This window comes from Camelus bactrianus, chromosome 11 (assembly GCF_048773025.1).
Source record: "Camelus bactrianus isolate YW-2024 breed Bactrian camel chromosome 11, ASM4877302v1, whole genome shotgun sequence".
Classification (NCBI taxonomy): Eukaryota; Metazoa; Chordata; class Mammalia; order Artiodactyla; family Camelidae; genus Camelus; species Camelus bactrianus.
In genome coordinates, this window is record NC_133549.1 from 81,513,871 (window position 1) to 81,585,140 (window position 71,270).

General features: G+C 47.2%; 1 protein-coding gene across 9 annotated transcripts; it reads right to left on the minus strand.

Annotated features, from left to right (window-relative positions):
• Nucleotides 1-414: 414 nt before the first annotated feature.
• TMEM72 (transmembrane protein 72) lies at nucleotides 415-29,200 on the minus strand. 9 transcript variants are annotated; one of them, XM_074374404.1, is made up of 6 exons: nucleotides 28,832-28,901; nucleotides 13,581-13,647; nucleotides 9,928-10,057; nucleotides 9,295-9,366; nucleotides 7,585-7,724; nucleotides 415-6,180 (listed from the first exon to the last, which is right to left on the minus strand). In XM_074374404.1, exon 6 carries the CDS (start codon nucleotides 6,173-6,175, stop codon nucleotides 5,702-5,704), a length of 474 nt encoding a protein of 157 aa, XP_074230505.1. In that variant the 5' UTR covers nucleotides 6,176-6,180; nucleotides 7,585-7,724; nucleotides 9,295-9,366; nucleotides 9,928-10,057; nucleotides 13,581-13,647; nucleotides 28,832-28,901; the 3' UTR covers nucleotides 415-5,701. The 9 variants fall into 9 exon arrangements, with proteins under 9 accessions (XP_074230505.1, XP_074230504.1, XP_074230503.1 ...); XM_074374403.1 differs by having other exon boundaries at nucleotides 9,920-10,057; XM_074374402.1 differs by lacking the exon at nucleotides 9,928-10,057 and having other exon boundaries at nucleotides 28,832-29,200.
• Nucleotides 29,201-71,270: the final 42,070 nt, after the last annotated feature.

A 71,270-nucleotide genomic window follows, 5' to 3' on the forward strand; every position in this document is an offset into this window, starting at 1 on the left:
ATGTAAAATGGTGCAGCCACTATAGAAAACTACATAGGATTTCCTCTCAGCAATCTCACTTCTGGGTATATATCCAAAGGGAGTAAAAACAGGATCTTGAAGAGATATCTGTGTTCCCACAATCATTGTAGTGTTATTCACAATAGGCAAGATATATAGACAATTAAGTGTCCATCAGATAAATGGATAAAAAGATGTGATATATAATACATATATAATATATATGATGTTATATATATATAAGATGTGATGATATGATATATAAATACATGTGTGTATATATACATATGTGTGTGTATATATAAAATGGAATATTATTTACGAGAAAGAAGGAAATCTTGCCATTTGCAACAACATAAATGGACCTTGAAGGGATTATAGTAAGTAAAATGTCACATAGAAAAAGACAAATGCTGCATAGTATCACTTATATTTGGGGCTGAGGGGTGGGGTAAATAGGAAGAGGTTGGTAAGGATATAAACTTACAGTTATAAGAGGAGTAAAGTCTGAGGATCTAATGTAAAACACAGTAACCACAGCTGATAAACTATATTATATAATTGAAATAAAAAAATAAATAAGTAAATAAGTTTGTTCAGTAAGTTTGCAAGATATAAGATCAATACACAAAAACCATTCATCTTTCTACATACTAGCAACTGAAAATAAAATTTAACAAGAGGTAACAGGTGATACATTTGTTAATTAACTTGACTGTGGAAATCATTTCACAATGTGTATATATATATATATATATCAAATCATCACATTTTACACTTAAATATATATTTTTATTTGTCAATTATACCTCAATAAAGCTGGGGAAAAAAGGAAAATAATTCCTCTTTAAAAAGCATGAAAAAGAATAAAATACTTAAAATAAAATTGCACATTGGAAACTATAAAACATTATTGAAAGAAATCAAAGAAGATCTAAATAAGTGGAAAGATACTACATATTCATCAATTGGAAGACTTAATATTGTGAAGATGGGAGCACTCTCAAAACTGATCTACAGAGTCAGTAAAATCCTTATTAAAATCCCAGCTTGCTTTCTGGCAGAAATTGATAAGCCAATCCTAAAATTCATATGGAAGTATGAGGGACCTTGAATAACCAAAATGATCTTGAAAAAGAACAAAGCAGGGAGCTCACGCTTCCTGGTTTCAAAACATACTTACTATAAAGTGACAGTAATCAAAACAGTGTGGTAATGTTATAAGGACAGACACACAGCTCAATGGAATAGAGTTGCAAGTCCAGAAATAAACCCTTTATGGTCTATAAATTTTTGCCAAGACAATTCAACTCAACAAATGGTGACAAAATGAATGGATAAATACATGTAAAAGAATTAAATTAGATTCTATCTCATGCCATACACAAATATTACTTTAAAATTGATCATATTTCTCAATTTAAGAACTAAAACTATAAAACTCTTAGAAGAAAATATAGGAATAAATCTTCATAACCTTTGGTTAGACAACAGTTTCTTTGACTTGACCACAAAAGAATAAGCAACAAAAGAAAAAAAATAGATAAATTGGACTTCACCAAAACTAAATCTTTTGTGCTTCAAAGGATTCTATCAAGAAAGTAAAAAAGGCAACTCACAGAATGGGCGAAAATATTCTTAAATAATATACCTGGTAAAAATCTAGTATCCAGAATATATTTTTAAAAAACTCTTACAATTCGAAGTAAAAAGCCAAATAACCCAATTTAAAAAAAGGCAAAGCACTTGAATGGACATTTGTCAAAGAAGATATATAAGTGGACAATGATCACATAAAAAGTTGCTCAAAACCATTAGTCCTTAGGAAAATGTGTATCAAAACCATAATTGATTAAAAAAACATAATTAATGGATGACTATAATAAAAAAAAATCAGACAATACCAAATATTGATGAGGATGTGGAGAAATCAGAACCCTCACACACCGTTGATGGTGATGTAAAATGGTGCAGCCCCTTTGGTATACAGTTTGGCAGTTTCTCAAGAAGTTAAATATTGAGTTACCACTTGACCAAAGCAATGCCACTTGAAATGAAAATATATGTCCACCCAAAAACTTGTACATGAAAATGTTCATAGCAGCATCGTTTATAATAGCCACAAAATGGATACAACACAAATGCCTATCAACTGATGAATGGATAAACACAAGTAGTGTATTCATATAAGTGAATTCTATTCAGCCATGGAAAGCAGTAACACAAAGATACATGTTACAACATGGACGTACCTTGACAACATTATGCTAAGTGAACAAAGCAAGTCTCAAAAGACCACATATTGTATGATTCAATTTCTGTGAAATGTCCAGAATAGGAAAATCTATAAATACAGAAAGTAGATTAGTGGTTGTCAGGGTAGGAGTGAAGTGGGATGGGGGGTAATTAGCAATTACCCATAATTGCTAATGGGTAACAAACTGTTTTAGGGGTGATGAAGATATTGTGATCTTAGACTGTGATGAACTTGAATACGAATCTAACAAAGAACATGTTATTACACACTTTAAATTGGTGAATTTTATGATACTCAAATTGTATCTCAATAAAGGTATTTTAAAAACTTAAAAAAAAATTTCCTTTAGGATGGATGGGAGAGATTTTGGAATACTGGATGACCCCCAGGACATGGCTCCTCATGATTGGGGATCTGTTATGATGGTTCTGTCTAAGCTGGAGGATGGGGTCTACACCAGCCCCAGCCTCAAGCCCTGGAATCTGGAGTTGAGACCTGCATTGGCCTTGCCCTAGAGACAAGCCTTGGCGATGTGTCCTCAGTGCTTCTTTACTTTGGGGCTTCCTCCCACTGAGGCCCCCACAGTAAGAGGAACACACACTCACAGCAACTTGGGTGATTTGTCATCTGAAAAGCACTTTCTCCATTTTTTCTTGGAAGACTCAATGCACCAATCCAGAGAGAAGTGCTGTTATTCCCAGTTAACAGAAGAACCTGAAACCAGAGCAGTGAAGGGCATTAGTCAAGGTCAATCAGCCTGTTAAGGGCAGATTTAATGACCTTCAGCCCGGTGGTCTCCCTCCAATAGCTCTGTTCTCCGTCCACGTAACATCTGCTGTGTCTCCGACTGAGGAGGGAGGCAGGCTACAACAGGGTCAGCCCTTCTGGTCTTTGGGTCTCATTGAGGATGGGGGTCGTTACATCTTCGCAGGCTTAGCAGTAGGTAAGGATGTAGTTGTAGGGTCTGGGGCTGAGAATCAAATGGAGACGTGGTGTTCACCTGCTTGTAAGGAAGGAGCCACTTTCTTGTCTGGTCTACTGACAGAGATGAGGACTCTGGTCTATTTAATGATCCCATCCTAGCCTTTTTTGGGGGGCAGGTCGGCAATAAGAGTGTTGAAGAACTTTACTTGCTAACCTAGGTAAGTTTGCAATCACCTATGTTTCTAATGCACTCAGCAGACACCCAGCAGTTTCCCTTAACTGATGACAGGCTCCAGGAAGCCTAGATGTCTCCAAATCACATGCATATCACCTGAACTCCCAGCGCCCACCTCACCCTGAAGACACATCCAGACCAGTGCTGTAGCACTTGGGTTTACAGAGGGATTTATTAAATGGGGTCTGAAAACTCTGACATTATACTTTGAAGTTGGCTTCTTGAGACCTTGTCATCCTCCCAGCTCTGCTGACTTGGGCTGAGAATGGAGCAGGACCGTCAGGTTCCCCAGGGAACCTTTGCTGTAAGGGTGTCTGTGCCAATCACATTCCCCTCCCCATTTGACAGGTGGGGACCCTGGCTCCTCCCCACTTGGCTCCTTCTGTGCAGACACCTGGCCCCTGAGGAATTGGGCACAATCCCTGCCTACCCACGACCACGTTCCTTCTCTTCCAGCTGTGACTCTCAGACCCTGAAGTCCCTCCTTGGTGGCAGCTACAGAAACAGCTCTACCGCTTCCACCTTTGAGGGCTTATGAGAACATGTTTGTCTTTTCTCACTTGGGTTCATGGGAGATCTGGGTTACTGCCGGGAGAAGTCTGCTCGTCTGGTGCACCTGCTGCATTCAGGCACCAAACTGACACTAGCTGCTGGTTGCTATTTCCACATATTTGCAAAATAACCTGTAGGGAGTGTTGAAAAGAATGAGAATGAGGACACATTTCTTATCGAGACCTTGAAGCATGTGCTCTAAGGCTTGTTCTGCAGAACGCTGGGGTTTGCTCACACACACGAATGGGCAGCAATATAACAGTTTCTTCAGATTGTTCATGAATTAGGATTGCCCGTGGAGAACAATGTATCTGTTCCGCCTTGCAACAATCCCATGGACCGAACACTATTAAAAAATATATATACTTAACTAAGGAATATATGATTCAACTTTCTTTGCTCATTCTGGGTTTGCTCTTTTTTTTTTAAAATGGAGTTACTGGGGATTGAACCCAGGACTTCATGCATGCTAAGCATGCACTCTATCACTGAGCTATCTCCTCCCCCTCCTTTAAAAATTTTTATTTATTTACTTATTTATGCAGGGGAGATGATTAGGTTTACTTACCTATTTGTTTATCTACTTATTTAATGGAGATTCTGGGGATTGAACCCAGGACCTCGTGCATGCTAAGCAGGCTCTCTACCACTGAGCTACACCCTCCCCCTCATTCTGGGTTAACTGTCACTTTCAAAGCCCCATAGCAGAGGGGTAGCCAGCCGCCTGCCTACTTTCCTATCTTCCCTCTTCCCCCTTTTTCCTTCCTTCGCTCCCATCTTGAACAGACACATTTATCACCTATTCTGCTACCAGTCACCGAAGCGTGGCAGAGGCCCTTCTCCATGCTACGTGAGTTTCCAGGTCGCCGCCTCTGTGGTCCCTGCACACAGCAGGCGCCTTGTCTTGTGTGTTGGCCTGCACTGCCAGACTGTCACTGGCTTTCAGTATCTCTAGTTTACATCATCTACTTGGAATCTTGAGAGCCCATGTGGTGGGGATGCAGGGGGCCCTCAGAGATGCTTCTGGAATGAGCATCATTTATCTGGCCTGGCTTTCCCAGTAGCAAGCACAGAGCAGCATTGTTTCCCCGAGTCGCCCTGTGACTCCTATTGCCAGGCGCCAGCCCCAGAGCACGCAGAGAATGCTGCCCCCGGCTTGGGGCTGCTCCTACCCCGAGGGCTTGCAGCCCTGCCTTCCCTCCCCACTACTCGTCCTCAACAATCTCAGTTGGTTGGAGTTCCGGACCCACGGGCACCGTCGACACCTGCGTTTGTGATACGTAAGTGGCCGAAGCATCTCTGGGCCTTCAGAGGTGAAATGTCACACCAAAGATGAGCTGGGCCATGAGTCCTTGCTGAGTGCTAGGCCCTGTGTCAGGAGCAAGAGAAGCCCCCTGGCTTCTCCTGGGCTGAGGCAGCCTTGTGCTATGGTCTCTTTGGGGGAAAACACAAGGATTTCTCCACTCGATGTCCAGAAGGGACGAACCTGTGTGGGCTCGAGGCAGCATGAGCGTCATCTGTGCTGCCCTCAAGGTCTCCGAAGGATCTGTCATGCCACTTGATGGCCCCAGAGGCCCAGCCACTGCAGGGATGTCAGGTCACCCTTTGAACAGCTGACCTGTGAAGACCCTGAGCCCCCTGGGGGGCCCTTTGACATCAGGAAATTCCAGGCAGGGCTGCCATCTGTCTCTGCAGACCCTTTGCTGAACACCCCCCAGCCTGGAACAAGCTGCTCAGAAGAGGCCAGTGCTTGTGAGGGATGAGAGGAAGAGGGGGGCCTCCGGGGGAGGGATGATGGGGGTGGTGTCAGAGGTGGTCTCCTCTGGTTCGCTGTCCCCATTGTCCAGGCCCTCGGCTAGAGCTGGGATGATTCTGACCACGCTGTCTTCAAAGTGCACCTGCTTCTTCTTGGCCAGCGAGTCAGCGGGCTCCAACATCAGCTCCGTCAGGGCATCTGGACGCGGGAGGGCGCTGGGCTTCTTGGTCCGCTTCAGGATGCTCTTCATGTGGGTGAAGAGGGAGCCGGGCCCCTCCCTGAGGGCCCCGTGGAAGGTGTAGGTCTGCTCTGTGTCCCCAGAGCGAGTGGTGCTCACGGCACTGCCGGAGGGGTCCGTGTATTGCTCCGGGGGGGCCAGCGCTTCGGGGGCAGCTTTGTTCTTTTTCCGCTTGCTCAGCAGGAAGTAGGCCAGGCCAGTGATGATGAGCATAGAGCCTGGAAGAGATCTGGGAGGTCAGGATGCTGGATGTGCCCCGGAGAAAAGCCAGGGGCTGTCCACACCCACTGTTCCAGAGGGCCACTGCGGCACACCTGTATGGCCACACTCAGGCCCCCGGAGCTCCAGCCCTCAGGCCTAACTTCTCCTCACATACCCACATCAGCCTCGTGTGGCAGGCCTGACGCCTGGCCAAGGGATGTCAGTGGGGCCAGTGCTATGCTGCGGCCCTCATCCTGACCAATGGCCAGGAGACCCTGTGCTGGAGGCCTCCTTCTTCTGGTCAGCTGATCCTCGTGCCACCCACCTGTCCTCCCATCACCACACTCAGCCTCCTTCTCAGGGACGCCTTTTCGGGGCTAGATCTGCAGTGCTTTCAACAGACCTGGACTCTGTGTTGGGTACTAGGCCCCTACTGCCGAATGGGGCTTCCTTCTATTCCCAGGAAGTGGGGAGGTTGTCCTCACTGCAGCCTGCCTGATAAACACAGAGGAAACTGCAAATCCCTTTGGGTGCAGCTGGCAGAGCGTGGACTCCCCTTCTGGCCCCTCATTCAGCCCCCAGCCCAGATGCACCCCCTGCCCCGGCCCTGCACCAGGCCTTGCCCAGAGGAAGGGCTGAAGGTGGCTGCCCCGCTTGCCAGGGCCAGAGCCTCCCGTGCATCTCAGGCTCTCTGAGGAGTGGGAGGTGGTGGCTGCTCTGGCTTTGGCTGCGCTGAGTCCTACTCAGGAGTCCACTGACAGCTGCTTGGAGTGGCCCTGGGAGGCTACGACAGGTACTTTAAGGGAAACTGCAGGAAGAAAGAGGTGACTATCTCTCAGCCCCATCTCCGTGGGCAGTCGGCTTCCTGGCATTTTAGATGGGAGCAGGAAGAGGGGTGCAATTTTCACAGCCAGGGAGGAGGGAAGAGAATGTCCTAGCAGAGAAGGTCATGGTCAAAATTCAGGAGGTGGAAGCATCAAGTTCTGGCTTCTGATGTCAGAAACGGGAATGACTAGCAGGGTCAGTGGAGTGTGAGAAGAGGGTGGGGGTACCAGAGTCTTTCAGGGTCCCATCTTGGTGTGTTGGACCTGAATGGATAGATGCTCGGGAGACACAGAAGGGTTTGGACAGAGAAGTGCCCCCTCTGAAAGCTCAGACCACACACAGTCATTGGAGGAAAGGTCAGCTCCCTTTTGTGGGTACAGCCTCTGGACACCTATGTGAAAGATGTGTTTCTTGGGACTTTCCTGCCACGTGATCAGTTCCTCATCCCTGTGATCCACGCCAGGGAGGACAGTGGGGCCCGTGGGGCCCTGGAGCCAGCGTCACTGCCAGCCCATTCGAGGAGCATTCAGACCCTCTGGCTCAGAGCCTACCCGCGGTGGGGGCTGCCGGCCTCCTCTACCTCCTGGAGCTCCTACCTGGGATGGTCACGTGCCAGACCAGGACTGGGTGGAGGAAGCAGGCCACAGACAGCAGCACGTAGGCCAGGAACCTCTGGAAGCAGCCCAGCCAGTGGGCCTTCTCCCTTGCTCTGTGGGCCAGGGACCCTGGCTGACACCTAGGGGGAGGAAGTCCAGGATTGGCAGGAAGCAGGGAGCGACCAGAAACCCGTAGCAATAATACAAAGCCATCCGAGTGTGGGATGGGGTCTGACTGTGGCCACGTTATCTGCAGTGGCCCCTGGTTGAACACCTGCCAGGGGCTGAAGTCCTCACTGTGGGTTCCACAGTTAAGGATCTTGCCTGAGCCTCTCCAGAGGGTCTCTGACACTTTTCCTGAAAGGACCCCCAGCCCTGCCTTTCTGGTCTAGAGGGGAGGAAGGTAAATGCTCAGGATGCTGCAAAGGCAGTGGGAAGGAGAGTAGGAGACTTGGGGGGCACACTGGGAAGTCCACAGTGCAGTGAAGAAGGTGTGCAGTATAGGAGACACCTGGCTGGGCTGGTTGCAAGGATTGTGCACTGCACAAGGGGCCTGGCCACATGGGCAAGAGGGCTGGAATTCAGCTGCACGCTGCTCATAGGAACCTTGCCTAGGTGTGAGATGGCATTGCCCAGAGGGGCTTCTCTGTTAATTGGTACATAGGAACCACATATGGGCCGGGCAGAGGCCTGATGCTGGGCAGGTTTCTTTAGGGAGCTGCCTCCAGGTTACAAAGGAGGAAAATGCTTGCCTCCATCTTCTTCATCCTTTGAATTGGCCCTGGAGCAGCGCTCTGTACAGCTGCATCCTGTCCAGGCTAGCTTTGCAGGAGTGGTGTGGGCTGGAGAATGGCGGATAATATTGGCCCAGAGCACAGCCCTCCTCCCACATCCCGCTCCCATGGCTCATTGGTGCCCTCTGGTGGTCACTGTCTTGTGCCAAGACCCTGGCTGGGAGTGGAGGGAGTCCAGAGAGGGTAAAATGCCCCTTTAGGCTCAGGGCTCCTCCCTCTTCTGCCCTGAGAAGTTGCAAGGGTCCCTTGGCAGTGGCGTTCAGCAGAAATGGAGGAAGCCTGCTACCTACGGGATGGTGACACTGGGAGGCATCAGGTGCCCTTGCAAGATGCCAGGACAGCTGGGTTTGAAGCTTGGCTCTTTTGTTGACCATCTAGAGACCAGCTGTCTAGGTTCTGAGAAGGATGGTCCAGGGGCAACCCTTGGCCACACGAATGACAGCCTCCATGAACTGAGCATGACTGGGCAGCAGGTACGGCCATTTGGTCTCCTGAAACCCTGCAAGGTCTGCCCTCCTGCCCTCACAAATGGGCTTGGAGGCTGAGGCCCTGACTTGTCCTGGGGTCCCAGCAGGAGGCAGAGTCAGCTCTCAAGCCCAGCTCTGCATGCTCCAAGCCGACCTTTGGTGGGGCCCTTACCCCATGGTGGGTGACTCAGAGGGCAGTCTGGAGGATGGGGATGGACTCTGCAGGGGGATTCTGGGTGGGGTCAGGCTCTGAATAGTTGTGTCAGTTTACTCCATTTGGGGGAAGGGAAAAAGGGACCATTGAGTCCCACGGACCTGAGCCCATAATGGGGAACTCGTCCAGGGCTGCTTTAGGAACAGCACGTCTCTGGGCCGTGGGCTCACGGGTGGCAGCATCTGGGGGTGTCTGGGGCAGGGGTGGGGTGGGGAGCACTCTGGAGGCTACTTACTGGAAGCAGATGGCCAGCAGCTGAGCCACAAAGTAGGCCCCTTCGCTCACAGAGACGGCGGCTCCTGTAAACCTGTGGTGGAGACAGGTGAGGGAGGCCGGGCAGCCTCTGATGCGCCCTTCACTTTCCTTTGGGTATCTTCTCACAGCACCTTGGCCTCCTGGGCATCCAGGTATAGGCAAACGACTGCCCAGGAGTTTCTTGGCCTAACCCTGTAACTCAGCCAACACCCACCAGGAGCTGCTTGGAAGCCAGGGCCTGAGCTGAGTTGGGCAGTGGGGGTGGGGATTGAGGGAGGGAGCTGTAGGCCAGCAGGGGAGACTGCCTTGACCCCAGCACCACTGTGTCCCTGTGTGGACAATGGCAGGCTCATTCTTCTACCTGCTGTCACCAGAACTGAGGCCCACTGCCTGGCTGTCTGAGCCTTAAAGCTGGATCCACTCCGGAGCCCGTTCCTTCTGCATCATCCAAACAGTCGCCAGGAGGGGCTGACTGTGTTCCTTAGACAGACTCAGAATTACTCTCCTCCTTTCTGGTCTCCCCTGTACAGCCTGAGTTTGGGCGCTGCCCCCTGAACCCTTCCACCAGCTTCCCCCCATGGCCTCCCTGACTCCCTGGACCTCACCTCCTCACCTCCTGCTCCTCCACTCTGTCACCACCAGGCTGCCCGAGGGCTCCTTCTGAATCTGCTCATATTCCTCCCCATCCAGACTGGGGTCCTCAAGTGCCAAGTGTGGTCCAGGGGCCCTCCAATCAGAATCTCCTGGGGAACGTGTAAAATCAGAGATTCCTGGGCCAGCCCCAGACTGTGCATATCAGAATATTTGGGAATGGAACTTACGTTTTTCATTGGAGAGTCTCACTGGCTTATGGGATTGACATTTCTTAGCATGCTTTTTAAAGCCCTGCATGAAGGAAGCTGTTTGGTACCACATGACCTTTGCACATGCCAGTCCCTTGTAGAGTCCCCTCCTCCTCTTGTCTGTCTGGGGACCCCTGGCTTTTCCATATTGTACTGTGTGACCAGAGCTACCAGTCTGTGAACTCCCTTAGGGAGTTCCTTGTCTAATTCCTCCACAGAACCTGGGCCCACTCTGGAAAGGCTTGTGTGAAGCCTTCCGTAGACGTGCACCCGAGTGAAGGAATGGGTAAGAGGAGATGCTACTGTGCGGGGGGAGGTGGCTGGGTTTCCTCAGGGCCACAGGCATTGGCCCTGCCACTGTGTGACCAGAGGCAAGGCACTTGACCTCTCTGTGCCTCAGCTTCCTCATTTGCAAACTGTGGGTAATCATAGGGCTGCAATCATAAAATTGTCACAAAGACTACAAGAGTTGACATTTGCAAAGCCCTTCAGATGTGCTTGGCACCTCGCAATCGTCATATACATGTGAGTTTTTTTCCCCCCTCTCTCTCCCTCTCTCTCCCTCTCTCACCATTTAGTACCCATTCTCTACTTCCTCCCACTTTCTCTGCACCTCCCAGTGTCTGCCTAACTCTCATTCCCCAGCTTTTAAATGGTAATAACTAGCATTTATATAATGAGTAAGTGCCAAATAGGTTCTAAGGGCTTTACAAACACCCATTCATCAACCCTTGTAACCATCTTATTGTTGAATGACTACAATTGTCATTGGCCCAGAGAGGTCAAGCCCTTGGCTTTGGGTCACACAACTCACCAGTAGCCGGGGCAAGGTTAGAACCCAGCGCTCAGACTCCAGAGCCTGTGTGCCTGACAAGAACCCCAGGGCACATGCTTTGATAAACAAGTGGCGCTGCCTTTTTCTGTGTCCTGGTGCAGAGGGGGACACTAGAGTGAAGTGACTCATTCAGACTTCCCAACTGATGCTGCAGACACTGTGCCTCTGACGTCCGGGGAAGCCAGTCCCTCAGACGAGGCAGTGAATTCGAGCAGGGAGCCCTGACGCGGTAGCAACGTCCTCCACCCTGAGGCCTCTGCCAGGGCTCTGTCCCAGCCGCGTGGACCCTTGGGCCACCGTTTGTGGGTGTGAGGAAGGCTGTGAGGGGCCTCACTGGCAGGAGGGAGACAGGAAAGGCAGAGGGTGCAGAGGAGAAAGAGGAGAAAAGCAAGGAGAAAATCACTGACAGGTCGGCTCTTTGGTGCCTACTCTTGGCCCTGGACCCCGCTTGGCCCTGGGCACACAGGGCAGGATGTGACAGTCATATGGTGGTGGTGGTGGTGGGGCGGCTGCAGTAGACAGACACTCCGAGTGTGAGGGACCACGGTGGCAGAAGTCAGATCTGCAGGGGGGAAGGTTGTGTGTGTAAGGGGGTAGGACGGATGGAAGAAGGAGTGAAAAGGGGGAGGAGGGACGTTTGGACCTTGGAGTGAGTGGAGTACCCATGGCAGGAAAGATGGGCTGGTGGGCCGTGGGTGCCCATCCCACAGGGTGAGAGTGGGGCCTGGGTGGAGAATTAGACTAGTTCACAATGAAGGGCGGGGGCCTGAGGCTGGGAGGAATACCTTCTAGGACTGGACCAGAGTGACCAGAGGGGCAGTGTCCCCTCAAGACAGGGACAGAGTAGTCAGGAAGAGGCAGAGTTCTGGGTAGAACACAGTCTGCATTAACCAGCCACATAGCTGGCCTGTTATGTAGGGTAATACGCTCCACCTCTTACCCCAAGCTGATGTTTGCAGGGGACGCAGGCAACTGTGTGGCGAGGAGGAAGTCACGCCCCGCTTCTGGGTTCCTGGGAGGCTGTGCGACCAGGCACAGGCTCAGTAAGACGTGGAGGGCCCTCAGGGCAAGAAGTCACTTCCAGCCAGCGGGGCTTCGGGCTCGGGGCTTCCCAGGGTTGGTGGGGGGTTCATGCAAGAAGGAGTGGCAGGCTTCGGGAATGCCGAGGAGGGTGGGAAGGCACCTGTGGGCTCTCCAGGATGGAGCAACGGCTTAAAGGGGAGGAGACGTGGGTGAGTTTAAGACTCAGAAGCCGCCAGGGTGTGAATTGAGAGACAAGAAATAAGGTGGAGGCCAGAAGATGGCAAAGGAGTGTAGGCTGGAGGGCGTGAGAGCTGGTGAAGGTGGTCGGAGGGAACTGGCTTCCAGGTAGCTGAAGTTGTGACCATGTGGAAGTGGGCTGGAAGGGTGGAATGGGTTGGGAGATGGTGAGTGTGATTCACCAAAGATGCTGCCCTGGGGCAGGAGGGCATGGGGGCTCCTTAGGAAGTAGACCAGGCCACCGTGATGAGGGTCAATGGAGCCGGGCGGAGGTGAGGGCAGGGGATGCAGCCTGGCAACCCTGCAGGCAGACTGGGGCTCCCTCAGGGTGGGGCTGCTGAGAAGCTGGGTCATCAGAGCCTGTAGAGACCCCAGGCTCTCCTCACCCCTCTGGGTTACCACTGCGCAGCGATCTTTTCCCTACTAGGGGGCGTTTGCAGAGGCAGCTGGCAGAGAGGAAAGGACAGGAGCTGAGAAACTGAAGGTACCCAGGTAGGTGAATCTGGGCCCTGCTGCTGTGGGCTTGGTGATGTGGGCTGAGCTGCTTACTCCCTCTGAATTTTTTTTAATCCGTAAAACTATATACATGTCTCCTGTAATACTGTCAGAGTTAAAAGATATAATGTAAACAAAACAATTTAACTGTGCTTGGCAGGTACAGGAGCTCAAATATATACATAGTCCTTTGAACTGATTCCATTCTCTCTAAAACAAAAGTTTGGTTAATGTTTGCTGAATAAAGAAATGATTGAAAAGATGGATGGATGGGTGGATGGATGGGCTGGATGTGTGGATAGATGGATGGGTGAATGGATGGATGAATGGATGGATGGATGAATGAATGGATGGGTGAATGGATGGATGGATGAATGGATGGATGAATGAATGAATGGATGGGTGAATGGATGAATGAATGGATGGGTGGATGGATGGGTGGATGGGTTGGATGTGTGGATAGATGGGTGGGTGGATGGATGAATGGATGGGTGGATGGATGAATGAATGGATGGGTGGATGGATGGGTGGATGGGTTGGATGTGTGGATAGATGGGTGGGTGGATGGATGAATGGATGGGTGGGCGGGTGGATGGTTGGAATGCTAACTGGTTGATTTATGGGATAGTCTGACTAAACAAAGGGATGGTCCTTTCCCAAACAAAGGGGGTATTCCAGAAGCCCCCTCTACCCCTTTCACCTTTGGGATAGAATGGAGCTCATGTGGTTAAGGGGGGGGGGTGCTGGGGTGAGTCTCAGCAGATCGACTTGTGGACTTGGGGTGAGCTAGAGCAGAACGTGCGGGCAGGGAGGGGCACATGCACACATACTCACAGCAGATAGAAAGCCAAGCTTTTGAACTGTCCCCGGAGGAAGGTCTCAGTGCCCACGCCGATCAACACTAAAGGGGGAAGAAAAGGAGGGAAGAATGGGCCAAGTGCTCCAGCTGCAGCACGGCCTGTAGAGGGCATCTTGGCCATGGAGTGCGCGCTCTCCTGGGGACTGGGAGCCAGGGTAGGCTCTCGTCCCAGTGGCACAGGGAGCTGTGTCTGGGAAGATGCGAGAGAACAGGGAGCCTTCTGGGTTGGTCTCTGGAAACCAGAGGGGCTTTATGCAGTACCCCAGAGTCCTTCTCATCCAGTTTCTCTAGAGCAGACGCCAGTCCATCTCTGTCCACACTGGTCATGCTGCCACCCCTCTGTGCCCCGAAAAACAGCCTGCTCTGACAGGCCACCAACTCTTGGGCTCCACAGCTGTCTGCCACGTGTAGTGGCTTCAAGGGCCCTCACCGTCCTGCAGGCCCATGTGTTCTGCGTCTGGGCTCCAGTGCTTGGCTGTGGGACCCGCCCCACGCCTGTTCCCTTGCCCAGATCACTGTTCTTTCTGTCCCAAGAACTCATTTTCACTTGCTGGTTTGGTGGCTGTATCTCACGCTCTTGGCTCGTTGCTTTGGACCCAGTGCTGAGTAAGCCCCTAGGGTTTTACTTGGACATGAGATGCCACTCAGCCTCATCTCTCCTCCTGTCTTTTCTTGGCAGCTGGTGTTTATGCTCAAATATCTGACCTTCCATTTGTCTGGGGTGAATCCTGTCTTGGACCCACCTTTGTGGACTTGCTGGGTCCCCATGTCTCCCTCCTCTCATGGCTTCAATCAACCAGCTTTGGCCCTGACCCATCTACCCACTGATGGAAACAGTGCACACACAGCAGGTGGCTGTCCTGAGATGTTCCTCCCTCCATGGTGACTCACTCATCAGACCTCTTTCTTATTACAGACCAGGCTGCCTGTATTTCTCTCTCTGGACTCCAGTGACCCACCCTGGTATTTGCCAGATTGTGACTTCACCTTGTCTCTCTCCCAGAGAGTCAAAGACGGTAGGGCTGGGCTATTGTTCTTGGCGGCCCGTGTGTGGTCCTGCATCACTGCCACGCCGGGGCCTCCTTCCCTGGGCCTGATGCTCCCTGTTTTTTCCCGGTGGAGACACTCTGTAAGCTTCCATGCTCGGGCCACCTGAGCCCATTGTCCACTGCGGAGATGCTGAAATGCAGGGTGGAGCCCTTCAATCAGCTGCCAGCACCACCACCCCTCACTTTCTGGGGCAATGTGGAAGTACTTCAGGGAGAAGGGGACAGAGCTCATCAGTCTAGGAAGGGGGTGCTGCTATATTCCTGGGGGGTTCTGGTACTCCCTGGGCTTGAGCACCAGGGCGGTGGAGGACACTGCCTCTGTCCTCCCCAGGCTCTAGCCGCTTGTCCCAGGTGAGGGGTCAGGGATGCTCTGCAGCCTCACACCCCTCTGCAGCGTTAACATAACCTGAAAAGCCCTTAATAGCTTATACACAGTGATCACAGGTGTCTGGCTCCTCACAGCAGCCCCAGGACACAGGGAGTTCGATAGTCCCCATTATGCAGGCATGAAAATGAGGCTAAGTGACCTTGTGCAATTCTCCCAAGGACACGTGCTAGAAAGCAAAGGACCTGCTGACTTAACTTGAGACTTCTGGTTCCAGGTGATGGGCCATTTCCTGGTTTGCACTGTTTACCTGTATGTGTGTGTGTGTGTGTGTGTGTGTGTGTGTGTGTGATGCAGGCAAATATTCATGCATTTAGTTTTCACTGTATGTCCTGTCCTCTTCCCAGCACTTAGCATTTATTAACTTATTTAATTATCACAACAGTCCTATGTGAAAGTACTATGTTACCCTCATTTTACAGAAGAGGAAATGGAGGCACAGAGACTGTAAGTAAAACCAACCAACCCACAAACCAGTCATGGGTGCCTCAGTCAGGTCCTGCTTTTCAGTCTCACATTTGCCAGTGAATAGTTGAGCCAATCTCTCTGAGGTTTCAATAAGTTAAAGGCCAGAAACATCACAGGCGCTCAATGAAATCACGAATTTTTGGTACAAGGATCCAGCCCAACCGGGGGAAAGGTCTTGCCTGGGGAAGGGGTCTTCTGCTCAAGGCTTGATGCTTATGCTCATTCACTTCTCCTGGGAGGCAGGGCCTTCCTTCACCTGGGTGGTCTTGTGGATTTGCATGCACTTCTGGCAGGTGACCAGCAGATGGCAGGAAAGGGTCTTGGGAACTTACTTTCCCTGATTTGTACCCCTTTGGCATATGGAGAGCTATTTTGATGTGTTTTGACTGAAACAAAGGGTCAATAGTCAAAGGTGCATTTCAGGAACACTCTAGAGGCAGTGCTGGTTTGCAGTTAAAAAGAACACAACAACAACAATCGAGAGTAACAGTAGGGAAAGAGAGAGCTGGATTGGAACCTCAGTTCTGTGTGTTATTACCTGGGTCGCTGTGGGTAAGTACTTAACTCATCTGAGTTGGGTTTACCATCTGTGGAATGGGGAGAAAATAATTATACCTCCCAGAGTTGTTGCTTGGATTGGAGAAGATAATGCATCTGAAACACAGGGCTTTGTGCCTGACATGGCATGTGCCTCCCTCCTCCCTCTGACTCCAGCATAGGCAAGTTTCCCAGCCTCCAAGGGAAGTGCGGTCACCCTCCCCAAAGCTCTCAACCAACAATAAACATGCTGGCTTCTGCAAGCCCAGGGGACAGAGGGGTGCCCCGTGGTTGGAGGAGGAAAGCAGGGGGCATGGAGTCAGGGACATGACTCTTCAGGCCAGGAGAGCCGTAGGGGATTCTCATGGGAGGTCATAAGGCCCTTTGACACGAGGGCCAAGGGGTCACTTGTCTGACCCTCCCAGTCCTGGGGCTCATGTTCTCAGAGGCAGACCAGGCAACGTTGAGGCAATGGTGACCCATGTGAAGTCCTTCCTTCTGTCCCCTGTATCTGCCTGTCTGCCTGCTTCTGCCCAGTAGCTGCCTGCCCAGGCTCCTTGCTATCTCCTGGCTGCTTTTCTGAGACTGTTCTTTTTTCCTGACTCCTGCGGTTTCACAAGGTTCTAGCTCAGAGCAAAATGGGCCAACCTCCATCAGCCACTCACTGCAACAGATGACCCTGCGGCCCTTGCCCTGAGCTGGGCACGGGGACAGAGCAGCTGACAGTCTGACAATGGAGACAGGGGAACAAATACCATACATGTCCCCAGAATCAAGGTCTTCTTGTAACAACTTCTCTATAAGAAAGAATTGCCCTTGGATTGTGGGCTGTATTGTTTTCCACGCTGCAGGATGGCGGGGGGAGTGGGAGGGAGGGAGGGAGCTGGGTGGGGCCTGATGTACCACTTTGACACCCCGGTTGAGTGGCCTGTAGACTCCTTCCATCCCTCCCTGTTATCTGTCCCTTAGGATCCTTCTGCTTCTCGTCCTGGCCCAACAGAACATATCACAGGCCCACCCCAGCACAGTCTGCCCCATCCCTCCCTCCATCTCACCTCCCCTCACAGTCTCCAGAAGGGCAACCTGTACGGGCTCCTGGTTAGCACCAGCGTCTGTGGACAAGTCTGGCCTCCTCCTCTCGCCCCCTTTCCTTTAGCTTCTGTCCCTCCTGTCTGGGCTGCATCCAACCACGGCATAGTCTTTTCTTTCAGAGGACAGGGATTTTCTTCCGAGATGCCTTCCTGAGCTATTTGTTCTAATTCAGGCTTAGCAGGTATCAGAATTTCTGGACCAAGAGCCCCTGGTGCAGGCCTGGGCCAGGCAGACACTGGAGCATCTTCCTGGGCTTCCTGGAACTCTGGTCCAGAGTGTGGGTGGATGAAATCTACACAAAGTCCACAAGGGTGCTGGGCTGTAGCAGAGAGAATGTGAGGCTTGATCAGAAAAGCAGAGTCCTGGCTCCTCAGGCAGAGGAAAACTCCCCTGCCTGCTTCCTTTTCCAGAAAATGAGGATCATGAAACATGCATGACTGGCTTCAGCCTCAGCCTCTGTAAACTGTAGAGTACTGAGCAAATGTAGACAACGCCTAATAGAATTATTAGGAGAGGCGGGTTGTTCCCTTCAGTAGTCTCAGGGAACGAGAGGGTCTATTTTTATCCTTTCCTTCCATTAACACTTGCTTTTATTGTAGCTAAAGAGCTCTACGTATTGATGTTGTGCATTGATTTTCTTGACTCAGGTCCCTTCTGGAGGCCCGATTGGGAGATACGTGGTCCAAAGCTCCATTTACCTCAATATCTCATGAGTAAGGCCCTCTGTGGAGCCAGCTAGTGGCCCATGTGCTCCTGAGGATTGGGCCAGTCCATGGTGCTAATGGCTAAGGGGCTCTCCTCAGGGCTTCTGGCCTCAGGGCCGACCTTGTGTTTGGCTGTAGCTGATCTGTTCTGACTCCATCACTGACTTGAGTTTTGACACCTGTCTTGCATTCAGTGCAGGACCCTGGTGGCAACATAGGCCACTTCACAGAAGTCACTAGAGGCCACGCTAACTGGCTTTCCATGCTAGGCCATGGTCTTGGTCCTGGATGCGTGGGCGGCTGGCTGAGGATGTCACACTCACTGCTACTGAGGGCACCTTGGAACTCCTCGTGTTGTATTTATTGTCCTTCCTCCCCAGTTATGGCGTATCTCCTACTGGTCTTAGTGTCTATAGGAACATCTCAGGTAGGGACACACTTATCTGATGACAACGGCTGGGGATGGTTTAAGTTCAGAAAGGGTCACAGCTGACTGTAGACGTGAAAGCTAGGTTTGCACCATTTCTAAGAACATGGAGATGTCAGAACCAGTTGCTAAGGCTCCACTGAGACAATAAGGGAGTAGCTGGAGGCTTCTTAACTCAGGAGGAGTGGCAGATTCTAAGCCTGGCAGGGACGTTTACTGAGAGCCATTCAACTGACACTTCTGAGCCAGAGACACTGTGAGAAAAGGCCAAGATCTTATAGAAGGAAATTCTAGATATTTAGTTAGAGGAGATTTTAGAGTATAGAGAGATGCTCAGTGCACTCCAATACCTCTCACCAGCCTGTTTTGGGAGAATTTCCTGAAGGCAAGAGAGTCTTCACTGTCTGCTAAATTTTCTACCATCGACTGTAGTAGACCATCTAAGAGGTCTATTTTGTTTGGCCGGTAGAAGTCCCTGTGGTGGGTGGCAGGGATGCCCCCAAAGCTCCCTCCCCTTGGTATCCACCCTTTTGTGATGTGACTTGGCAGTCCCAGTTTCCCCAGTCCTTAAATCTGGGCTCAGCAATGTGACTCACTTTGGGCCACAGGTTGTTATCAGGCACCAGGCAAGCACAGAGGTAAAATGGGCTTGTGAGCTGGACCTGCTCTCTTGTGCCTCTGCCAATATCATGGGCACGTGTCCAGGCCAGCCTGCTGGGGCATGAGGAACCCTACCATCCCTGCCAAGTTCAGTCTGACAAACCAACAGCTCAGATAGGTGAGAACACCCAGCCAACTTAGCAGAACCGCCTAGCCTCCTTGCTCAATGTGTGAACAATAAAAGCTTATTGCTGTAGACTACTAAGGTTTGGCAGTTGTTACACAGCATTATTTTGGCAATAGGTAACTAACTGATACATCCACTATTAACAGCTTTATTGAGGTATAATTGACATGCAACAAACTGCACATACTTAAAGTGTGTAATTTGATAAGTACTGACATATATGTATACCAGCGAAACCATTATTCTAATCAAGATAATGAACATATTTGCTACCCCCAAAGTTTCCTCACATCCTTGTAATCCTACCCTCCCACCCTTCCTTCTACTCCCAGGGGCCACTGATCTGTTTTCTATCACTAGAGATTAGTTTGCATTTTCTACAAGTTTATACAAATGAAATCATACAATTTGCACTCTTTTCCTGCTGTCTACCTTCATTCATCATCATTATTTTGAGATTTATTTACGTTGTACCATGTATCAATAGTTCATGTCTTTCTGTTGCTGAGTAGTGTGGATATATATGCCTTGGTTTGTTCATAACTCTTCTGTTGATTGGCATTTGGGTTGTTTCTAGTTTTGGCTATTACAAATGAAGATGCTATGAACATTCATGTATAATCTTTGTATGGACATATGCTTTCTTTTCTCTTGGGTACATACCTGGGAGTAAAATGGCTGGATCATGTAGTAAGTGTATTTTTAATTTTTTAAGAAACTGCCAAACCATTTCCAAAGTGAGTGTACCATCTTACATCCCCATCAGTGGCATTTGAGAATTCTGCATCCTTGCCAACACTTCCACATCTGGTATGGTGAGTCTTTTTAATTTTAGCCATTTTAATAGGTATATAGTAATATCTCATTGTGGTTTTGATTTGCATTTCCCTAATGACCATTGACATGGAACATCTTTTTCATGTGTTTATTTGTCATCATGTCTCTTTGCTGACTTGTTTTTTCATTCTTTTAACATTATATTTCGAAGAGTGATGTTCTTAATTTTGAAGGTACACGATTTATCAACTTGTTCTATGGATTGAACTTTTGATATTGTATCTAAAAAAATCTCTGTCTATCGCTTCACTTAGGTTTTATCCTGTTGACTAGGTTTTACATTTAGGTCTAACCATTTTGAGTCATTTTTTTGTATGATACAAAGTATAGATAGAAGTTCATTTTTTGGTAAATGGATATTCAATTGTTTAATACCATTCGTTGAAAAAAATAATTTCTGCACTAAATTGCCATTGTACTTTTGTCAAACTCTGTTGTTCATATAGGACTAGGTCTATTTCTGGACTCTCTTGTGTTCCACTAATCTATTTGTTTTTCTTTGTGTTGATACTATGCTGTATTGATTTCTGTAACTTTTAAGAAGCCTTAAAGTCAGGTAGTGTTACCCATCAACAGATGACTGGATGTTGTACCAGATGTGGTATTATATGCAGTGGAATACTGCTCAGCCATGAAAAAGAATAAAATAATGCCATTTGCAGCAACATGGATGGACCTGGAGACCATCATTCTAAGTGAAGTGAACTGAAAAGAGAAAGGAAAATGCTATACCACTTACATGTGGAATCCAAAAAAAAAAAAAAAAACAAAAAACACAAATGAACTACTTATTTATAACTTAGATGATTCATTTTTTGAATATGCATAAGCACATTTGATGGTCCTTTATGACTGGATTACTGCATTCTGTTGATTCTTATTTTGTGGTTGGCTTTATTGCTTTGATAACTATGTAAGTTTAAAAAGCCAAACCTCTAATCTGTTCTTAGAAACAATGATCAGTACATATATGTGAACTAAAAAAATGTGCATTATATTGTATATATATATATTTACATGTAATATATTGTATATGTGTGGTCAAATTTTAACAATTCTACCTGATAAAACTAACAAATGAAAAAAATCATGTGGTGTTAACCTTTCATTTTTGCTCGTTGTTAAAAAAGTTGTCTTGGTTACTTTAGCACCTTTGCATTTCCAGGTGGAATGTAGAGACAGCCTGTCAATGTTTAAGAAAAACTCTGCAGGGATTTTGACTGGGATTGCATTTAAACTGTAGAGCAATTTTGGTGAAAACTGACACCTTAATCTTGAGTCTTCTGACCCATGAATAAAATATATCTCCCCATTTATTTAGGTTTTCTTTACTATCTCTCAGCAATATTTTTTAGTTTCCAGTATATAGGTTTTTTTTCCCGACATTTTTTGGGTCACACATCTCCCTTAGTATTTTATATTTTTGATGCTACTATGTATTTAAAATTTTTCATTTTCTAATTTTTTGTTGCTAGTATATAGAAATACAATTGATTGTTGTATAGTGATCTTGTCTATAGGTGTCTTACAACCTTGCTAAACCCTTTATTATTTCTAGTAGCTTTTCTGGTAGATTCCATCAGATTTTGAATAGTAAGTTTTTCTTCCTTTTGCCAAGGTGTATGAATTTTATTTCTTTTTCTTGCCTTGTTGCACTGGCTAGAACCTCTAGTACAATGCTGACTAGAAATAGTGAGAGAGGACATCCTTGTCTTGTTACCAATCTTAGGAGAAAAGCATTCAGTCTTTTTTTTCCCCTCTTTTTTTTTTTTTTCCTGTTCATTTAGTCTTTTATTTGTAAGTAGCTGTAGGTTTTGTGTGGCCTTGTTAGGCTCAGAAAGTTTTCTTCTATTAATAATTTGATGATAGTTATTATCATTCCAGAATGTGGGATTTTGTCAAATGCTTCCTCTGTATCTATTTAGATAATAATATAGCTTTTCTTTTTTAGTTTGTTAATATGATCAATTACATAAATAGATTTTTAAATACTAAAGCAACCTTATGTTTCTGGGATAAATTGTACTTGGTTATGTATATTATATATTTTTATATATTTTCATTTGATTTACGAGAACTTCATTTAGAACTTTTACATTTATGTTGAAGAGGGATATTATAATTTTCTTTTCTTCTGACATCTTTGTCTAGTTTTGGTATCACAATAATGCTAGTTCAAAGAATGAATTGAGAAGTATTCCCACCTTTTCAAATTTTTGGAATGGCTGTGTAACATAGATATTATTTCTTCTTTCAATGCTATAAAATTCACCTATGAAACCATCTGGGCCGATACACCACATTTTGCTGATGACATCATTTACATGGAGGGACTACAGACTCTCAGGATTCACTGACACTGCTGAAGATATTGACTAGTGCAGAAAAGCATCTCCCTTGTAGAGACATACAGGGCAACTTTCTTCTAGGTCTTGATTTCAGGTCAAGGTGTTTGGCGGAGTTATTTGCTTCTTATTCTTTCTTGCCTTCAAAGAGAATGCATCTGCTCTTCTACATGGCAGCTCTCCTGGTGCTAGAAAACCATGATTGTGCCTGCAAATGCTGTCTATCCAAGCCGAACCTACCAGATCTGACCTTGACCTGGCCTAAGGCATCTGGGAAGGCTCAGGGGAAAGCCCTGGGAGGGGCTCCATCTCCCCAGTGTCAGTCACTTATTTCTGACTACATTTCTTTTTGATTACAGATGGTTGCACAGAACTAAGGAAAATTCTTAAAAGAACTGTCAGCCCATGAGAAATAAAATGAGGCTACCATCTTTTTTCTGGTTTCATCACTACATGTGGTGTAGAAGTAACCAATGTACTGTGGGATGATCTTAATGACCCAAGCTCAAAATGTGCAGAAAAGTGTTACTCAGCATAAGGCTTTTCACAGTCTAGCCCCTTCCTCCCTTTCCAGCCTCAAGGGTCACATATTACCTTGTTCAGTTCCTTTGATCTTTCTTGTTTTTCCATCCTGCAAGAAGATCCTATCAATCACTCACCCTGCGCAGTCCCTGTGTCCAGCACATTCCTCTCAAATTAGCCAGCGCTGAGTGAGAATCTATGTGCCAGGAAGTTCGCTGTCTTTGTCATTGTTTCACTAAATGCTCACAACCCTGGTGGGTAGATACACTTGTTATCCCCATTTCATAGATGAGAATGCTGACATTTAGGGTGATCAGGTGACATGCCTAAGGACACACATCTACTAAGTGATAGAGAAGGACACAAATTCACCCTCCCAAACACTATGCTGCAATGCTTGGCACTGAGGTGTATATTTACTAGCTTGTCTGCCTGGTCAGATCATGCATTTCTCCAGGGCAGAGGTCATCCCATCCTAATCTATGTGTCTACATCGCACAAAGTGGGAAATCAGCAAATGTTCACCAGATAAATGAATCCTAGGTGGACTTCTAGATTTTTTGTTTTAAATCTAAGAAGGAGGAAGCAGGCACAAAGAAGTCAAGAAAGGAATGCTTGAACCAAATTATATTATCTAGAGGTGGAGATGTTTTAATTGCTCGTTGGAACAATCAGATTGGAAAACAGTCAACACTCAGTTACAGGATCTGAAAGCAATGTGGTCTTGCTTGGGTAATAAATCCCCCTGCGGATGTGCTGGAGTGCATAAAGATTCCTTAGATGGCAGGAGGTGGTCACAGGGATGCACATTTAAGAAGGGTGGAAATTAGCATGGAGGGCCCAAGATGATTGCATCAGAGCATTCTTTCTTTTTTTTTTTTTAAAGGCTTTGAATAGGGCTAAACTCAAACTATGCATTTGCTGTACTCTTTAAAAAATAATGAGAACAGCTGAGTTTAAATGCTTCTTTTATTCTAGTCTATATTGATAAGCCATGTGTCCATTTGAGCGGGGCTGTTGGGAATGTGGCTCCATCCTTTATGCAGAGATGAGGTTAATGGGTTAAAAACCTGGAACAAAATAAAACTCCTAAATGATTCCAGGTTGATCCAAAGTAGTTGATTTGCAAGAAACAGCATGTTAGCCTGACAAGCAGGGCTTGCTTAAACTGGCTTTGTCTCAAGTCCAGCTGGTTTCCTTGTGTGCTGGGTGGTACCCTTCTCTTTGGAGCTGTGTCCCTAAAGCCCACGGATGTTTCACTGCATCCCTCCCCTGTGAGTGGGTGAACTGGAGCTCCAATACCAGACCTGCTGTTTGCTGGCTGTGTCACCTCTCCCAAGCTACCCAAACATTCTGAGCCTCAGTTTCCTCATTTGTACAATGGGATTAAGCTCAGCACTTGGCCCTCACAGACCCTAGTAGGTCTGCAGCAAGGTAACGACTTGGAGCATGTTGTCAGTCATGCCCCTCTGGATCCACAAATGGAAGGTCCTACTGTGGTAATTCCCTTTGGAAATGCGTGCAGATTTACCTGTCCCCAGCTGAGGTCCAGGAGTGGGTTTGGCTGGAGATGGTCTTGATGGTGTCAGTTAAAGCATGATGGCAATCATTCAGAGACAGGGAATGAACAGCTGGATCCAAGATCAGTGTTTTTACAGATTCAGAGAATAAACTAAGGGTTAGCAGTGGGGAGAAGGGGAAGGGAGAGGGGCCTTCTGGGGAGAGGAGGGGCATTCTAGGTGTAGAGAAAAAGAGAAGAAGGGTTATTCTGGGATTGTATGAAATCACGTGTGTGAAACTTCTGAAAATTGTGAAGTATTACAGAATTTAAAGAATATGTCATTCAATAAAAAACGGATCATATAATATTACAGATTAAAAAACATATCAGTGTCTTTAGATTTAGGAAATGCCTGGTCATTCTTCTTTTGCTTCCATGTAACTGTGTCTTCTCTCATGACACTACCTGCCTGAGGCTGTGAGGTCAGGACAGACTGATGGTGGGGGCGCTAGACTGTTCGGGAGGTCCTCAGTCAGCCTTTTGGGTACGCTTTGTGTGTTTTGCATTCTACATCCCGTGGTCATCAAGACATACAAAGGCATGTCTTTCAGCCCGATGTAGGTAGAAGGCGTACTGATTAAGAGGAGGGTCACAGGAGTAGACTGTCGTCAATGGGAACCTTGCCTCTTTGCTTCCTGGTTGTGAGAGCTTGAGCCAGGTCTTCACCCCACTGACCCTCAGCTCCTTCTTCCGTGCAGTGGGGATGAGGAGGGCGTGATGGTGCTTCAAAGGGTCGAAAGGAAACACTACATTTAAAACATGTAGCCCTGAGCTAGGTTCATGGTAAATCCCCAAGTCATGATGTTTATTATCAGCTTTTACAACAAGAGTAGAGGCTAAAAAAAAAAAAACCACCCTTGAGGGTTGGCAGCGAGAAGCCTTAAGTATGAGTGCGTTTGCTCTGAGGAAAGTTGGGAGGCCTCCCCACAGGGCCTGGAGACATTTCCTCAGCATTTCCTCTTTTAGGGGAGGCCCAGAACCGTCCAGGTGCGAGGACACAGCTGTGAGGAGACGGCTTTCTCTCCAGGGTCAGGGCCTGGGGAAATGAGTCTCCCCTCTTCTTTCCACACTCCAGCCAGATCTGAAAGCCTCGGAGAGGCACCATCTCCCCTGACACAGGGATCTCTTTTCATCCTCCTCCCATTCATCCTCCTCCCATGGGCTTGTTCAGGGCTGAGGAGCAGAGGGGAAGCTCATGGAGATCTATCGTCGGGGAAGAAGAGGGCAGAGGAAGTGCAAAGGGAAGACAGCCCTGCCTTCCAAGCACAGGAGGGGGGCCAATCCCATGGGACAGGCTCTCGTTCTCTCATTTTATGGAGGAGGTGTGCCCTGGGCTTCAGTGCTCCCATCTCAGTTTAAACTCATTTTCCCAGGTCCCCCCTCTCCTGACAGTTACCCACAGTGAGAACAAATCACAGGGTTGAGCCTCTCCTGGGGCCTGAGTCTCTAACCTGGGATGTCATGGCTCTGTCTTCAGGTGGACTCAGTGAGAACCTGCTTGGAGGGACGGATGTATGTCGGTGTCCAACATCCGCACAGGGAAGTGTGGCACACTCCCCGTCCGTGTGCAGTTCCCTGCTTGTGTCTGCTCTTGGGGTGGCTCCTGGTGCCACATCTCAGCAACAGAGGGATGCCCTATGCCTTCCATGGCCAGGAACATCTTGCCATTGAATGACACCAGCCAAGTGTAAGACAGATGGAGAGGATAGGTCTGTGATGAAATGGAAACCTTATGATTGATTCAGAAGGAGAGAATTTTCTAACTTTCAAAACGCCTTTGCCTGGGAGCAATCTGTAAGGCCCATTTACCCTTGTTTGGGGATGACAGTGTTCTGTGCCCACTCATGTGGGCTGGACATGGGGGTGGGACTGCAATGGCCTGTGGGACCAAGGACATCCTAATGAAGTTGCACTTAAAGGGGCTGAATGGGGAGGAAGAGATGGGCTCAGCCAACCAGCACCTGTGCAGGGCAGTCTTTGGCCACAGCCGCTCAGCCTCACCCTCCTGGTGCATGTTCCCGGGGCCTGGTGCCTTCAGCACTGCCGACAGCCTCAGATCTGTGTGCAGAGGAGAAGGGGGACCAGGGGCGGGGCTGCTGGATTAGGAGCTGCCTGGTCCCTGCAGGTGACACTCCAGGCAACCTTGGGTCACATGCTTTTCCTACTTTCTGGAAACCGCACACGCCTCCCCCTGAAGGACCAGGGTTAGCTTAGGTCTCCTGGGGTTTCTGCAAAGTGACAGCTTCTGTCTCAAGTCTGATTTCCTCTCTAGCCACGGTGCCTCTGGAAATGAGGCCTGGACTTCTCAATAGAGGATTTCAAGAACAACAACAAAAAAGAGGCTTAAGAGAATAAGGAATTTGCAAATCTTCCATGCTGGAAATAGGCCAGCAAGTTCAGTGATGCTGAAAGAAACTCGAGATTTTCTCAAGATCACTAAAGCCCCTCTTTCTGGTTTCCCACCTGCTCCCAGTGCTCTAGAAAGTCCAGACACGGTTACTGGAAAGCCGGGCCATTAGAAGGCAACTCATGCCCTATGTTTAGCCTGGATCCTATATCAAAACCAAGGTGGAGGCCCATCCTCAGCATGAACAGTGGCCCTCCCCACTGCGATAAGGGTTGTGGTTGAGAGAAGCGGTATGCCTGCGTGTGTGTGTGTGTGTGTGTGTGTGTGTGTGTGGCTGCAGACCCTTCCACTGGCTGAGATAAATCAGACTTTTAAACTGTCTTTAGCTAATCCATTCGAAGTTTATATACCTCTTAAAACAGCTTCCTGACAGGAGCCAGGCGTCCCTTCCGGGCAGAGTGTGGCCGGGGGCCCGTCCCCGTGATATCTGACAGCTGAAAGTGGTGTGTTTTACGTACTTGGAAGCCAAGGCTTAGTGGAGGGCAGGGTGGAGTCAAGGTCAACAGCGGTAGATGAGGACTCGAACCCCACACCCAGAAACCCTACTTGGGGCTAATTCCCCTCCCCAGGATGGGCAGTTAGGGGCCTTGGAGCTCATTCCCTTAGGTGTACGTTGGTAATGAGGTGGTTCTGACAGGGGCTGGAGCGGGCTCCCCCATCAGTTCATTCACTCAGGACCCTCAGCAGAGCAATTCCAGACCCTTTCTGGTGCCCACTGGGAGGGGCTTCCTGCCCTAGGAAGAGAGAGCTCTTTGGCCAGAATCTTGGCCATTTCAAAAATTGAGGGACCAGAGTTCCAGGCTGGCTGTCCCTCGGACCTGCAGCATGACCTTGGGCAAGGGTCACCACCCCCTGTTTGAACGTAGGTGCTCCATCTCATTACAGGGGGGTGTAATTGGACAATCTACAACAGTCTTTCCTGTGCTAACTCAGGGTTAAATGCTAGAAGAGACCTCTGGCCAGCAGCTCAGTGAGCCTGGCCTTGCGCCCTGGGCAGGACACAGATCCTCACCTAGCTCTGAATTATGCCCTGGGGGCTTCTCCCAAGATGGTCACATCCTTGGTTCCACATAGCTCTGCCAGTTCATGCATCCCTGATCCTCCAAAACACCTGGCCAGCCGGTCTGGTTATCTCTAACCTACAGGTCAGAAAGCACCATCCCAGAGGGCCCAGGGGCTCTCCCAAGGTCACACACGGGCAATTGACAGGGCTGGGATGGGGACCAGCACTGCTGGAGTCTGAGCTGCCGGCCATTTCCCTTTCTCCAAGACCCACGCCCAAGACTGTGGATAGTGGTGGGAAGGACTTGTTGAGCAGTGGATGTCTCTTCCTTGTCCCCAGGGGACTGTGGGAACCAGAGCTAAGGGCTCAGAATGCTGCCTGCTCCCTTCCCCACCGCAGATCCTGGCCACATGGGGGCCCAGGTCTGCACTGGGGAAGTGAGATGGCAGAGCTCAGGATTACAGCCTCACAGCTTCTGCTCTAACCGTCGGTCTTCCCAGCTAGCTGAGCAGCCCCCACCCCTGCAACAGATTGGGCTGGGCGAGGAGGAGAGCCGTTTCTCCCTGCAAACCCACGGCACTTTTTGGGAAGCCTGGGATCTCCACGTCCAGCCGTCTAGCTCAGCTTGCCCTGTGTGCTGGGAATTCTCTCTCCACGAACTGGGCTGTGGTTTGAATAAAACAAGATGTGCTCCACTGACCACTTCCACGACCGTACAGTGAGGCGTTCGATTCTCATGTCTGCCCAGCCCTTTACCCCTTCACCGTCAGCCCCACCTCCACCTCACAACAGCACCTGAGGAGGTGGGGCTGACCTTCAGCTCATTTCACAGATAAGGGTGCTGAGGGTTCCCAAGGTCACATAGATGGTGGGGTGCCAAGCTGAAATTCAGCATCAGACTCCTGGGTCCCAGCCCCAGGCGCACTCCGCTACACTGGCCACTGCCCTGAAGAGCAGTGTTTCTGGGGTGTTGAGAAAGGAATTGAAGAAGACGTGGCCAGGTGTTTCTGCCCATCCCTCACCAGCCGGCTCCCACACCTCGGGCAGTCCTGTCTGCTCTGCCCAGTGCACAGGGGACGGAAGCTGGGAGGCGGGGTCTTACCTGCAGCGGTGGTGATGCCCAGGAGCCGGCAGGTGTATTCCAGCCCAGTCCAGAATACCGGCAGCTTCATGGTGCGGGGGGCGAGGGCAGGGTCCCAGCAGGGCAGGAGCTCGGGCCCGAGATGCTCCAGGTCGCCTGTATGCAGTGGGAGGCTGTGACCTCCGGCTCTGGGCTCTCGTGCTCTGGAGCCCTGCCTTCCCAAACCAGTCCACGCCACTTCAGCCTGGCCGAGGTGTGAATAGGGCTCACCTCCTTGGCTTGCCAGGCACTTGGCTTAATTATTACCTTGGAAGAATGCCCCTACTGCTCCGCGCAGCCAGGGCCTGGTCTGGAGCCGCTGCGGCCCCGGCGCAGCCGCCTGAGATCAGGCCGATTAGGGCTGGGCTGGAGGCAGCCTGGAGCTGGCAATTAACTATTTCTGGCTGGGAGGAGGGAGCCAGCCAAGGAGCCAGCCCAGGCCCTCCCTTCCTGAGCAGCAGAAGGGCCCAAAGAAAGTCACACCTGGACCTCAGGCATTCAGGGTCTGGGAGCCAGTGTCTGCAGGTGATGGTGTGCATGTGGGTTTGTGTCTGTGTGTGTATCAGGGAGAGGGATGTGTCTTTAAATCACCCCCAGAAACAACTTTTACAATGAGTTCCAAGCTTCTATTCTTCTGTGTATAGGTGGATTAGAAAGCTTTCAAGTCTGTGGCAGATTTGGACTCCAACCAGACGTACTTAGCTCAGGCCAGTGCTGCACGTGGACCTATCTTTATCCCCCACATGCATCCCCGACAAGTGATGTAAGAAATGACTGTGGTTCATTGGGAGGGGAGTTGCTGTGTCAATAATTAACGGGGTGACCTTGGGGAAACCCAAAGACATGTGTGAGCCTTAGTAACTTTTGCAGAAAACAAATGAGAGGGTTTGGCTGGATTGGTGGCTCTCAAAGTATATTCTGAGAACTGCTCCAAGAAGCCGGTCTCCTCAAATTGGACAATGGTGGGCTTTTACGAATTCTTTATTTACCAACTCATGTCAGGGACTGAATTACAGGAAGTTGTAGTTTTCCTCCCTGACATTTTTCTGAAATCTTTTATGCTTCTGCCCGTATGCGGTAGACAACAAAACAACCAAACTAGGAGGGGAAAAAACCCAAACCAAATTCTAATAATAGAAAACTCAGGCATAGTCCGTTTTGCTTTTTTCTTTGTTGAGGATGCATACACATTTATATAAGTAAATATCCTTGGCTTTTAAATCATTTTAATTTGATTGATTCCTTTGATTAAGATTTCATACTATTTCATAAAGACTACTCCTTTTTCACACTCCCTTCCTGCTTTGAGTGAGTTTAAGGACCTCTGTGCTCATAGAGTCTTTAAGATCAAGCTTAAAAAAGGTATAATTTGACATATGTGTTTATTTCTTGGGTAAGCAGACTGTTTATCAGCTCTGAACTTCCCAGTTTCGACAGGTGTTGACCATTGTGCACCCACCACCTCCTGCCACAGTGCTGGGTGCCTGGGTCACACACTGACTTGCCCAGGTGGAGGTGCTGGGGGCTGAGGGCAGCAGACTGTGGCTCCCGGGCCCCTCTGAGCCCCTTGGGAAGCTCTGGCCGGCCCCACACCATGCCAGGCTTCTTCCTTGCTAACAGCAGCTTGATTTTGTTGTCTGTCTGATGCCTCCAAGCTCAGGAGACCTGGAGTCCTCGGTCAGCGGGGTCTGTTCAGCCCACTGGTCCTGGTTACAGCCTCCATTTCCCATGGACTTTGCTTTAGGAATGAGCGTGCAATGCAATTTTGGTTAAATAGCTTGGCGAGGGCAGGTACTAATGCACCGCTGAGAAAGTGTCCCTCTTTTCTTGTTTGTTAATTTTTTTTATTGAAGTATAGTCGGTTTACAATGTTGTGCTAATTTCTGGTGTACAGCATAGTGACTCATTTATACATACATATCTTCCTTTTCATATTCTTTTCCATTATAGGTTATTACAAGTTATTGAATATAGTTCCCTATGCTATGCAGTAGGACCTTGCTGTTTATCTATTTTATATATAGTAGTGTGTATCTGTAAATCCCAAACTCCCAATTTATCCCTCACTTTTCACCAGGGGCCTGAGGACGGGCGGCACTCCTTCCCTTTGGAGACACCTGTGTTGGGATGGGCAGCTGCCTGGTGATAAGGGGTTGCGACAAAGGGCATAATGAGCAGTACTGGGCACTGGATGTCCTTCTGGAGCTGCTGGACTCACCTGTTCCTTATTGGTAGGCCGGCTGACTTTGGTTTTATTACAGCTCAGAGCATTTTGCCTGCCTTGGGGGGTGGTGCCTGAATTGAGTTCCCTCTACTGCCTCTTTCTCAGGAAGCCTTTTTTTTTTGTGCCCTGGGCCTAGGTTGGGAGAGACCAGGAACTAAAGGGGCTGAGCCTTAGGAGTGCTCTTCCATCCCCCAGGGTACCCCTGCTTCCCTGGGGCTCCCCACTAAGAGGGATGGAAAGGGGGTGTCAGGCTGGTAGTGGGAGGAGTGGAGGGCCTGTCGCAAGAGCAAAATGTGGAGGAACCCCAGCAAGGGCCCCTTTTCAAGAAACGGCAAAGAAATCTCTGGCAGAGTTTATGACCCCTCTTACTCCAATTCAGGGATTTGTGGGGCTCTGCTGGGACAAGAGGAACCTGGCTGGGCCAGATCAGACCTCTAAAAATTCAGAGAAAAGAATGCCAGGAACCAGGGGCCAGAGACTCCAAAATAGAAGCTGGCTGAGATGGCAGAGAAGCTCCCAGACATTCTGGCCTGAACTTGAGGTCACCTCTGCGCCCAGAGGATAAAGAGAAGGGGAAACTGAGGGATTTCCCAGGGAGCTTGTGAAAGGCCGAGAAGGGGGAAGGACAGAGCACTGAGCGGGGCTGAGGGACCTGCATCCAGAGTGTGGAAAAGTGCTCCAGGCAACAAAAAGAGGAGTCTCCCATTACAGAGATTTCAGAAGCCGTGTGCGAGGGACCCGCTACTCCGGACAACGGTGTGAGCTGGATCTCACTCAAAGAAAGCATAGTTCCCACTTCTGTCGCACCATAAGGAGCCCAAACTTGCACTAGGGGCTAGAAGTTAAGGGGGGACTCTTTAAGCTCAGAGTAAGGGAAAGTGTCCTAACCACAGTTCCCCCTTTGGTAGGAGGGACCATCGTGGGAGGTAGTGAGCTCCTTGGAGCCCACATGAATACTCAGTGGGGGATGGGGGGCAACCCTGTGGCAGTTCTCAAGCCCTGATTGCATGATTCAGATCCAGGAGTCTGTGATTCTACATGGCTCTGGTTCCTGAACCAATCCAGACAAGTGCTGTGAGAAGTTCCACGGATGCCGCCTAGAATTCAAAGGAAGAGGGCTGGGGTTTCCTACCTTGCCTGGTTCCTCTTCTGCCCACCTGCCCGAGGGCCCTGGATGCCCAGCCAGGGAGGAGAAGCAGTGTGGGGACTGGATGGGGAGCGGGGATGGGTTCCAAGCTCATCTCTGCAGTTAACAGGCATGTGGCCTGGGATGTTCCTTATCCTCTTTTAGCCTTAAATTCCTTATCTGTAAAATGGGTCTACAAGGTGTCTAACTGGGTTAGAAGTACCTGTCCAGAGCAAATGCTGGGAAATGGGAGCTAATATTGTAAGTGAACAAAATAAACCGACTGCACTGTGGCCAACACTATATAGGTATTTGTTAATGCACAGCTCGGTCCACTGAACCCACAACACTGCAAATTGAGGGCACAGCCCGGCCCAGCATCATGAAGGCCCAGGGTAAAGGGAGTAGCTGTTCTTTGCCATGACAGGGCTCATCCAGAGCTTTCCTTACTATACGGTTTTGTTTCATGGTACACCAAACAGAGCCCCTGTGTGTTGCAGCCAGAGGAAGGCAGGTTGATTCCAGAAACTTACAATCATCCAAGCCCTGCCTCCAGGGCTGCAAAAACTAGTGATGATGTCAGTGACAATTACAGCAGCGAGTGTTTGCTCAACATGAATGCATTCCAGGTGCCGAGCTAAGTGTCATCTGTACAACCCTGCTCTTATTACTGTTCACATTTCACAGATGAGGAAGCAGAGGCGTGTTCACTTAAGTGCATTTGCTCAAGCTCACACAGGACAGAAATGAAGGTACTTTGAGTCTAGTGGTCTCGCTTGGCCCCCCTCTCCTGCCCCCTTCTGTTTTGCTGGTGCCTCTGTCATAAAGCTGCCCCTGTGAGAGGAGGACGTCCCAGCAACCCTGGGCCAGATCATTCAGGAGGTCTTTAGGTGGAAGCTGGGTGTTGATTTCCTCGCTGCTCCTGGATCCCAGGAGGCAGGTGGGGGCTTGGTGAAACTCTCCATCCTGCTTTCCCAGTGGTGGTCTATGGGCATGCGTGCCCCCAGCGGTGGGCCACATCTCCCCCTGGGTCTTGTCTAGAGCTTCTGGGTGTTGCTATAAGTGGATGCTTCACAGATACTCCCCACCATGTGGGCTAGCTATAAATTGTGCACCCTTAAGAGTTGCACAAAAATTCCAGATGCTTGGGATGGCTCTGGGGAGCATGAGAAGTCAGGAAAAGATGAAATATGGGTCTAGATGAAGCTTCATCTGTTGGGGGTGAGGAAACTTCAGTAAAACAGTAGGAAGCTCAGGGGCATAACTCAAAGAAAGGGCCTGGCCCTGGAGATAAATCCCTGGAGCTGGTCTAAGCCTTTGACCCCTAAGATGCCCTGTCACCTCACACCCCCGTTTCAGCATCTGCAGTAGAAAATAGACCTGCACACCTGCACCCCTAAACCCCTTGCATTCCTCTTAACTGCATCCCCCCTCACTTGTCCTTTCCTTCCAGTGGAGGAACAGGGGTTAATCCTCACACTTGTGCTTTCAATCGCAGTCCCTGTGTGTTCCCTGGGACCTCGGACCAGTGACTTCCGCTTTTCCCTCCACCTCTCCCCTCTACTCATCCACAGCCAAGGGAAAAGCTATCTTGCAAACCATATGTGCCCTTTCCTTCCTTCACCACTTCGATTTTTGAAAGTGGTCTAATTTACCACGCCTTCCTATGAGTTCTTTATTTTCTGTTCACTTGTCCAACAACTAAAATGTGGTTTCTACCTGTGTGTCACTAACCACCAGATCCAGTGGCCTGATCGCTGCCCTCATTCAGCTCCACCTCATGGATTTTGTAGCATTTGAAACTCTTAACTCTCCCTTCCTTCTGGAAAAACCCCCTATGACACGATCCTCTGGCAATCATCCTATCTGTATTAGGGCTTGCATTCTTTCTTTTTCCTATGTGTCCTTTAGTGAGTCCTCTTTCTTCACTGTTTCCCTGGTAGTGATCTGTGGTTGGAAGCCTCCATGTGCTTCCAATGATCTCCCCTCCTGGGCTTCACTCCTTTGCATGGTGTCCTCCCACATTGTACCAGGGTGACTGACGTGGCAGAAGTGATGGTGTGTCAGCCTGAGGTTAGGTTCCAAGAGACAGTACCTTGGCCACTTTTTCTGTCTTAGGGGAGGCCAGTGCCATGTTTTGAGGAACTGAGAGGCCACACATTGAGGGACTGAAACCTCCTGCCAACAGCTTCCATGTGAGTGAACTTGAAAGCAGATCCCCTGCCCCGGTTGAACTTTCAGATGACTTCGGCTCCTGCTGACAGCTTGATTATAATCTTATAAGGCTCCTGAACCAGACTCGCCTAGCTAAGTCTGTTATTTCAAATTACTAGGATTTAGGGCAATCTGTTACTTGGCAAGATTTAATTAATACATCCTTTGGAACCCTCTTTTCTCTCATCCACTCTCCACTATCTGGTTATTCTCTAATTTCATGGCTTGAGTGTTACTAGTATGAGAATTCCCAGGGAGGGCCGCTGGCTCAAGCCTCCTTCCTTAGTAATGGAGCTGAATCTCCACCTGTCTATTGGTCACCTGTGCATCAAATTCAGTAAGTCCTAAGTTGAGCTTCCACTCAATTCTTTTCCTTTTTCCTGAGTTTTACATCCTGGCTAGTAAGATTACTTATCATTACTGTAGTCACTAAAGCGAGAAACATCAAAATCAGCCTTTTTAAAGTTTTAAAATTAAAAAATTTTTAATTTAATTTTTTCAGTGGAGGTACTGGAGATTGAACCCAGGACATTGCACATGCTAAGCACGTGTTCTACTGCTGAGCTATACCCACCTCCTCCCCCACCCCCGCTAAATCAGTTTCAATAACCCCACTCCCTCTTTCCCCAGTTCTTTCAATTCTACATTATAATTGCTTCTTGTATGCCTCCTCTTGTTTGCTGTTCCTAGCCCTCTTTGAGCTCAGCCATCATTATTTCTTGCTCAGATAATAATCATAGCCTGGTCTCCTAGCCCCCAGTTTTCCCCTCTTGAATCATCCATCTTGTGCCTGAGTTGTTCGTGGAGACTGAAGATCTTCACAAGTTACAGCCCTGCTTAATACCTTCAAAGATTTTCCACTGCCGAGAGAAAAAAGTCTGAGCTCCTTGGTCCAGAATCCCAGGTCTTCTCTAAGCTGTCTCACACTGTCTCTCCAGTCTCTGTCCCCTTCCTTCTCCTCTTTCTCTAGACTGTCTGGACTCTCAGCCTCAGCCCCACCAGACACATACTGTCCTGCTGCCTTTCCTCATGTTGTTCTCTCTGTAATATCTTGTTTCCTTCTGCAATATTCTCTCCTCATCACTATTTATACTCTTCATTGGAAGTTAAGGTGAGAAGACCTCCTTGATGAATGAATTGTTTTCTGTTTCCACAGTCAATTACTTCCCCTCTTAGACCCTCAGCATGGTCACGTTACATTTGAATTCCCTAAGTTACTGTTGGCCTCTCTCACCACCTGATGAGATTTATGGACTCAGAGATGGTAGATGCTTGAATGAGTGAAGGAGGCTTGTTCAAGGGGATCTTTTATTTATATTTTAGGTCTTTAGGATCAGTTTAGCCGAAGCATAGGAAGTAGGCAAACCACATACCCAACAGCATAAGGGTGTGTGGTGGACACATTTTCAGGCAAGCTCACCTTTGCCCCTCATTGGGCTGCATCCCAGAGGCCTGCAAATCTTGCAGTTGCCCAGCCTTGAGACTGAAGAAAGAGCCCAGAAACAGAGGCAGAGACATCAATGGTTTATTGGACAGGGGATCTTAAGCAAAAGGTCTTGGATTGACACCCACTGTGTACAGCAGACAGCAGGCAGGCCTTGACAACGATCTTTGCTACTTGGTGGAGAAGGAGGCTACCATTTATAGTGGGACTTGATGTCAGGTTGGCTCATTAGTTACTGGGGAAACTTGCAGCTGGGGCAGGGGGCAAGCAGGTAGGCAGTTACTAATTAAGCCCTGTAATTAAGAGGGTTGGATAGTCATGTGAGTGAAGCAAGGTGTGGTCAAACAGGAGAGTTATAGTGAGGAAGAGAACAGCCATCTTGAATGGTCTGGCCATACACCCCACATCTCTCCCTCTTTCACTGAGTTTGGCACAGTGTTTGCTCCTTCATAGGGCAGGGGGTACCCGGAATCTGTGCATAGCCCATGTACAGGGTTGTGTTAACGATTTCTCCGCAAGCCTTTAGCTCATACTGAGGTAGAACTGACCAGGGTCCACCAGGCGTTAGACTGTGCAGGGTAAGGTGGGATACCTGCTCTGGAATGGGGTTGAGGGGCTACCTGAGTTGCATGGGTCTGTCCCCACTGCAGCTCAGATAAGGGCCTTGGCAGCTGTCATTTGGACAACTTGGTTCCGGGAGAGGGAAGGGACAGTGGTCTTCAGTCTGGGTTACCAGTCCACCTTGCCTCTAAAGGTCAGTGTGAGCTTGGACAGGTCCTGCTTCTCAGGCATTGGCTTTTCTATTTATCACAAGGCAGTTGGTCTCTTCAGAGCCTTCTGAGTCACTGAGGCCGAGGTCTTTGTAGCCTGAGCTCAATTTCAATTAAGCTATCTTGGAAGCGAAGACTGACGGGGTGAGGGATTGCCATGCCTGGTGGGGTTCTGACCCAGGGACCACCTGCTTTGCTGAGCCAGCCTCATCAGACGTGGTCAGATGGCCCTGCCAGTGCAGCATGGTCTCCTGGGATGATCTGTCGAGACACGGATTTATGGTGTGTGGCCGTGGGAGGTTTTAAACATTCCATGGGCTTGGCCTTCTTGACGACTACAGATTTCTGGAAATTGGTCTCTGACATCAGTCCTCCCAGGGGACACAGTGAGACTAAATACCTATCTAGGTTTGTAGCATTTAGGAGGTTAAATCCCTAACGCTCCCAGGAGTGAACTCCAACATGTGGAGGAAATAATATTTTAGCCAAAGGCATAGAGTTATTGTGGATAGGGTCTCTCTCTGCTGTTGCTGTGAGGAAGGGGTTTCGTCATCAATCAGAGCCCCAAGTGGGGCTCGGGAGAAAGAACACAGGCTCCTTCATGAGCGTCCTGGCTGTGCTGTCCCGGAACACCATGCCCACCCTGAAATGTAAGGGCTGGAGTGAGATTAGGAGGAGCAAGCCACAATTTCCATTCTGTGTCAGTGCTTTTAATGATAACGTCTCTGAACATTTTTGATTTTTTTGGTTTAAATAATTTCTCAAAAGATGTCCAAGGCTCTGTCAGGAAAAACGAAAATCTTGTCAGCAAATTTTGTTCATCAGTCAACCAAGGTCATTTGTAACTTAAGTGCTAAATCATGTTTTATTCATTTGTTTCTGTTCATTCACCCAACATCACCCAATGGCTAATCCACACATCAAAAATATACATTTTCTGATATAACTGAGAAAAAGTTTATTTTTGAAAGCGCGGGGCTTCCAGATGAATGTGGCTCTTTAGAGATAAACATTGGGCTCTTTCCATCAAAGTGAACCTTGAGAATTTACAAAGTGTTCACTCCAGGGACACAAGGTAAGAGCAGACAGGGGGATTCAAGTGGAGGATGGAGGAGTGGCAACTGATTTTTCAGAACATGGGAAGCTTTGAGCTACTTGCCTGCAGTGGTTTTTTTTTTTTTTTTTTTTTCAGCAGTGTGCCTTTCGCCCTGCAAATCCCTGAGGGGCTCAGCTCCCAGGAACACCAAAAAGCCAAACGCAGGGGTCAGGCTTGGGGCTGAAAACCAGGGGATAATTGAAAGTCTGTAAACAGAGCAGTTGGACCCTCAGATCCTCCCCACCCCACATCATCTGGGAACCCCACATCCCTCTTCTCTGCCCTGCTTTCTCCTGCTTTCCCAGCCACTGGAAGCCACTGGAGGTTTATTCTCCAGAGGAACCGAGTATTGGCGGGTCAGGCCTTGGGAGGCTAGGCAAAGCAGAGGGCAGAAGACGGGGACTAAAGTCAGACTCGTGCTGAACTGTGGGTGTTTTAACCCTTTTCCCCCCTGACTCTGAAACAGCAGCAGGCAAACCTATACCCCCGGACAGGCAGCTGGAGGACTCTTTCTAGAGAGTTTGAATAGCCCCAGAGAAGACCCAGGTACTCACTTACAGGGAACCGAAAGTCTGATAACCTTCTGGTGAAACCCACAAGTCCATGAAATACTCCACATAACACTTCCAATTGGTTTTGTAGTACCTTGTCCTCGGTATAAGGACAGGATGGGGCCACAAGATGTTCGAGGAAGGCTCCAACATGACAGAGAGAGCCCAAAACAAAGAGAAAAAGAGGACTCAGAGGGAAGGTGCAGACAATGTAGGAATCATAGAGAACTTCAAAGTAATAAACCCTATATTTACCATCTTGAGAGATACATGGGAAGGTGTTACATCTATAAAACAAGGAGAGAATGCAATGAAAAAAATAACCGGAGTACGAGAATGTTGGAAAGAAAAACACAGAACCCAAACAAAATAAAGCAGAGAAAACAAAGTGATAGAACAGTTGGAAGCTAAAATCAAGTAGAATAAAAGACAGAGAAGGGGAAATGGAGGAGAAGGGCTAAGGCTCACCTACTGACCTACAGGAGTCCCAGAAAGATGGACAAAGTGGGGAGAAAGTATGGAAGACATAGCACAAGAGAATTTCCCAGAAATGAGGAAATAAAGTGTCCAGAATGACTTTTAGGAATATGAGAGGAGAGGTAGTGATGAGGATGTCAGTGGTAAATGTCAACAGCTGATTAATCAAAAATTGCAACATGAATCTGTCAGCACAAATGTGAAAGTGAATAGCAGAAGAATTTGCTAAAAGAGTGGACAACATTTGTCCTTGGGGAGTGGGAGTGGGGGGCGGAACTGGAGAAACAGGGGACAGCTGCTTGTTACTGCTGCTACTTTTGTGTATTTGCTCTTCTAAGACTTACTATTTCCTGACATACTAAGCTTGGTTACTTAAAAAAAATTTTTTTTGTTTGGTTTTTGTGGGGAGGTAATTAGGTTTATTTATTTATCTATTTATTGTTTTTTATTTAAGGGAAGTACTGGGGATGGAAACCATGACCTCGTACATTCTAAGCATGTGCTCCACCACTGAGCTATACCCTCCCTCCGAAGCTTGGTTACTTCTTTTTTTTTTTTTTTTTTTTTTTACTACTTTGACCAAAATAAAAATGTATTTTGAAAACAGAAACAGGGATAACATTGAAGAAAGTACCTCCTTCCTGATGTTAATATATTAGAATATATCTTTCTAACTTAGTGTTAATGCATATATGGAAAAACATCTTACCACAACAGGATTATAACAGGCATGTTATAATTGACTTTTTAAACTAAAAATATACTGGAATGATGCACCTGCCAACAAAAATATATAGAGTGCTTATACACGGTGGGCCCACTGCCATGTAGTTTAGAAGAGAATGAAGCCATATACAGTTAACAACTATCCAAGCCACATGGATGGAGTGTCTTGGAAGAGAAATAGCAAGGCTGAGCTCATCCATGAAATCTTAGAAGAAATGGTTTTCAAATATCTTGTAGTAACCCATAATGAAAAAGAATATGAGAATGAATATATATGTATATGTATGACTGAAACATTATGCTGTACACCAGAAGTTGACACACTGTAAACTGACTATACTACAATTAAAATAATAATAAACTAACTCCTAATTTAAAGAAAAGAAGAAATGGTTCCCAGGAAGCACTCCAAGCCACGCCCTGGAAGCCCCACGGCAACCATTGAAGTGCATGCCTGAGACTTGCTGGGCCCACATCAGTCATGGGTGTATCTCATGTGGAGGCCAAGGGATGGGGGACTCCTTGCTTGGGAGGAGCTCTGTTACAGGGAGCTCTGTTCCTGGCTGGGAAGGAGGTTGGGCGGGGCCTGGCCCCTTCCTCGTCTTTGTAAAGATGGTTGACATATACCTCATCACACTAGACCTGCATCTCTCTTTCCTTGCTGGGAAGCTTCCAGCCATTGAGCTGCGTAAAGATGAGCCAAGCTGTCTTGAGCAGGGTGAGGCCGCATCACTGGAGGTTCCTGGGAGAGGCTGCATTAGGGCAGTGGGGAGCCTACATGATCTTCCACTTGGGAAGATGTCCTCACTCTGACCGCTTTCTTGGTCAGCTCCTTACCTGGATTTTCTCAGCTTTAAAAGCCAGTGTCACTTTTCCTCTGTCTGCTTTTCCTATGATCCCTTGCCCCTCTGTTTCTTCCACCTACAGTTTCTGCCTGTACAAGTCTCATCTATTTTACCTGGACCAAGAGACTACCTTGGAATGGGGTTCTGGAAATTTTGGGACAGAGGAGATGGCACTAGGGCACAAACACAGGACAGGGACATAGCACATGGGGACATGAAACCACAAAGTTCTGGGGCTGTGAATGGGAGTTCAGTTATTAAGTATATGTGGTATCTGGAAAACCAGGTATGTGGTTTTCCTTTCTGAACCCGGTGGGAGCCACTTTGATAACTAAGTCACATGCACTGAATGTTAGTTCCAGTTATTATTTCCATCCCTTCTGTACAAATTTCCTATGCTTCTGTAGCAAAGTCCCATACATTTAGAGGCATAAAATGACCCAGGTTTATTATCTCATGGTACTAGAAATCAGAAATCCCACACAGGTCTCATCGAGCTAAAATCAAAGTGTTGTCAGGGCTGCGTCCCCTTCCACAAGCTCTGTGGGAGGACTTGTTTCCTTGCTCATTCAGGCTGTTTGTGGAATTCATTTCCTTGTGGCTGTAGGACTAAGAGCCCAGTTTCCTTGCTGGCTGTCCGCTGAGGGCTATTCCCAGCTTCTAGAAGGCACTTACATTCCTTAGTTTGTGGCCCCCTATCTCCATCTTCAAAGCCATCAAATGTGGTCCAGTCCCTCTCACCTCTGAATCTCTTCTTTCATCCCACTTCTCTCCCAGATGGGAAAGTGGCTCATCTGCATTGGGTGCACCGGGATAACTCTGGCTAGTCTCCTTAACTAAAGGTCAGCTCCTGAGCAACTAAATTTCTTCTGCAACCTTTTTTCCTTTTTTCATGGAACATAACACTCACAGGTCCCAAGGATTAGGACATGGACACTGTGGGGGACCAGTACTCTGCCTGCTACACTGTCCATCTTTCCATAGAAGACTGGGGCAGGGAACCTAAGCACAAGAAGTTGGGGTATTTTATTTAGGCTTTCAGAGAAGCCTTACAGGAAGAGCTGCAATTGAAAGAAAAGTAGAAAGCAGCAGATTTTTGGACCAGTGGTTCTCAAAGGATGCTCTTCAGACCAGCAGCTTCAGCATCACCTGTTAGAGGCGCAAATCCTCCCCCTCCCCGACAGCCTTGCTGACCTACTGAATTAGAAACTCTGGGGGTGGGACCCAGCAGTCTGGGGTTTAACAGGCCCTGTGGGTGACTCTGATGAGACCCCCCCAGCTCCAATCAACCATCCTTCCCCGACTCACTGTGCTCCTGGGTTGGACCATCCCTGCAATATGCTTGGTCAGAGAGGGTTTCTTGAGCGGCCATTGCTTCCCCAGTCACTCTGGGGCCTCCCTGGAGGACTGGGACCTTGACTTCCTCAGAAGTCAGGCTGCCGATGCCTTGCAAAGGTAACGTGACCCAGAAAATCGACCAGGAGGAACTGAAAAGCCTCTGGCAGGGTCTTCTGGGAAGCCAGCTGACCTCACAGCTCAGAAAGGGACATGGGAAGACAGGATGCGGGGAAGAGCCTCAGAGGCAGCTCTGGTGCAGGACAGCCAGCCTGAGTGCAGCACCAGCTACAGGACTGAGCTCTGTGCAGGAGGGTGTTTGAGGAGCAGGTGAAACCAGAGGTGTTGACCCTGGAGAATGATGTGGGCAGAACACTATGGCGTTAACGACTTGGTTTTATGAGAAACCCAGACCCTCTTTCCTTAAGTGTCACCTAAGATATTGGGTCTTATAGTGTTTTCCAAAGTGACTATACCATTCTCCATTCCCACCAGCAGTGCAAAAAAATTCCAATTTCTCCTCATCCTGGAAAACACCTATCATTTTCCTTTTTTTCCAGTAATAGCCATTCAAATGGACGTGAAGTTGCTTTTTTTTTAAGAGAAGTTTTTTAAAACTTAAAGTCCAAAAATGGCATTTAGAGAGCCTATGAAGTATCCATAGTTACATATAAAAATGTCTGTGTTTGCTTATAAGCATTTATGAAGAGGGTTCGTGCCTTTCATCAGATTCTTTTTTTAAAAAAATTTTTTGAAGTGTTTTTTTGCTCTCTTTTATGAAATCACAATAAAACATTGTCAGAGCGTATCCTGCGTGTATGTTCACAGGAATTACCGGGGGAGCTTTTACCAATCCTGACGCCTGGGACACAGCTCAGACCAATTCAATCGAAATGTCAGCAGGGGGCTAGGGGGACTTAGGCTCAATACCATTTTTTTCAAGCTCCACAGGTAGCTTTAATGTGCAGGTAATGTTGAGAACCACAAGTCTGACAGCAGCTCTTCTACTTGACTGCACATTAAAATCAACCTGGATGGGATAAATTTGGGAGCTGGAGATTTGCAAATGTTAACCACTATATATATAAATAGATTTAAAAAAAAGCCTTCTGTATAGCACAGGGAACTATCTTTAAGATCTTGTAATAACCTTTCATGAAAAAGAATATGAAAACAAATATATGTATGTATATGCATGACTGGGACAGTATGCTATACACCAGAAATTGACACATTGTAACTGACTTTACTTCAATTAAAAAAAAAAATCAACTGGGAAACAAAACAACAACAAAAAACTGAGCTGGCCGCCTCAGTGCCCCAAACCAGCGTCTGAGGAGATCAGCCTGGGCCTTGTAGGTGTCAGCTCTCACCAGGTGATTTTGCTAAGATGCCACCAGGTTTGGAGGCCAGGGTCTAATGGGTTCAGCTCCACCCTCCATCTGTGGGGTGGGGTCCACACTTTTTAATTCTGAGGCACAAAGCACCCGGCCCAGCTCTGGCACGTGGCCATGCTCGGTGATTATTCCTTTGTCCTCTGTTAAACTGGTTCCTATTTGTGTCCTGCAAGGAAACCTGTAGCAGAGGAAAGGCCTGGGCCCCTCAGTATGAGACCTGGGAGGTATCCCCAAATGCAGGAGCCCCATGGAGCCGAGGTGCAGCTGCTACTCAGCAGCACTGCAGGCCTCCCCTGTGAGGCCAGTGCATCTTTCTGGTCCCAGGAGCTTGGGATGTGCATGGGGTCCTAGGGAGCCAGACTTGCCTTCTTCCGAGGAATTTTCTCATGCCTCGCAGGCGGAGTTCAGTTTCTAGTCCCTTTCTGATCAGGGTTTGGCTTTTTTCCTTCTGGGGCCGCCACGGCGTAATGATATATTTTATTCTTTCACTGCAGAGGGTCTCATATCTGAGCCCACCCACTGGCATGTGAATGATGTAAATGTTTTGTCTGGGGCTCAAATGTCAGATTTTTTTTTTTTTTTTTAAAACAGAGTTGTCAACAATGATCTCAAGTCTCCCGTTTGAGATAGGGCAGGTGTTGCCCTTGGTAGATCTTGGTGGGTGCATCAGGGCTGAGGGGCTGGCCTGGGAGTGACAGGCGTGGGGCCGGCTTACCTCATAGAAACCCTGAGCCTCAGTGATCTCATATGTTTGATGAGGTGAGAGGCTCTGACACCCTGAGACTGTGAAACGAGGTGAAAACTTGCTGAGCAGGAAGATAATCTGTAGCCAAGGACATGGACATCTTTCCTCCAGTCTCTGCCTGGCTCTTGCTGAAGCCCCTGGGAGTGCTCCTCCCTCAGAGTTCAGGGCCTGGCCAGGTTACCTTTTACCCAGGAAAGCACCTTCTTCCCACTGTTTTTTTCCAGACTATGGAATGTCAGCCTTCTGAATGAGCTGGGATTTATATCTGCAGGGTTGGCTGCTGTGTGGGGCTTGCCTGGATTTTGAGATATAAATGACACCTGTGAGTGTGTCCTGCTCCAGGACATGTGTTATTTATGGTTCGAGCTTGAAGCACATAGAGGGTCAGATGTGGGAGACCAGGCGATTCTGGCCAGGGACAGTTTAAAGATCATGTATCTCCCCTGTTCTTGATCCAGTCACATTGGTTCCAGTTGTTTTTTTATGTCTGGATTCTTTTGCTCAGTGTAATGTTTTTGAGATTTGTTCATGTTGTTGCCTGCGTCAGTAGTTTGTTCCTTGTTTTTTTGGGGGGGGGCATGAGGTAATTAAGTATTTATTTATTAATTTATTGCAGCAAAGTGTGTTATAGCTCAGTTGTGACAGCAACCTGGATCTGGGCGAGAGGCCAAGCAGCACTCAGAGGGTTGGAGAACTCAGGTTTATTACACCGGTGGGCCCAGAGGAGTTAACATTCTAAGCTCTGGACCCTATTTGTAGGTTTACACAGGCTTTTATAGGCTGCCAGTCTCGATTTTGCAACATTATATGTAAATAAGGTGTAACAAAATTGACTAATTAGGAATGAGCTTTGTAGAAATGGACCAATCAGGAATGATAGAAATGGACCAATCAGGAGTGAGCTTTATGCAAATGAAGTGTTACAAATGGACTAATCAGGAGTTAGCTCAGGGAACCAATAGAATCTTAGGGGTAAGTTCCACTTTCCTAGAAGCAAGCCCTTTTAGAGGCAATAAGCGAGATAATGCTGCTGGGCCAGGGAAGCAGGTGGTGCTGGCAGGAAAGTAGTGGCCCTGCCTGGGGGTCCTACCATCTTTTTCGTGGGGCTTCCCACCTCAAATTTATATGGCGGTACTGAGGATTGAACCCAGGACCTTGTGCATCCTAAGCACAAGCTCTACCGCTGAGCTGTACCCTCTCCACCCCTGGTTCCAGTTGTTTTGAAAAAGATCAGTGGCCCATAAATATGAGTGTGAAGCCTGGGTGACTTGCCCTTGGCCTTGCTGTCCTCCCTGGCACTGGGTTTAGGGTGAATAGGAGTGGCAGAGTGAGGGGGGAAAGAGACAGCTGGGGCTGGCTCTTTGACACCCTAGGTCTGACAGTGACACAATACCAAGCTTTCTAAACAGGCTGCCAGTCCCCTGTCACCTCTTTTTCTATGGAAAGAAACAGAGACAATGATTCATTGGGGATTACCTTTGAGAATGCTTTAAATTGCCTGTAAGTTACAGTGTGTGTAGGCTGGCGTATACATCCGTGTACAACAATGTGTAGTATCAGTGAATCACACACAGTGAAATGTAGGCATGGAATGAACATATATGCGGGATGCACTCTGACAGTATTTATTGTGATTACATGAAAGAGAGCAGAAGACCACTTCACACCCATTTGAATGACTATTTCGTTAAAAAAAAAAAAAAAAAGGAAAATAATGGGTACTGGCCAGGATGTGGAGAAATTGGAACTTTGGTGCACTGCTGGTGGGAATGGGAAATGGTACAGTCACCTGGAAAACAGCAGCCCCTCAAAAAACTAAACACAGAATGACTGTAAGATCCAGCGATTCCCCTTCTAGGTGAAGCTAAGTGAAATGTTAGACAGGAAAAGACAAACACTGTATGGTTCCACTTATACGAAGTACCTACAACAGGAAAAGGCATAGAGACAGAGAGTAAAATAGAGGTTGCCAGGAGCTGGGGGCAGGAAGAATGCTGAGTTATTCTTTAATGGGTACAGTTTCTATTTGGGATGATGAAAAAGTTCTGGAGACAGATGGTGGTGATGATTGCACAACTGTGTGAATGTACGTAAGGCTACTTAAAAATGTTTAACATGGTAAATTTCATGTATATTTTACCACAATTGGAAAAAAAGAAGCAAAAGCACCAGTGGTTGAATTCAGCTCACTCACCCTTGCTCCAGGGCGGGGGTGGACTCCGGCACACCCCAGCTGTGCTTCGCTGCGGTCCTGCGGAGGGCAGAGCTAGTGGCGATATCTGTCCCATTCTATAGGTGAGTAATCAGGGCACAGGGACTGTCCAGGGTCTGTTATTCTCCTTTAGCGTCTTCATATCACCCCAGTATTCCCAGTGTCTACAGTGCTGCTGCTTGGCACACGATAAACATTAATACCAAATGGAGGTGCAGGTGACACTCTGTCTGAGTTGCCGGGGAGCAGACACAGAACCTCTACTTCTGGCTCTGCCTCCCCATGTTTTCCAATGCCTCCAGCTTCATGGATGGTCAGCCACAAATGTGAGACCTGTCACACTCCAAACCAGAAGAAATGGTCTCAGGGGAGCTGCCCTCTGGGCAAAGCCCTCTTTTGATGGCTGCAGGCACCCCCTGCCCCTGCCTTGTAGACACCCATTTCCTTGACTGGAAATCTTCTTAGACTCCCGCCTCACTCTACCCTGCCCCTGCCCCAGCACCCCAGTACCTGGACAGGTGTGCCCTGTTCTCCTCCTCTGCTCCCACTGGACCCAGGCTGTTCTTCCTCCCAGTCTTGGGCTAGAGTGGCATCTCACCCTGTCCCTCTCAGGACAGCTGGGAGCCAGGGCCAGGCACATTTGGGAAGGAGGTGAAAGCTTGCTCCAGGCTGACTCTCAGCACCACTGCAGTGGCTTTCTTCTCCCTTTGGTGCTTCCTTCCCACTTTTGGAGCTCCCCAGGGCTGGCATTTTATCTTCACTTTCACCTCTGTCTCCAGCACAACTACCTGTCCTGTAAAGGTTGACCACAAATCAAGTCACCCCCTGCTGAACGGGCAAGTGCTGCCCCTAGCAGACCCCAGTCCTACCCCTGGATTTGGGTGTGTCAGGGTTGGGGTTGTGGGGCTGGTGGGGAGTGACAGATCTGGGGTCTGCTTAACCTCCTGATGATCTCATCTGTACAATGAGGTGAGAGGGTCTGAGGGTTACATTCTTCCAGCTCTGACACACTGAGCTTGTAAAACAGAGTGAGAACTTGCCGAGCAGGGGAGATGATTTGCTAGCAAGGACACAGTTATCTTTCCTTGAATCTCCACCCTTGGCCAACACCCTGAGTTATGGGTCACAGGGCCCCACACATTACTTCTGCTTCAAAACAGTTCCAACGGACTCATCTTTTCTAAATCCTGGTCCCCAGTTTACTCTCCTTCTGAGACTTCTATCTTGGCTGATGATGGCAGTATCTACCCATCACTCAGGCTCAAGACCTCAGAGCCTACTTTGCTTCCAGTCTTCCTTTAGTCTTTTCGGGGTCAACATAAGCAGTGCCATTCCTACTTCCCGGCATCACTCTCATCAGCCTCCATCTTAATGCCCCGGTGGCTGGGGCCAACCCCAGGGCTGCCTCTAATGTGTGCCATCGATGGCCAGATGACCCCCCTGCTTCTCCCACCTCTTCCTGACATTCCAGATGCCACACTACAGGCAGGGGATCACTCAGAGACACAGAATGAACATACAACTCTCCAGTGTAATGTTCAGCAGTTTCTGCAGGTGAGACAGGTGGCAAGGGGGCAGGACACAATCATAAAAAAAAAAAAAAATGACACAGCAATTATCACAAAGATGGTGGAAGACTCAACTCCCAGTAGATCTTGAACTTCATTGTGTGCTCATTATAGTATATTAGCTGCTAAAGGGCACAGTTCCCAGGCTGACCATAATAGGTCAAAAAATGGGTGGTGGCTCAGTTCCTGGGAATCCCCGCCCCTTCCCCAAAGTAGTTGGAATAATCCTCCCACTTGTTAGCATATGAAATAACTGAGCCCATAAAAACTAGCCACACTGCCCCACACGGCCTCACTCCCTCACCTCTTGAGATGGCCTGTGCTCTGTCTATGGAGGGTGCATCTCTCTGAATAAATCTACCTTCACTCTACTATGGCTTGCTCTTGAATTCTTCCTGTGTGAAGCCAAGGACCCTCACTTGGTGGGGCGCATTCCAGGGACTTGCCTGGGACCTGGGACACGGCCATCCACTTACACCCCATTTTCTTGTATCAGGCGCAGCAGGCTCTGGGATGACAGTGTGCAGGCTGGTAAATGTTTAACAACAGCAGTCCAGGACAAAATCCCTGATTTGTAGCATTTGCCACTCTCCGTGGTATAAATACTCCCACCAGGGCTGATTTTAAGCTACTAACATGATGTTACTGATTGCAGAACTGGGAGCAGACACCCAGTGGCACACTATTGTATGATATTTCCTCCGCGCAAATACAATGAACACTAACTGACTTCAAGAGCAGAAATAAGGGTAAAATGTAATAAATTAATTAGACCATGATGAGTTTTGAATATTTATTACATTTTACTATATAATTTACTTGACTTTAATTTTAAATGATGGCTTTATTTAACAACCAGCTCTTAAAGTACCTGAAAATTTAATAACCAGCTCTTACATGACCACACAAGTCGACTCCAGCAAATAACTGGAAACTATATTAAAAATAAAAATGAAAACCAAACAAACCAAAGGAGCCTTGAACACATCAGGTGATTGATGTATACATCAGGAGTGCAGGAAGCTGGAAGAAGCCAAGGAGATTAATGAGTAGAAGAAAAGGAAGAGAGAGGGAGAAGTCTGTCCTTCCTCCCCCATCCTTTTATGAAGTCAGTCTCTTGGAAGATTGCTGATTTGTTCATAGAGTCGGAAAAGGCCAATGACCTTCATACCCGCCCAGGGAGCTCAAGTAGAATAGACCCTCTGAAGAGAAATCACTTCCTTATCTCACAGGGAGAGGCTTGTTCACTCTTGGGAATACTGTACTCTCATTTGGATCCAGATGGCAGTAAGTGCTAGAGGCATATTCAGAGTCTGAGAGCCTGCAGGAGAGACCTTCCTGAAATGTCAGGATGGAGAAAGCCATACGTGGAATTGAAATACAAAGCATCACATACCTCATATTCAATCTTTAATCAATGCATCCTTTTCACTTGCAAAAAAAAAAAGAGCAGATGGCTTTGGAAAGTCATCCTTCATCTCTGATACTCATTTCAAATGCGAGGAGTTAAAATGGGAAGGGTCCCCTTCTTGGGGGTGGGGGCAGGGTTGGAACAATGTAACTTTTCTTGTGCAAGCTCAAATATGAACCCGTCTGACCCTTGGGGCAGGATTTTGGGTTCCTGGACCATCTTCTCAGTCCTGTGGAAGAGGTTCTGAACCCCCAGGAGCCCTCATGGTCCCTTGGCAGTTGGCCCAGACATTTCTTCACTCTGTGTCTTGCTTCTTCCTCTGTCCACCAGTTCAAGCACCCCTTCTTCATATGGGCCCTTTCCTGACCATCCAGACAGACTCATTATTCACTTTCTATGCTGCCAGAAAACCTTATCTGTGCCTCTATGGTTGTCCTTATCTCACTGTAATCATCATCATTATAATCATCATCATTATAATCATCATCATAGCCACTAATATTTCTGAATACTTACTAGGTGCTAAGCACAGGGCTGAGCAGTTTGAGTTGTTAAGATACTGAGTAGGACATTGCTGGCCACCCCCCAACCCTTGCCTCTTGTTTATAGCCCCATGTTACTGAGGCTGATGACCCCAACATCATACCCCTACCTCTCCCTAGAACAGAAACCAACTACGTTTTTTTTTTTTTAAGAAACCAACTACTCTTATCTAAGTCTCAGGAGGCAGCTACAAAGAGAAGAAATGAAAACTGGTTAGAACCAGCAGAGCCCACAATGGTGGAGGAAATGCCTTCCAGTGGACCTTGAGCCTCATTATACTATACACTCATTATAATGTATTAGCATGCTAAGTGACACACCCACCAGCACCATGACAGTTGATAACTGCCACGACAACAACCAGAAAAGCCTGATTGTATCCAACACATCTAGGAGGCGGATATGATGGTAGAAGCCTCCCATGAAGGTCCACGTGGCCTGACCTGGGGCTGGAGCTGTCTTGATCCGCCATCTTGACTGACGGCCATGTGCTCCAGAGCTTTTCTTTCCTTTTCTCTGCTCAAGCACTTTCTTTCTTGCCTTTTCCACCACCTTGAGCAATAAATCAGTTTTTCACTTTGTCTTCCTGCCTCTGCTGTGAGCTCTTTCACAGCTGGAGGGCAAGGCCCCACACCTTTGGTGGGCTTTCCAATTTGGGGCTCTCTCTATCTGCTGTGTCTGTGCCTGCATCCCTCCCCCGACTCCTCTGCCTTCTTCTCTGAGCTCCTGGGACCATTTTTAATACACCTTAGTCCCCCTTACACCAGTGACATACACAATTCTGGATTTAGAGTAGGTACCCTATAAATATTTGTTAAAGAAATCTTTATGAATTGAGTTGTAACCATGCCATTTACAAAATCAACCTCACTTCTATTTAATATTCTAATGGAATGTCTGTAATTATTTGTCTTTTGAAAGATGATCTTTCTCTCCTTTTGAGGTCTCCCATAATACATTTAATGTATTCACAGGACTCTTAGCCAGGTCCACAAGCTCAGCCCAACTTCTCCCATCCAACTCGAGCTGAGATTGGAGGACTCTATGGCTGAGACTCAAAGCTGTTTTCTGTGAAGTAGCCACAACGCAGTCAATCACCCTGAAGCTGTTCCTGCTGCCATGACACATGCTCCATTGCTGAGCATTTCTGCAGCCCCCTTGGGCTCTCCTTCATGTGGTTGAGGGATTAAACTTGGACAATCAAAATTCAGTGTATTTACAACATCTAGGTGGATGTCACAGGAGTATCATTAATAGGTATCCCAAATTGCTACACTCAACTTCAATATTAGATTTATAAATCGTTACTTTTGTACATCCCCATAACCTCTGTAGGTGGCATGACCTCTTACTTCTTAATTAAAATCACTCCTCTCTCAATGCTAAGTAATTTTGTCTTGTTTTTTAAATCTAGTTCACTCTATACCAGCAATTTTTATTATTTCCCAGGTGTGGAGAGGTTTCCCTGGTGGTGCTGGGAATTGTGAATGTACCTTCAACTCTGACCTACCTAAGGGACTTGTTGGCAGTGGGGCATCTATCTTGGGGTCAGTGGGTTGGAAGCAGGAGTTGTAACCTCTCCTTCTATCTCTTGCCTGCACTTCAGTGCAAAAGAAAGTTGGAGAAAACAGAAATGAGGTGAGTGAAGGAGAAGAACCTCAGGTGGATTTTTACCCCCTAATAAATCACTTCACACAATGCATATATGATTATTCTGATCAGCATGACAAGATGCCAGAAGTTCTTGCAGAGAGATAGGGAACAAGAACATCTCCCTCTAGTCACCACCCTATCTCTCTGCTTCCCTTAGACCACAGCCTCTGAGTGAGGGGGTCTACATTTGTTGTCTCTTTGGTGGGTGCATGAGGAGAAAGCTATCTCACCCCTACCATGGTTGAATTGTAGAAGTTGTATAATTATGTGGTTAATACAGTTGTGAATGAAAAATATTGCAAACCATATTAGTAAACAAAGAATGCTGACGCCATCAAGTCATCAGTGGCTGCTGCCACCCCCCAGTGAAGACAAGCCTGCAGCCCAGCCTCTGCAGCCACTCACAATGGTGCACTCTGAGGGCACTCAGAATAAGAATGGACAGGATACTGGCCCTAGGTAGCTAGATGCTTGTCAAAGGAATGAATTAAATGAGCCCAAATATTTGCTTCCTCCCATACATAGAAAAGCGCTAAATTGTTTAACTTGAGATGCCTGGTTTTCTTTAGTTAACAAGTAGATTTTTAATGTTCCAACTAACTGGTATTTGTTGTAAAGCTCCTATATATCCTGGTTCTTCCCCTACCTCTTTGGAGCAGCCCCTCAGAGCGATCTGAGAGGCTGACATCCTGGGCTTGAAGGGGTTCAAGTCCTCAGAAATATCCGCCAAATAAAACATAACTCGTAACTTTTAGGCTGTGCATTATTTCAGTCAACATAGTCAATGCATGTTGACCAACTGGACACTTTGGTGTCTGAGACTGGGTTTTCTGAGTCATCCACAGCCGATCTTGGTATTTAGCAATTTGGTAAAGTTCAGAAGTTATAGAGCACCTGTGGTCTGCCTGCCCCCTGCCAGGTAGTGGGGACACGGAGACGAATGACACTCCTTGTTGTCTCCCAGGAGTTTGTGGTTTGGGAGCCCAGAATTAGAGGAGGCAGGCAAGGATCGTGATTTAGGGAATGCATTTCTTAGACACTGCCTCAGTAGGATTTGGGGAGAGGCAGGTTTAGATATTCATGCCTGCATTGGAACCCTTCCTTAGCAAGTACCTGGCAATGACTTCAACTCTGGAATTCAGGGTTGGGGCTGTAGGATTAGATATGAACCTCACTTTGTCCCTTATAGCCCAGGACCCCTCTTCTCACCCAGAGACAGACCTCCATTCAGTTCTTAGACTTGTGAAGCTCATAGAGAGCTTTAAAATATTTTTTTAAGTGAGGTGCAGTCAATATACAGTAAAATGGAAGATTTTAAGCTTTCAGCTTGGAGAATTTTGATAATCATATACACCTGGGTAACCACCACTCAAAACATAGAACATTTTTAACCCCCAGGAGAGCAGCCCATATCCCTCTCTAATCAACCACCCAACCACTGTGTTCTTACTTTTGTGTGAAGAGATTAGCTTTGACTATTCCAGACTTAATATAAGTGGAATCATAAGGTATGTATCCATTTGTGTCTGGCTTCGTAAAAATTTAAGATTCATCCATTTGGGTTTTTATATCTGGTTTTACTGTACCTCAATTTACTTATCCATTCATCTGCATTTCCAGGTTTTCTCTATTAGGAAGAAAGCTGCTACAACATTCAAGTACAGTTCTCTTTTGTAGACATAGGTCTTTATTTCATGCGGTAATTACCCATGGGTGGAATTGCTGAGTCATAGGTATTTGTTTAACTTTATAGAAACTAACAAGCAATTCTCTTTAGTGGGTGTGGCAGTCTACACTTCCAACAGCTGTGGAGGAGAGTTCTGGCTGGTTCTGATTTCAGCCACACTAGTTTAGGGAAAAAAATCTCATTGTGGAGAATTTTAACTCACACTCGTTTGGCATTTTCACACTCTCCTCCTGGATGTTCGCAGCCTGCCCTTAGATTTGAAGGTCTTTAGGTGTTTACCAACCAGGAACCTGGTGACCCCGGAGAGTAAGTACCTGCCCAGTTGGCCAGGTAATACCTGGCAGGGCCAGCATTCCAGCCTGGTTCTGGCTGTGTGGTTTAATCAAAAATAGACTTTTGATCTTTGTCCCTGGTTCCTGGCACAGAGCTCCTAAAATCCTTGGAATTTCCTGAGTGATAGGAATGTCTTTTATTATTCCTAACAAGCCCCCTTTGACCACACCTGAGTTTATGCTAATGAGTTGAATCTTGGCAGGCTCCTAGAGAACTCCCAGATGGGGGCTGGTTGTCAGGGAAACCAACCAGGTGATTAGAAGACTTTTCAGCCTCACCTTCTGACCTTCTAAGTAGGGGAGAGGGCGAGGAGGTTGATCTCAATCACCAATGGCCGTGATTTAATCAATCATGCCTGCATTAAAATAAAACAAAACAAAACAAAAAACCCAACTTGGATAAAAACTCTGAAACAATGAAGCTGAAGGAGCTTCTGGGTTGGTGAGCATATCCAGGTCAGGGAAGGCGGCACCCCCAGAGAGGGTATAGATGCTCTGCCTACCCCCATCCCATACCTTTCCTGTGAGTGTCTTCCATTTGGCTATTCATTGGGGACTTTTACAGTAAATTTGTACTTGTAAGTAGAGTTCCTTTCCTGAGTTTTGAAAATTGTCCTAGCAAATTATAAAGGGGGCTCATGGGAACCCTGAATTTGTAATTGGCCAGGCAGAAGGGCTGGTCTTGGGGACTCCATTTGCAGCTGGCATCCTAAGTGGGGACAGTCTCATAGTACTGAGCCCTTAACTTGTGGGATCTGTACCAGCTCCAGGTAGTTTGTGTCAGAACTGAATTGAATTGTGGGACCTCCAGTTGGTGTCAGGGAATCCAAGAACTGATGCTGGAATGATGCTTGTGAGCTCAGTAAAAACCACTGACGCTTAGCTACCCCCTCCCTCTGCCCCTCTGTTTTCTGGGGTCACATAATCCTAGGTTGCCCTTTAAACAGTGGGAACTGCCAGTATTATGACTGAGTTGTGACAAGAGAGCCTTCCTCTGAGCCATGTGCTGATGTTTGTGTTAAAACAGCCATTTCATGATGTGAGCCGGCGTCTCCGTGCATTTTCCAGACACTATTTATCAAGCTTCTCAGGACAGACTTTTACAGAGACTGAATTCCAGAATGTGTCACAGAGCTAGAGAGGGGAAGCAGACAAAATAAACTGCCTACAGTTGAGGGAGATGACATGGAGAAGTCTCTTAAGAATAATGGAAATAAAAATGTCACCAATGGACAAAACTAAATGGCAATGGAGTGATATTTAGGGATGTTTTAGGAGTTTTATTATGTTTTGTGCATTTTAAAGTACTAGTAATGGGAAAAGAGGGATAGAATTTTTGTCTCTCATTATTATTTATATATAATAAAAATATCCATTAACCTTGGGACTGGGCGCTAGCTTTATCTTTTTCAGAAGTGATGTCTTCCCAGAGTGTCTCAGACTTCATCTCTCAAACTGAGAGAGCTTAAGTTCCGCTGCTCACTGGCAGGGGTGGGAAGAGAACGCCATCTCTTTGGATGTTTCTGAGATGCAGGTTGTGGGGCCATCCCTCACCTCTAGACAGAAAAGGAAGAATGGAGAGTGATGTCTTAGTGTTGCTTAGTTCTGCTTGCTGCGTGACAGGCCAATAAATTGGGAGACGAGGTGTTGGAGCAAGGAATAGCAACTTTTTTCGGAAAGCCGGCAGACGGACAGGATGGCAAAATAATGTCTTGGAGAACCATCCTGCTCTAGTTGAATACAGGCTCCTTTTATACAAAAAAAAAAAAAAAAAAAAAAAAAAAAAAAAAGGGAGGGGGTGTGGTTGGTTGTTGCAACTTCTTGCTGTAGGTATTCTTTATTCTTCCAGACATCCAGGTGCACCAGGTCATGGTGTCCCTGTAAACTTCCAACAAAACAAAGGTTGCTCTCTATTTTGCAGCTTGCCATCTTCACATAAGTGCAGAAGCGCTAACATCCTTAAAGGTCAGAGCCCCAGGAATAGGCCCTCCTGTCTATTTCAGGCTGAAGGCAACATTGTTTCACAAAAGGAGCAGAGCTAGCAAGACTGAGCCTAGAAAGCAGGGCACAGTGGTTACAACTAAAGGAGCAGATCCAACATAGAGTCAGATTTGTTCTCCGCTATTACATTAGGAAAATAAAGGCTACAAGCCACTGGGTTTTTACCATGTGTCAGCACTGGGGCAAATCTTCAGTCATCCATAGCCCTAAGGAAAGAAGAAAACTGAGCCTGGGGAAGATGAAGTGAGCTCTCTAAGGTCAAAGGTCAGGTGAATGAGCATCTGCCAGGTGACCTGGGATCTGGCTGTGCCTCAGCCCCGTGTGACAAATGCTACCTTCCCCTGGTTCAGCCTCATTTATCGTATAATCCAGATGGTGACGTGATTTGGGGTCTTCCCAGACTAGTATTCCAGAATCCATTGGCAGCTCACTTTCTGGCTGGTCCCTGACACTGGAGGACCACTTCTCTGTCGTCCTTGTAGAGGATGCTCAGGCTCCCCTGTGCCTCCATTTCCTCCAGTCTTCACTGTGCTCTGTAAAGGGGATGCCACACATGGAACACTACCCTTCCAGGTTGACCGTATTCAATCACACCTTTTATGCGCCTCAAGCATTTGCAGCTTCCCTTAGCCTGGTCAACGGCTCTGTTTCCCAGTGGCTGAAGGAGCAGGTGCCATCTGTTTTATTGCATACTCTGTGTCTTCCCAGAGTCCCCATGCCGCACACATGCCTGAGAACTGCGTAGTCCCCCAGACACAGAGAAATCCTCCAGCCTCTGGCAGCCAGCCTCAGAAGGGAGCATTCCTGGCCCATCAATGAGCTTTTCCTGTTCGTCATCCCAGAGACCAGAGCAAAGCTTCTTTTAACCAGAGTTTCCTTAGTTTGGATTTAAATCTGCAAATCTAGGGAGAAAATCAATGGGTCCAAAGGACTTGGAGGCCAGAGCAAGTATCTGGTGAAGCTTTTATATTTGATTGAGAAGAGAAGGGATTGGTCCATGCTAGGTTGCTCAAGGTAGGCCCTGCTCGATAAAAGGTTTGATGGTACCCTCTGTCAGAGGCCCTCATCTTCCTCCCCTTTATCCTTGCAGTCCCATCCCCAATCTAAAGTTGTCTGTCCTCACCCATGACCAGCCTTGCCTACAGTGCCAAACTCAACTCTGGTGGCCCATAAGGCCCCTCACACTCATCATTTTCCTGATGAGAGTGAAAGGGAGGCATCCTGGCCCCATTCTACAGATGGGTAGACTGACACTCAGAATGGTACATGGCTTGCCTTTGAGAAGCTGGGAACCTGACGGAGGCCAGGCTTTCAGACTTCTGCTCCAAGGTTTCTGCTGTCTCATTCCAGCTCCTTCTCCCACCTCAGCTCTGTAGTTGCCCACTAGAGGTCTTCTCTGCAGGACAGCGGGCAGGAACAGCTCCTTAACATCTGTGGGAAACAATCTGTTCTTGGGGGACCTCCAGAACCATATAATCCACTGCTTCCCGGATGTCCTCACCAGGTGTTCTGTGGGTATCAACCCTCTGCCTGAGATAGATCATGGCATCTTCCCTCCCATCTAACACCCTGCCCAGGAGCCTGGTGGTGGGCTCATCTTCCACACCCCGTTCTAGTGTAGTGTCCTTGCCTTTTTACTAGCTCTTGGACCCACCCCCTTCTCAGCACCCTCACTGCTCCTGCCTTGGCTGAGGCACTAATCATTTCTCACCGTGATGACTGGAACAGCCTCAGACAAGGTTCCCAGTGGCCGTGTCTCTGGATCCCTGTTGTCCTGGGTGTCTTGCCCTCTCTTGCTCATGCTATGAGAATGTTTTGGTTCAAAGCAACAGGGACCTATTGCAGTCACTTAAACAGGAGGGGCTGTATTAGAGGGACGTGAGTTTGCCCATGGGATTGAGGGGAGGGCTGGCAGACCAGGCCTGGAGCAGGCCGAGGTCCAGGGTCTCACTGGAGAGAATAAACCCACCTCCCCCACTTTACTTTTGCAAATCAAACATTCACTACAGTTGCCAACTCTCAAGTAGGGTCCTGGGGGCAGGGAGCAGAGCCTGGCTGAGGGCATGACTTCCTAGGGCCCTGCATGAAGAATTTGGTAGGAAGGGAATGAAGCGATGGGCAGTGTCTTTGGGAGTAAAGTGAAAACAAAGCTTGGAGAGCCATGCAAACTGTCATCAACTGGAAGAAGTGAGGCAGGAAGAGAGAGGGAGGGAGGAAGGGAGGTTGGGAGGAAAGGAGAGAGAGGAGGAAAAGGAGGAAGAAAGATAAATGCAAAAGAAAGGAAAGAAGGGAGCAGAGTGGAGAAAAGAGGAACTCTGAGGTTTGAGGCTAGAACCCAGGAAAGCCAGCCAGGTGTCAGAAGGTTTGAAGCACAGGGTGGGAGTTGGCTCCTGGGGAAATTTCTTGAGCTGCAGGGAGGGGCATATGGAGCTTTGTGTGGGGGAATTTGAGGACTCAGGTGTGGATAGGAAGACATTCTCTAAAGAGGAGTAGGAGGAATGAGCCACAGAGGTGCCCACATGTTGGCAGGGGCCCTGAGACCGGCTGACGGATTTGAGAGCAACCAGGGATAGGAGAGGTTGCAAATAGCTAAATCCACTGAGCACTAGGTGGTTCTAGGTCATCTCCAAGGTGGTGTCACTGCACCTCCTCCCAGAGGAGGATGATCAGACTCAGAGAGATGGAGGGCCTTCCTCAGCACCAAAAGGCTGGACAGTGGCACCGCAGGGCTGTCTGCTTCCAAAGCAAGCGCGCTCCTCTGCATTACATATGCAGCCTCTCTGAACACAGACCCCGGACCTGAGGCTCCAAGAGGCTGAGGGAGGCTGAGAGCTCAACTTCTGGGGCGAGGAGGCATTTGTGCCGGGCAGAGAGGCACTGCATCAAGGTGACTTTCCTACTTGGCTTGAGTGCACCCAGGTGCCCTCTCAGACATTCCTTCATTGCCATTGGATGTGCAGCACCGGAAGCAGTGCGGGTGGCCCTACCTCCTCCAAGCTGGCTTTTCAATGTCACCAGGCTGGTCCCTCCCAGGTCTGAGCACATTTCCCAGCTGTCGATTGCCCCCGGGCCTGCACGAATGGTTCCTGTGACCTGGCTGTTTTCTCAACCCCGCGTGGTCACAAGGGGTTGTTTTGTTTTCTGCTGCAGCTATTAACTCAAACCTTGCTGTGTGGCATCTCATTTTGCCTTTCAAGCACCCTTGTTTCATCCCGTCTCCAGGCCTGCCCCCATTTGTCATACCTTTCAATCTGCCATCTGGAAATCCTATAACCAATCTCAGAGACATGGGATCTTGTTCTTTGGAATCTTCTGCTTGCCTCTTAATTAGAAGCCAGTGCATGGAATATAAATGGGCCATTAGATCAGTTGAAAATGCCAAGTTCAGGTGAATCCAAGTTTTCACTTAGATACCTTCTAGTTCTTGGCCCAGCTACAAATAAATAAATGTTTGAAAGTCACCCCCATCCCCCGTTACTTTGTTTGACACGGTGAGATCAAAGACCTGTCTTTCACTGTTGATAATTTGGGCCTCCATGTGGTTTGGGGGAATTCTCTGATTTGACTATTGCTCTAATTAATCAGAGAATTGCATGGTTTTCTTCCTTTCAGAAAGCTCTTTTCAAGGACCAGCTTTTCACGTGGCCTTGAATGTAAAAATGAAACTGGACTTGGTGACGTAGAACATCATCACTCCCACTGCTGGTAGGGGACACTTCTCTTGGGGTCTCTACTACATGTGGGAGGGCTACAGCTCTGGGGACTAGAGCGAGGAGCAGTGACCCTCAAGGTCATACAATCAGACACCCTCACTTTTGGGGCAAAAGTCTTTCCACTTGGAAGATGAGTGTGAACTCTAGTGAGTGGAACTGGGACTGAGCTCTAGGACCTGTGACACGCTGGTAGGGTGGGGGACACGAGGGACCCTGCAAGCATGGGGGGCTGTGTGGTCCACCAGCCCACACCGTGGCAGCGTCTCCATAGACACAGGGTCATTGCTTGTACTTTTCGCTCATCCACATTCTGTCTGTGGGTCCACCCAGTGTGTGGAGTAAGTTCTGCCCAGATAATTCTCCTGCTCTTGTTTTATACCCACTTTATTTCAGTGAGTGACAAGAACTGGCCACAAACAGGGGGTGTGCCTCAGGCACCACTGTGGCCAGGAGGATAGGCCACCTTGCACACAGGTATGATGGTAGGTTTCGCTGCTTGGCCAGGGCCTGGGCCCCTCTCTCACTGCTTCCATCTTCCTCTTCCCAGCCCATCAGCCGGGACCAAGACTTGCCTCCACGTTTGAAGCGCCCACACTCTGCAGCCTGTGCTGCCGATTTTCAGTCCTGTCTCACACTCGAAATCTTCCCCTCTCTCCTCTTCCTGTAACCATATCACTTTTACACACACCTGTCCCAAGGGTAGTGCTCACTCAAGGCACATTGAGAAACCAAAGGGCCACCTGGAGACAAATTGGGCTGATGTGGATGAAGTCAGCCCTGGAGCTGAGATGTGACTGCATCATAAGTACATGTGCGTGGGAAATAGGAGTAGCACTTTTAGGCAAGGAGAGGAGCATCATTGTCCCAGTGAGAGGGACAGAGATGGTGGCAAGATCCCAGTTACAGAGGCCCAGACGTGGCTGGGGACCAGGGGTGGGGCCAGGACTTGTCTCTAAAGCAGATAAAAGCTCTGGTTTTCCAAAATGCTCCTCTTCCCCGACTCATTCACCTCATTATGAAGATGCAGCGCATCTGACGAGGGCTTTTGTTTTCACCTAGCAGTCTAGGGGTATCGGGGAGGCCCACCATGCTTCTAAGGGCCATCCTCTCTACTAATCAGCATCGACCCATCATCCCTGGATGCTGGAAGAGCAGAGCTCTTAAGAAGCAAAACCACTCTGCTAGTCAGATGGGGCTGGATCTAGTTAACCGAAATATACATGTATATGTCTATGTGTGTATAAAGGTATACACACACCTAAAGGTATAAAGGTATAAACATACGTTTATGTCTATGTGGAGACACATCACTGCATGGACATGACCACGGTGCAAGCTCTGAAGTTAGAGCTCATCTTTTCTCACATAACCAGGAGGAGTCAGCACTTTCCCATCAGTAACACCTCACAGCTTCCATTACCTGCTCTAACTGGACATGGAACTCTTGTATTTACTGTGCTTCAGAAAAGTGTCCTCTGTGTACAGTATCCACCTGAGGAGGGAACAAAGTCTCTGCTTTGTTGAACACATAGACTGAACTGTATCCAGCAGGCGAAATGTTTTGGAAATGACAGAATATGTAGAAATGTCAGAAATTAGTATTAGTATTCTGCCTACATGTATGTATATAGGGACCCAAGCTTTCATCCTAAAATGAATTGACTCCTAAGTACATACAACTGAAAATTATCTGGGCCTGCTTGCCTTGGGCTGAAGGTCCAGTCTTAGCACTGTGATAAATCAAAAGAAATGCATTTTCAACTCCAAAAGCATTTCAAAGTCACAGGAGACTGTGAGCTTTTTGGAGAGCCAGCGTACAGGAACACAAAACATAGCCACAAAATCTTCAGGAGTGATTCACTGCAGTCCTTGACATCACGGCCCTCTTGTGACACATATTACCAGACCCATGTAAGCTGGGTCCAGTGCTTTCTTTGGACCGCGTGTCCTATAGATATTGAACAGTGTGAGAAGCTGCATCTTAGTAACCCATTGTGAAGGCCCTCTGCAGGGCACACAGGGACAGGAATTTCAGCCTTGTTTACCCAGGAGGAAACAAAGGTTCAGAGGGGTGATCTGACTTGCCCAAATTACGGAGTCCTCCGAGGGCTGAGCCTGGTCTGCAACTCAGGTCTTCTGGCTCCAAGTTGAAGGCTATGTCTGCTCATTCTCAGAAAGCAGGAGCTGAGTCCTAGAGTTGATCTTTGGGTCATGCATGGTACAGTGGGAGTTACAGCTGCACAGAAATAAATGTAGTTTTGTTTTGCTGCAGAAGCTGGTGGTGTTTCTAGTAGTAACATTGGCTGAGGGATGTGAGTGGGGGTGGGGAACTGCCTTATCACTCATTCATGAGCCCACCCAGAGGAACAGTACCTTCTAGCCACCCTAGTAGGGCCCCACTAAGCCTCCTGGTTCCTTAGCACCCAAAGCTGCTTTTCTTGATGGAATGCAAACCATTCCTTGCCTGGGGGCCCTGCCAGGGCTTGGCAGAATTAAATGTGACATTCAGTTCCAGATTAATCCAAATTGGAACAGTTTTGCTAAAGGTGTAGACTTTATTTATTTGTTAGTTTGTTCATCCATTCAGTTACTTACTTAGTTACTGAGACCCTGAAACAGCTTTAATGACATGGTTTTGGATTTCTGTACAGAAGACGCATGAGCATGATTGGTACTATTTAATAATGGATATCCATAATAATTATAATAACAATGGCACCTTCTTATATTTTTTTAAAGTTTGTTTCTTCCTTTTAAGCTTCATCCCAGGGATTTGGGCTGGAATTTAGGCATTCCTGGAACTTCACAGTGTGGGAGTAGTGGACGTATCCTATCTGCTCTCTGAATTCTCTTTTGAAATTTCCACTAAGCGTCCTCCAGCCTGTACTCCCCTGACTCATGGGGAACTTGCCTCCTTAGGGAGCAGCCCCTCACCACCGCCCCCAACAGCACTAATTGTCAGAATGTCTGTACTGAACTGAATCAAGATACGTAAAACTTGGGTGGAAGAGTTATTAGGTCTGTGTTTTCACAAGCCCTGCAGCAGACTCCCAAACATGCTCATGTTGGAGATTCACTGCTGTACAGAATACTATCTTTTTGATCTATGACTGTGATGGCTAATTTTACGTGTCAACTTAGCTAAGCCATGGTGCTTAGTTGTTTGGTCAAAAACCAGTCTAGATGTGCTGGGAAGGTCATTTAATTTTTTTAATTGAAGTAGAATCATTTACAATGTGTCAATTTCTGGTGTACAATATAATGTTTCAGTCATATATATATATACACACACACACACATATATATGTATATATATATACACATACATATATTTGTATCCATATTCTTTTTCATTAAAGGTTACTACAGGATATTGAATATAGTTCTTTGTGCTATATAGAAGAAATTTGTTTTTTATCTATTTTTATATAAGTAGTTAATATTTGCAAATCTTGAACTCCCAGCTTATCCCTTCCCACCCCCTTTCCCCTGAGTAACCATAAGACTGTTTACTATGTCTGTGAGCCTGTTTCTGTTTTGCAGGTTAGTTCATTATGGGAAAGTAATTTTTAGATTTAAATCAGTAGACTTTGGCTAGATCAGATTACTCTTCATAATGTGTGGGCCTCATCTAATCAGGTGAAGGGCTTAAGAGAAAAGACTGAGGTCCCCAGGAGAGGAAGGAATTCTGCCTCTGGACTGTCCTGGAACTCAGGACTGCATGACTCTTGCCTGAACTTCTAGTTTGCCAGCCTGCCTTGTAAATTTCAAACTTGCCAACACCCACGATCATGTGAACCAATTCCTTGAAAATTTCTTCTCTTCCCTCCTCTCCTCTCCTTCCCTTCCATCCCCCTCCTCCTTCTCTTCTCTTCCTGTTTCTCTTTCTCTTTATTTATCTGTCCATCCTATTGGCCCTGTTTCTCTGGAGAATCCCAGCACATACAAACAGCATTAGAATCCAGTCTGCAATCATTCTCACTTGTTCAAACTCAGCTGCACAATGGACCTTCGTACAAGACTCCAGACAACTACTTTTATTAGGCAGGAGTTAGTATATGCATGAAACTTAATAGCAACCCAGGACTTAAAATATTAACTAGGAGCTTCAAATTTTGTAAGTATACCTGATTTGGCAGAAACTGATTTTGGGTCATTCTGGGGAAGCTTTATTGAAAAAAATTCTAGCTTTCAGTGAGCAATTTAAAAGCAGATGCATCTGAATTGGAACCCCACTGTTACTACCCACTAAATGACCCCAGGCAAGTCACTTAACACACGTGAGTCACATTTTCCTTATCAGTGAAACAGGGTTACTAAGATTTTTTTTTTCTTTTTATGGCTTTAATAAAGCTTCTAGGTCACATATCCATAGTGCCAATTTATGCCAGGCTTATAGCAGGTATTCAATGAATGGTAGCTATTTTTATTTCAGCTTGTTACTTCTAAAAGTGGAGGTACACTGGAAAGATATTACTGTCAGCTGGGAGTTTTGGTAACTGTTCTCTGGTTAATCCTGGATTTATTGTAATGTAATGCCTTTTATGCCTTTTAATTCTTTCTTTTGCCTTGTTGCATTTATGAGAACCTCCAGAAAAATGTTGAGTAGCAGCTGTAAGACTGGACATCCTTGTCTTGATCTTGATCTTAGGGGGAGAACATTTAGTCTTCTACCACTAATTGTACTATGAAGAATAGGTTTATCATAGAGGTGTTTTATCAGATTGAGGAAATTCCTTCTATTGCTGGTTTTCTGAGAGTTATTCTGAGGAATGGATGTTGGGCTTTTGAAAATGTTATAAGTATAATTAAAAAAACTTTATTATGATTTTTCTTTATTAAATTTACAAATATGGCAAATTACATTGATTGATGTTTTTCAAATCATAAACTAATCTTGCATTCCTGGAATACAACTCACTTGGTCATGATGGATTATATTGTTATGTTGTTAGATGTGATTTGCTAAAATTTTGTTTGACTTAAAAATTCTTTTTTCTTATTTTTCTTTTTTTTGCTTTCATCTCTATAGGAACATTTTTGGCCTACAGTTTTCTTTTTCTGTAATGTGTCTGGTTTGTTCTCAGGATAATGCTGACTTCTTAGAATGGGTTGAGAAGTATTTCCTCCTTTACAATTTTCTGGAAGAGTTTATATATAATTGGTATTAGTTTTTCCTTAAATATTAAGTAATAAAGCCATCTGGACCTGGTATTAGTTTTTCCTTAAATATTAGGTAATAAAGCCATCTGGACTTTTATTAGGTAATAAAGCCATCTTCCCATAAAAAAAAACTGGAGTTTTCATTGTGGGAAGATTTTAAAGTAAAAATCAATTAAAAAAAATACACACAGGTTCTTTCATGTCATCTGTTTACTCTTGAGTGAGAGTTGATACTATCTTTCAAGGAATTTGCCCATTATCTAACTTGTTGAATATACTGGCCTCAGAATTTTCACACTATTTTCTTATTTTATTTGTAACATCTGTTGAGTCTATGATTATGTCATAAATCCCATTCCTGATATTAGTAATTTGAATCTTCTCTTCTTTTGGTGATCAATCTAACTAGAGGTTTATCAATTTTATTGATCTTCCAAAAAAAAAAAAAAAAAAAAAAAAAAGACCATATAGCCATACAGCTTTTAATTTCACTGATGTTTCTCTCTTGTTTTTCTAGTTTCTATTCCATTGATTTTATGCCCTGAATATTTCCTTTTCTCTGTTTACTTTGAGCTTAATTTGCTCTTCTTTTCTATTTTTTTTTTAAGGTGGAAGCTGAGATCACAGATTTGAGGGATTCTTCTTTCCTAACCTAGTCTTGTGCTATCAGTTTCCCTCCAAGTACTGCTTTGTCTACAACCCATCAAGTTTGATATGTCATGTTTTGGCGCTCCATCCACTGATAGAGTTTTCTTCCCATTTTGGGTCATTTTCCCTGCCTCTTTGCATGTGTGCTCATTTTTTATTGGATGCTAGACATTGTTACTTTTTTTTTCTTGTGTGCTGGATCTATTTTTGAGCTTTGTCTGGGACACAGTTAAGTTACTAAGAAACCGATCCTTTCAGATCACGCCTTTAAACTTTCTGAGGGGCATTTAGAACTACATTTATTCTATGGTTAATTATTCCCCACTGCTGAAGCAAAACTCTACCTAAGGCCTCATGGTGTAATAGACAAGAACAAATTTGACTCCATATTAGCTCTGTTCCTTTAGCTCTAACTCTGTGCTCTGGCTCCTGTGGTTAGTTGTGAGGGTTCTCTTTCATAAAAAGAATGTTGCCTAGAGCCTGAAATGGACAAGACTGCCCATTCTCAAGGCTCTGACCTTTAAGGGTATGCATATAAATATAAAAAGTTGCAGAACAGAAAATAACATTTGTCTGGTTTGCAGGAACACCATGACCTGACCTACATGGACAGCTGCAAGAACAAAGGATTCCAACATCAAGAATTTCACAACAACCAACCACACCCCCTCCCCTTTGTAGTATAAAAGGGGCCTGAATTCTGACTTGGGAAGATGGTTCTCTAGGACACTAGTCTACCATTTTCTTGGTCTGCCAGCTTTCCAAATAAAGTTGTTATTCCTTGCCCAACACTTCGTCTCCCGATTTACTGGCTTGTCGTACAGTGAGCAGAATGAATTTGGACTTGGTAACAATGGTTTGTGAGGTTTTCAGTCTGGCAGGTGGGAAGAGACACTATTCTGGCTCTGTGTGGGTGCTGGGTGTTCTTCTGTCTGATCTTGTTGGGGCTTCTTTCCTGGGCTCTGATAATTTCTGCACACACCTGTGCTGACCAGTACTCTGCTGGATACTTTGCAGTTCCCTGGGGTTGTCTGTCTGTGCAGCTCCCTCTTCCCTCAGGGACTCTGCACCTGCCTTGGTTTTTTTGGACTCTCAGCTTTGTCTCCTCAGCTTGGAGTCTGCGAGCTGTCCAGGGTCCCCTCTCTGTGATGTGGCCTAGAAATTCTGTGCATTGAGATGGGCAGTGAGAGGGATCATCTGTTTCCTGACTCTGAGGAATCACTATCCTTCATGTCCATGTGTCAAGTCTTAAAAACTGTTATTTCAGATAGTCTGTCCATACCCACCTTCCCCTCCATTCTTTCATGTGGGAGAATACATCCGATCCTTGTTGTTATGGGACCAGACTTGGTTCCCTTGCCCACACACAGTAAAGCCAATCTACTGACACCAGTTGTGGTAAAGGAAAGTGCAGCTTTTTTTTTTTTTTTTTTTTTAAATGGAGGTACTGGGGATTGAACCCAGGACACTGTGAATGCTAGGCATGTGCTCTGCCACTGAGGTATACCCACCCCTCTGAGCTATACTCATCCTCTGAAAACTGCAGCATTTATCGCAGGGTGCCAAGCAAGAAAACTAGGGCAGCTGGTTCTCAAAACACCAGAACTCTCGGATGGGTTTCAGGAAAGCATTTTTAAAGGCAAGGTGAGGGAGGGGAGTCCCAGGGTATGCGATCAGCTCGTGCATAAGTCTCTGGTTGATGGTGAGGGAATGAGAAAGGTGATTAGGCAGGCTTACTGATCCTGGCTGGCTATCAACAAGGGGAAGAAAGTGCCAGGCTGTTGAAAAACAGGACGTTTTCTCTTATCCCGCAACCGGCTCCTTGGTTCCAAGGACGTAGCCATCCAACAAGATGTCTTATGTCCCACAATTGCTGCACTGATCACAACATCCCCCAGTATCTCTTTCTTCTCTTCCTCCTGTCAAAGTTTCTGTTTTAGGGCTGAGCCCCAAGGGAGGAAAGAGCCAGTAATAGAAAATGATTGACAACGCCCCAGTGAAGGTAACAATTACAGAGTCTTCCAGTGAAAGACCTCGAGGCCGGATCAGGGGCTGGAGGTGTCTCTACTGGCTACCTGGCTGACGGCTCCCAGCATGAGTTTTTTTTTTTGTTTTGTTTTGTTTTTCCTCTTCTCTCTGAGCAGTAAAGCAGCTTTCCTTTTCATTTTGTCCCTTTGCTCTGTTGAGAATTCTTTCTCAGTCAGTGGGCAAGGACTCACATCTCTCCGGGGACTTGCCCACGTGTTTGGTGAACTTTCCAATTTGGAGTTAACTCTACCCACTAACAGGAATAGGGTGGTGTTACAGGGGTTAGCATGATCAATCCTTGGGTGCCAGTAGGTCGGAGGGCTACCTGCTCATGGTTATCAAGTAGTTAATTTCTTCCTTTTTGTGGGGGTTTTAGCATCTGCAAAACAATTCAGGAAGTGTGCCTCAAGTATTACTATCTAGATACGTCAGGGAGGAGCTACAGCAGAGGGTATGAGGGAGGAGGCCTGTCCTGGGAAGGCCCCATAGGGTCCAGCTCCATTACACTGTTACCCCATCTTGGGCATTTAAACCTCTTAACAGTTGGAAAGGTAGTGGGGAAGGGTATAGCTCAGTGGTAGAGTGCCATGCTTAGTATGCATGAGGTCCTGGGTTCAATCCCCCATACCTCCGTTTAAATAAATTAAGTAAAAATCTAGATACCTCCCTTCCCCCTAGAAAGACTGATTAAATAAAAAAAAAATCTTACAGGAAAGGACAGTTATACTCCCACAGTTGAGAAAACTTTTGCTTGTCCGTTTTAAGTAACTTCCCAAGGTGGCCCCCTACAAAGCGGCAGTGTCTGAGTGCTGTCCAGCTTCTGTCCCGGCTTCTGGGCTCCCGCAGCAGAAGGTGTGCTTCCGCCAGTGTCTGCTAGGGGGCAGCAGAGGTCCAGTGTTGTTTGGAGAAACACGGTGGCTTTTTTCCTGTGGCTTTTTTCACTTGATTTTGTCCTTGGCTCCTACCCTGTCACTGCTTTTCTGTCCACTCCTGGTGACTTCTTAGCTTCAAGCTTTGTTGCCCCATGACTTTGCTTCCTGGATAGTGGGCTGAGACGAAGTCCCAGAACCACTCCCTTGAGGGCAGCAGGTTACAGAGCCCCTGGGCAAGGGGGCTGGGCTGAGAGGCAGCTGCGCTCAGCCAGCCACAGATGACACATGGTGTGGAAAAGCTGGATTTCCTGTCTCTCCAGTGTAACATATACAAAATGGTATGGAGTTTAAAAACATGTTTACAGACTTTCACAAGCTGAAGTCTAGTGACAGCCTCAACTGGGCTTGGCGGTCAGTGGTTCTCGCCCCCCCGCCCCCCGCCTCACAGCGGTGATGACAAGGTGAGACAGTTATTGTGCTTTTTTTTTTTTAAGTGCTCTTCTAGACCTTGATGAAATATACAAAAATAGTTAAGTGCCATAAACTCACTCTTTATGTAGACTGTTCAAGGAACTGATATCAGTCGGTTCCTCTTGTTGAAGGTTCTGGAACTTAAATAAGCCATCTGCTGAGTGCAGAGGCAGCCTTTCTGCCATCTGGGAGTGGACTCCCTCCCGTCACTGCCTTTTCTCCAGGCACAAATACAGGCTCTAGAGGGGCAAGGGTAGGTAGAAGTCACAAGAAGACTTAACAGAATGCAGCTGCACAGAGACCAGCAGATTCCCATGCGCGCGTGCTCACCCCTCCTGGACCTGGGCTCCTGGTGGGTTCACCACCCAGCTCAGCCAGTGCCAATATGCATTCTTAACCAAACAATGGATTTAAGAAACATATGTTCTCTTTCCCTATACCATGGCATCGAGACCTCAAAGCCTTTTCAACATTTATTTATTCATGAATGCACAATATATTTACAGACCCTGTGCTGGTACAATGGTGTGCAAAACAGACATTATTGCTGTGTTTCTAGAGCTTGACATCAAAGATTGACGTACAGGGTACAGGGCATGTGAAACCAGGATGCCTACCTGGGTTCTGGGGTCCAAAAATACTTGCTGGAGGTGGAAGCACAGAGTCAGGTGGCAGGCTGGGAGGAGCCTGGTGTGCACAGACATCTGCAGAGCCTGTGCCCAGAGGAACGTGGACCACTCCCTGAGCCAAGGGTGCCTAGGACCCTGTGAGTTTTGCTGAGGGGCTTTGCTCAGGGTTTTGCAGGCAAGCAGAACCACACGAGGTATTTTGAATAGAGAGAGATTTACTCTGGGGCAACTGGGGGCTTTTTCAACAGTCAAGAGCCTCGGGGAGTGGATGTTGGGACCCTGAGGTCTGCGATGCCAAAGCAGATGCTGTCAGGACCCCTGGAGAACTGAGAGCTGCCTGCCTATGGATGTCACTTACCTGCAGCACCCAGAGGGTGATTCTCTGGAAAAGCCCTGGGAAGCCAGTGAGAGCCCATTGGTGACACAGCTGAGGGATGAGACACACACTGTTTCTTCACGTCAGCTCTCCAGATCCCAGTGCCGGGGCTCACAGATGGAATCTAACCGGGATCCAGGTGAGACAATGACTCTGTGGCTCCAGGTGTATCTCTGAGCAGCAGAGGACAGAGTACCAGAAACAAGGAGATGCTGATGACAACCAGCAATCCAGAAAAATCAGCTTTGGAGAAGGAACTGGGCTCGTGTCCTTTGTCACTTCCTGGCTATGTACCTATCTCCAGGTCTCGGCTTCCTCCTCTGTAGAGTGGGATGACAATACTGCCTGCCCAATGTGTATCATGAAACAGCAGACATAGGTACGGTTCTTAGCACAGTACTAGGCATGCAGGTTTCAATGATGTCTGGTCATTATTATTTTCACTAGTGATATTTTGTTATATATTGAAAAAAAGTTGAAAGTCATTAAAGGATTATAAAAGCAGAGCAGAGCGGGGAGGGTATAGCTCACTGGTAGAGAATGCTTAGCATGCATGTGGCCCCGGCTTCAATCCCCAGTACCTCCACTAAAAAAAAAAAAAAAAAAAAAAAAAAGAGAGAGAGAGAAGAAAAGGAAAAGAAAAGCAGAACAGAAATATGCTCATGTTTAAAAAAAGTTGCACTAGTTTTAAGGTGTCACCGGGACTGACAGTCACATGTGCTGAGGCAGGACCACCAGGGTGAGGCCCACAGCACGTCCTGTGGGGCCATTCAGCTCTCACAGCTTATCAAGTTATTCAACATGTTCAAATGGTCCATGTGCATGAGGCATATGAGGTGGGTGGGATCATTTTTCCCCTTTTGGCCCAGTGAGAATTTGCTTTTCTTCAGGAGCCACTCTTCCTTTCTTTCTTTCTTCCTCTTCTTCTTCTTTTTTTTTTTTTAACATTTTTTAAAAAAATTGAAGTATAGTCAGCTATAATGTGTCAATTTCTGGTGTACAGCACAATGTCCCAGTCATGCATACACACACACACACGTTTGTTTTCATGTTCTTTTTCATTAAAGGCTTTTACAAGATACTGAATATAGTTCCCTGTGTTATACAGAAGAAATTTGTTTTTATCTATTTTTATATATAGTGGTTAACATTTGCAAATCTCAAACTCCCAAATTTATCCCTTCCCACCCCCTTTCCCCTCAGTAACTATAAGTTAGTTTACTAAGTCTGCAATCTGTTTCTGTTTTGTAGGGGAGTTCATTAGTGTCCTCTCTTTTCTTTTTTAGATTCCACATGTGAGTGATATCATATGGTATTTTTCTTTCTCTTTCTGGCTTACTTCACTTAGAATGATGATCTCCAGGTCCATCCATGTTGCTGCAAATGGCATTATTCTTTTTAATGGCTGAATAGTATTCCATTGTATAAATATACCAGAAGTTCTTTATCCAGTCATCTGTTGATGGACATTTAAGTTGTTTCCATGTCTTTGCTATCGTATATAGTGCTGGTATGAACAATGGGGTGAATGTATCTTTTCAGATTAGAGTTCTCTCTGGATAAATGCAGGGGCCACTGTTTGTAAAACTGTGTCCAGTGGAATTTGAATGGTGTGGTTTACTTAGTCTCTGAACTGTTTCAGGAGCTTGCTCTGGCTTCTTTTTCCATCTAGCGGGTGGCATGGGGCCACAGGTGCCTCTGAACAGGATTTGTACTCCTAGTTTGGGGGATGGTAACAGTGCAGTTCTGGGAGGATCTGTCTTGTAGAAACAGCTCCCAGACAGGGTGGTAATGGGGTGGACAGACCCTTGAACAGGGCAGGTGTGGAGTCAGACCAGCAGGGGTCCAAAGGCAAGTTTCACAGGCCCAACAGGGAGGCTTCACTGAAAAAACTACAAAGGAACCAGCTCCCAGGGGCTCAACTACACAGACACGAAAGGCCCAAGAAACTAAAGGCTCCAGGTTCAATCTGGGATGTGGCTACTGGTGGGCAGGAAGACCTAAACCCACCGCTGGCTTGCAGGGCCTGGGGGTCCTAGCCTTCAGGAGGAAGGTCTGGAGTGCCTGCCTTACTATGGGAAGGATGCTGTTCTAAATCCTGTTCTGTTGTATTTAATCCCTACACTAACTCTAGGAAGCAGGTGCTGTTAGTATTCCCTCTGGC

What these genes read in the sequence shown, in the direction of transcription:
- TMEM72 (XM_074374402.1), bottom strand. Translation starts at nt 28,901, where the DNA reads ATGAAGCTGCCGGTATTCTGGACTGGGCTGGAATACACCTGCCGGCTC. An exon ending in GGGCATCACCACCGCTGCAG is followed by an intron (nt 13,648 to 28,831) that starts GTAAGACCCCGC and finishes TTCCCCCTTTAG; the next exon opens with TGTTGATCGGCGTGGGCACT. An exon ending in AGCTTGGCTTTCTATCTGCT is followed by an intron (nt 9,367 to 13,580) that starts GTGAGTATGTGT and finishes TCTCCACCACAG; the next exon opens with GTTTACAGGAGCCGCCGTCT.